The sequence below is a fragment of the Miscanthus floridulus genome, chromosome 9 (assembly GCF_019320115.1).
Source record: "Miscanthus floridulus cultivar M001 chromosome 9, ASM1932011v1, whole genome shotgun sequence".
NCBI classification, from domain to species: domain Eukaryota; kingdom Viridiplantae; phylum Streptophyta; class Magnoliopsida; order Poales; family Poaceae; genus Miscanthus; species Miscanthus floridulus.
The window spans coordinates 69,933,888-70,005,678 of NC_089588.1; the positions used below are offsets into that span (position 1 = coordinate 69,933,888).

The 71,791-nt window shown below is 45.6% G+C and overlaps 2 protein-coding genes and 1 long non-coding RNA gene across 14 annotated transcripts; 1 reads left to right on the plus strand and 2 right to left on the minus strand.

Moving 5' to 3' along the window:
- Nucleotides 1-15,828: 15,828 nt before the first annotated feature.
- On the minus strand, nucleotides 15,829-20,438 carry LOC136483776 (uncharacterized). 12 transcript variants are annotated; one of them, XR_010765636.1, is made up of 5 exons: nucleotides 20,054-20,438; nucleotides 19,858-19,924; nucleotides 19,182-19,773; nucleotides 17,591-19,098; nucleotides 15,829-17,443 (listed from the first exon to the last, which is right to left on the minus strand). It is a non-coding gene; the product is annotated as an uncharacterized lncRNA (long non-coding RNA). The 12 variants fall into 12 exon arrangements; XR_010765638.1 differs by having other exon boundaries at nucleotides 17,591-17,796; nucleotides 18,425-18,546; nucleotides 18,975-19,098; nucleotides 19,182-20,438; XR_010765631.1 differs by having other exon boundaries at nucleotides 19,182-19,924.
- Nucleotides 20,439-20,645: 207 nt separating this feature from the next.
- LOC136480058 (putative inactive methylesterase 20) lies at nucleotides 20,646-41,237 on the plus strand. Its single transcript, XM_066477727.1, has 3 exons — nucleotides 20,646-21,047; nucleotides 40,991-41,125; nucleotides 41,232-41,237. The coding sequence occupies exons 1-3, from the start codon at nucleotides 20,646-20,648 to the stop codon at nucleotides 41,235-41,237; spliced, it is 543 nt and encodes a 180-aa protein (XP_066333824.1).
- Nucleotides 21,129-31,352, minus strand: LOC136483869 (uncharacterized). Its single transcript, XM_066481016.1, has 5 exons — nucleotides 31,245-31,352; nucleotides 29,800-29,998; nucleotides 29,579-29,725; nucleotides 29,462-29,493; nucleotides 21,129-21,194 (listed from the first exon to the last, which is right to left on the minus strand). Exons 1-5 carry the CDS (start codon nucleotides 31,350-31,352, stop codon nucleotides 21,129-21,131), a joined length of 552 nt encoding a protein of 183 aa, XP_066337113.1.
- Nucleotides 41,238-71,791: the final 30,554 nt, after the last annotated feature.

Below are 71,791 nucleotides of genomic sequence, written 5' to 3' on the forward strand. Positions count from 1 at the left end.
CCGCGCCTCCTTGGTACTCGAAGCCAGGATGAATCCTTTTCTGGCATGGCTGAATTTGTCGGCTAATGAAGTTGCCGACCACGCTCGGGCCATCAAGCCTTCCCCATGGGATCATCCCGAGCAGTTCGGCGATCTATTCCAAGTTCTCGGGCTTCTCCGACCAGCTATTTTTCTTCTCTGGAATTAGCCCCACGTCGCAAAGAGTGATGGTGTTCGACTCTTCATGGATGTAGAACCACTTCTTGTACCACTCGTCCAATGAGGTGTTCCAGGGGCAGTGCAGGTATTGGGCCTTCATGCCGTCACGCAGGTTCAGGTAGACGCCTCTGGCGATCTTCGAGCCACCGCTCCCTTTTTTCCGAAGACAGAACAGGTGGCGAAAGAGGTCGAAATGGGGCTGGAAGCCACCATACGCCTCGCAGAGATGGATGAAGGTAGAGACGAGAAGAATCGAGTTGGGATGCAGATTGCAAATCCCAATCTCGTAGGACAAGCAGAGACCCTGAAGGAAAGGGTGCACTGGAATCCCAAAACCCCGTTTGAAGAAATCTTCGAAAACCACAATTTCACCTGGTTGTGGATCGGGGAAGCTTTCTCCTTCCGGTGCGCGCCATCTAGTGAGGGCTTTGTTGTGGAGCACCCCCATGGCGACGAGGTCTTCGATGGTTTGCTTGTTGCTCCGAGACTTCCACCACTCCTTCGCCATGATTCCGCCTTTCTTCTAGGCGTCTCTCCTCGCCATTACTCTGTCCTTTCTAGTGGGGTGGATGCGGTGGCAAGGGGATTTGGCGATGTTTATCGGAGGAATAGGGTTTGGCAAGAGGAAGACGAAGGTGGCGGCGGCAAATGACGATGGGGAACGGTGACAGTAACTTGCCAGATCTATATTATAAATAACAAAGAGTACCGTCGTTTCGTCCGCCCGAGTTTCTTGGGAGACGTGCGCACGCGCGGCGGACGGTTGTTCACACCACCTCGAGATCTGCGCCAATAAACGCGCTCCTTCGTTAACAGTGTACGCGCCTCTTCATTGATGGTGTAAGAGGGCCCACACTGACACACCTCAATACAGGTGTCAACCGACTGTTTGCCAAAAAAAAAGAAGACAGAATGACGTACTATACCTATTTGCTTTTTTGACCAGACGTGTCAGACTGGACTTGGCAGAGAATAGAGAAAAATAAATACACCAAATAATAGTACAAGCAGCGCACGTGACCGTGGATTTGCCCTGACCACTACTGTGCTCGGGCACTGCCCAGACCACTTTTTGTGCTCGGGCACTGCCCAGACCACTTTTGTGCTCGGGGACTGCCCAGACCATTCTCTCGCTCGGGGACAACTCCGACCATGGTGACTGCTCCGACCACGGCCGTGCCTGGGGACTGCTCCGACCATTACCATGCTCAGGAGTTGCTATGACCACCGCTGTGCTCGGGGACTCTCCCGACCACTTCTTGGAGTTTTGCTCTCCTTGGCTACATGTGATTTATACTCACATACAGTTAAGAGACATTTCTTTAGACCTTGCTACAAGGCTCATACCTCGCCTTCCAGCAAGCTCGGGCACTACATCGGTACGATGCACCTACCGGTGCGTCTTGTATCGCCTGTATGACGGTTGGATTCTCAACTTAACTGGGAATTCTTTTTAGACCCTGGCACCACGTGCCTACGTCACCTACTACCAGGCTCGGGGACTAAGTGGGCACACTTCACCTTACGGTGAATGTGTTTGTTTTTTGACCCCTACGCCTCTGATGATCAAGGACGCTATGCTTCAAGACCACTTACATTTCTTTTCAGAAATACAAGTGGGCACACTTCTCAGGACAGAAATCTATTTCTTTTTCTTAAGAGCACCATACATTCTTCGGACAACCTACTTCTCCGGTGATGACGGTGGTTGGAGGCGTCAAGGATTCAAGCCTCACTTATCGGAGAAGGTTAAAATGGTGTGTCGCAGCATAATACATGATGCTCGGGGACTAGCTATGGGGGTATTAACCCCTATACCCTTACGGCTAAGCTTGGGCTAGCCCGGATCGATGGGTTCAGTCCACCCAAAAGACGACGTGCGGCCCGGTTAACCTGATCGGAGTCCCGCACAAGGAATCAAGACGGATTTGGCGACCAAGCAGGATCCTGGTCGGTTAGAATAGGAATCCTTATCCGGCCACATATGGCAATTGTAACTGACTAGGATTAGTTTCCAGATCTGTAACCCTGCCCCCCGGACTATATAAGGCGGGCAGGGGACCCCTCTAAAAAACATCTCTCATTGACATACAGCAATACAAATCAGACGCAGTACGTAGGTATTACGCCTTCTTGGTGGCCGAACCTGGATAAAACCTCATGTCTGTCTTGCGTCACCATCTTGTTTGGGGCTTGCGCATCTGTCTGCCGATAATCTACTACCTTGGGCATACCCCTAGGTAGACTGCCGACCATATTTCGTCGACAGTGTCTGTCTGAAAAAAAACATGGTCATCTACTATAATAGATTTCTCCCCGATCGTTCCTTTGCCACGTAGTCTTCCCTCATGATGAGATTCTGGAACTCCAACCCTTTTGATGTCCAGATAATATGTGCAGAACTCAATGGCCTCCTCCGTTGACCATTCTTCAACCATGCCCCCTTCTGGCCTAAATCTGTTCCTAACATACCTCCTAAAAACTTTCATCAATCTTTCAAAAGGGAACATCTGATGCAGGTACATTGGGCCAAGGGCTCTAATTTGGTCAACAAGATGAATGAGCAGATGCAATGAGATATCAAAGTAAGTTGGTGAGAAATACATCTCAAGCCTAATGAGAGTTTTGGCTATGTCCCGCTGCAGCTGCTCTAGCGTGGACACATCAATGACCTTTTTTGAGATCATGTTGAAGAACGAGCAAAGCTTTATGATTGGGGCGTGGACCTTTGGGGGGAGGATACCACGTAGGGCAACAGAGAGCAGCTGAGTCAAAATGACATGACAGTCATGGGCCTTCATAGGGCCATAGTTGAACTTGAGTTCTCTCATGTGAAAGCATCTAGGCCCCTTGTTGGATTTTGGTGATTAATGACAATACAAGATTACTATGACTAACGTGTGTTTTGTAGAGGCAATTAAGTTAGGTCATGGTAATGGAGATCAATTGGGCAATCAAGGTGGTCATGCCCGTACGATGGAAATCATTTCAGTTTTCAAAGGATGGACAACAAGGTTAAGGATGACTAGTTCTAAGTGTCGATTGGAGTTGGAGAGACACTTAGAGTAGTTTAGGACTTTGTTTTTTCCTTTGGCCGTACTATTAAGGGGGGTATGGATGGGTAGCTTGACCTAGGTGAGTCTAGTGAGTTAGGTGTGGTGCACACTTGTCAAAACTAGCGCTAGGTAGCTCCTACATATGCCTAAGATCTTTTGGAGCAAACTTCATTCACATATGATCGAGAGTTGGAAGTGAATGGAGGGTCAAATGCGGACCGAACGCTGGCTCTAGTTGGACCAGACGCTGGCTGTAGGGTCCAGTCAATTCATTTGATCAAGGAGATTGAGTCTGGCGCGACCGGACGCTGAGTGGTCAAGTGACCGGATGCTGAGGTCCAGCGTCCGGTCGACTCCAGCAAGGTTCTAGAAGAGAATATCTACGACCGGACGTGTCCGGTCAGTACTGACCGGACCCTAGGGGTTTAGCGTCTGGTCGAGTACAGTAAGGTTCTAGTGAGGGTTTAATGCGACTGGACGCATCCAGTCAGTGATGATCGAATGCTTCCTGCATCCGGTCAACACTTAAACACTGGTGTGCGGGTTGAACTGACCGGAGCGTCTGGTCAACATGACCGGAGCGTCCGGTCACCCCATAGAGGCACATAACGGTTCATTTTTCAGCCGGTGTTATAAATAGAAGCTCCACTCGTGTGTGGAGTTACTTTTGCTCATTCCAATAGCTGAGAAACACGTTTGTGAGTGCCAAGAAGAGCAAGGTCCTGGTGAGGTGATTGAGATTTGAGAATCCAAGAGAGTAGCATCATTAGTGAATCAAGAGTAGCAAAGTGTGCATCCACCGTTCTCATTAGGCTTCATGTGGTCAAGTGAGAGTTCGTGCTTGTTACTCTTGGTGATCACCATCACCTAGACGGCTTGGTGGTGATTGGGAGCTTGGTGATCACCCGGTGGAACTTGTGGGTGACCCAACTCAAGTTGTGAGCGGTTGTGGGTGATTCACCGCGATGGAGTGTCGAAGAATCAACCCATAGAGAGCACTTGATCCTTGCACAGATCAAGGGAGAGCTACACCCTTGTGCGGGTTCTCCAACGAGGACTAGTGGGGAGTGGTGACTCTCCGATACCTCGGCAAAACATCGCCGTGTTTCTCTCTCTCTATCTACTTTGAGCATTTACTTTGAGCAATTCAATACTTGTTTTTACATTCATAGAATTGCAATGCTAGAGTAAGTTTGGAACATAGGTTGCAAGTCCTTTGTGTGTTAGATTAATAGAAATACTTTTCTAGGCACAAGAGGTTAATTGGGCTAACCGTAGGATTTAATTATTGCAAGAAAATTTAGAATTAGCCCAATTCACCCCCCTCTTGGGCATCTTGATCATTTTAATTGGTATCAAAGCCTCGTGCTCACGTTTTTAAGCTTAATCGCTTTGAGCAAGATGTCTCACGGGGATGGACCTCCTCCTATCTTTGAGGGAGATGACTTTCCATATTGGAAAATCCGCATGGAGGCGTACTTAGAATCTCTAGACGTTGGTATACTTAGAGCCGCCTCACAAGGCTTACCAAAACCTCGGGATGCTACTAACTTACAAGGCGATGAGGTTAATTATGAAAAGTGGAATGCAAAGGCTCGAAACACCATCTTTAGAGGCCTTTGCAAAGATGTGTTCAACCGCGTAAGGAACCACAAAGACACCCATGCACTATGGTCGGACGTTTGTGCGCTCCATGAGGGAACCAAGAGTGAGCGTGAGGAACGCTATCATCTTGTAATTAAAAAGCTAAATTCATTTGAGATGCTTCCTAAAGAATGTGCTAATGAGATATATTCACGTTTGAATGTTCTTGTAGAGGAAGTCAATGGGCTTGGACTTACTCAAATGTCACCATACGACGTTGTGAGAAAGATCTTGAGTGTCCTCCCCATTGACAAATATGGGCATATTGTGACCATGCTACATCAAGGTGATCTTTCCGCCGCTACACCGACACAAATCTTGGGAAAGATCAATGCTCATGAGATGTACATGCACATCATGTCACAAGATGGCTCATCCTCTACCAAGAAGAAAGAGAAGGACTTAGCATTCAAAGCTAGCCAAGATAAGGGCAAAGCAAGACTTGAGTATGAGAGCTCAAGTGATGAAGAAGATGATGATGAAAATCTTGCTCTCATGGTGAGAAAAGCCGCCAAAATGCTAAAGAAGCTAAACAAGAGTGGCATCAAGTTCGACAGCAAGAAGAAGTTCTTCACAAGCTCTAGAAGAAAGCCAATCTCCAAAATGGATTGCTTCAATTGTGGTGAACTTGGTCATCTAGCACATCAATGCACCAAACCCAAGAAAGACAAGTTCAAGAACAAGAGCAAGGGCAAGAAAGATGACTCAAGCAATGAAGATGAAGATGAGAAGAAAAAGAACAAGTCATACAAGAAAAGAGATGGCAAGAAGAAGGACTTCCACAAGAAGAAGAAGAGTGGAAAGGCTTACATCGTCGGTGATTGGCTCACGGACATTGATTCATCTAGTGGATCATTCGATGATGAAAGTGACAATGAGAAGGTGGCCGCCATTGCTATTGACTTATCATCTTCACCGCTACCATCGCTATCATCCTCTACACACCTATGCCTTATGGCCAAGGGTGAACGCAAGGTATCAAATGATGATGATAGTAGTGATGATGAACATGCTAGTGATGATGATAGTGATAGTGATAGTGATAGTGATAGTGATGATGAATCACCTTCCTATGATGATCTTGTTAAAATATTAAAACAATACACTAAGATCATTAGAAAGGGTAGAACTAAAAATGAAAAGCTAGATGCTAAAAATGATTCACTTTTAGCAAAATGCGATACATTAGAAAAGGCTAATGTTGAGCTTAAAGAAACAAATGATGCTATATCATCCAAACTCAAGGAGCTCAAATCTTCTAAGAAAGAGCTTAAAGATAAACATGATAAACTTGAGTGGGTGCACAATGAGCTCATCACTAGCCACAACAAGCTAAAAGATGAATATACAACTCTAAAGATCAATTATGATACTCTTGTTATTGCTCAAGAATTTTTACCAAATGAGCCACATGATGCTACTAACCATGTTGTTAAGATTGATATAGCTACATCATGTGATGATTTAATTGATGAGAGCATTGAGCAAGGATCTAGTGGCAAAGGCAAGAAAGTGGTTGAGTGCAATGACTATGATGAATATATCAAGCTCAAGAATGCAAATGAAAAGCTCATGAAAGATCTTGAAGAGATGAAAAGCCACAACACCATTGCGCTAGAAACTCTTGATCATGATGAAGAGTTGATCCTTGAGAATGAGAAGCTCAAAGAAGAGAACAAGAAGCTCAAGGAAGAGAAGAACAATGATGTTCTTAAGGAAGAGAACAAGAAGCTCAAGATGGAGAAAGAGCATCTCAAGATGGGATTGAGCAAGTTTGCAAGAGGCAAGCATCTCCAAAGTGAGCTACTCATGAACACCATCATGAAGATGGATAGAAGTGGCATTGGATATGTGGCGAGTGTAGAGAAGAAGAAGGCTCAAGTTCAACAACAACAATCAAAGCCAAAGCCAAAGCTAAAGAGATGTTTTGAGTGTGGATAAGAAGGCCACTTTATTCATGAATGCCAAACTCCACTGCCACAACCCTTGCACAAGCATGCTAGACCCTTTGCCTTCAATGCTCACTACATGCTTAGAAAGGATTCTAGTGGAAAGATGAAAGTCATGTTCTTAGGACCCCCTAACAAGAATAGGCCTAAGAAGATTTGGGTGGCTAAGTCACTTGTTGAGAAGGTGAAGGGCCCTCAACAAGTTTGGGTTCCTAAAGCTTGAATCTCTTATGTGAAGGTGAACTACAAGACCGGTGGAAGTCAATGGGTTATTGATAGTGGTTGCACTCAACATATGACCGGTGATCCGCATATGTTCACCTCACTAGATGAAGAGGTAGATGGACAAGAGAGAATTACATTTGGAGATAACTCAAAGGGCAAGGTCAAAGGATTGGGCAAAGTGGCAATATCACATGATCATTCCATCTCCAATGTGCTTTATGTTGCTTCATTGAGCTTCAACTTGCTATCCGTTGGACAATTGTGTGATCTTAGCTTTCAATGCTTGTTCACCGAGAAGGAGGTTGTTGTATCCAAGGTAGATGATAATCAAGTGATATTCAATGAATTTAGATACAACAACTTATATCTAGTGGACTTCACCTCCGAAGATGCAAATTTGAAGACTTGCCTATTCACCAAAATAACACTTGGGTGGCTATGGCATAGAAGACTTGCTCGTGTTGGGATGAGCTCACTCAAGAAGCTTATGAAGAATGATTTGGTGAGAGGGTTGAGGGATGTGAAGTTTGAGAAGGACAAGCTTTGTAGTGCATGTCAAGCCGGCAAGCAAGTTGCAAATACTCATCCAACCAAAGCTTTCATGTCAACCACAAGAGTGCTAGAACTCCTTCACATGGATTTATTTGGACCAACAACATACAAGAGTTTGGGAGGAAATCTTTATTGTCTTGTGATTGTTGATGACTATTCAAGGTATACATGGGTATTCTTTCTTCATGACAAATCCGAGGTTGCATCTTGCTTCAAGAAGTTTGCCAAGAGAGCACAAAATGAATTTGAAGTGAAGCTCAAGAAGATTAGAAGTGATAATGGCAAAGAGTTTGACAACACAAACATTGAAGCATATTGTGATGAAGTTGGAATCAAACATAAAGTCTCCGCAACTTATACTCCTCAACAAAATGGTGTAGTTGAGAGGAAGAACCAGACATTGATCACTCTTGCAAGAACAATGCTTGATGAGTACAACACCCCCAAAGCTCTATGGGCGGAAGCAATCAACACCGCATGATATGCATCCAACCGCCTATTCCTTCAAAAGTTCCTTGGCAAGACACCTTATGAGTTGCTCAATGGGAAGAAGCCAGATGTCTCCTTCTTTAGGGTGTTTGGTTGCAAATGCTACATCTACAAAAAGAGGCAACACCTAGGGAAGTTCCAAAGACGTTGTGATATTGGTTTTCTTGTTGGTTACTCATCAAAGTCCAAAGCATATAGAGTATTTAATCATGCCACTGGCTTGGTTGAAGAAACATATGATGTGGAATTTGATGAATCTAACGGCTCCCAAGGAGCACATGAGAATCTTGATGATGTAGGTGATGAACCATTGAGGGAGGCTATGAAGAATATTCCGGTGGGAGACATCAAGCCAAAAGATGATGAAGATAATGTACGAGTCATTGATCAACCCTCTTCATCAAGTGTGCCACAAGATGGTGAAAAAGATGGGAGAGTAGAAAATGAAGATACTCATGTCTCCCATGAGCAAATGGTGGTACAAGCACAAGATGTTGATGCTCCACAACCTCCTCCTCAAGTGGTCAATAGAAGATATACACCTCTCCTACAAGATCATTCACAAGATCTCATCATAGGGAGTCCATCAAAGGGTGTAATGACTCGATCTCAAAAACTTGCTTCATTTATTGCTCATCACTCTTTTGTCTCTTGCTATGAGCCTACCAAGATAGAAGAAGCTCTTAAAGATCTGGATTGGATCAATGCCATGCATGAAGAGTTGAACAACTTCACTCTCAATGAAGTTTGGACTCTTGAAGAGCGACCAAAAGGTGCAAGAGTCATTGGAACAAAGTGGGTGTTCCGCAACAAGCAAGATGATCAAGGTGTTGTTGTGAGGAACAAGGCAAGACTAGTTGCAAAGGGGTTCTCCCAAGTTGAAGATTTGGATTTTGGAGAGACCTTTGCATCGATTGCAAGATTAGAAGTCATCCATATCCTACTTGCATATGCATCACATCATGAAATGAAACTATATCAAATGGATGTGAAAAGTGCATTTTTAAATGGCTTTATTAATGAACTAGTCTATGTTGATCAACTTCCCGGGTTTAAAGACCCTAGATATCCTAATCATGTTTATAGGTTGTCCAAGGCACTATATGGGCTTAAGCAAGCCCCAAGAGCTTGGTATGAGCGCCTTTGGGACTTTCTCATTGAGAAGGGCTTCACCATTGGGAAGGTCGACACAACATTATTCACCAAGAAGCTTGATGGGCATATCTTCATTTGTCAAGTATATGTTGATGATATCATCTTTGGATCATCAAATGAAGACTCATGCAAAGAATTTGGTGAATTGATGTCAAAGGAGTTCGAGATGTCAATGATTGGTGAGCTTTCATTCTTTCTTGGTTTTCAAGTCAAGCAAATGAAAGAAGGCATCTTCATCTCTCAAGAGAAATACACAAAAGATCTTCTCAAGAGATTCAAGATGGATGAATGTAAGCCAATCAAGACACCAATGCCTACCAATGGACATCTCGACCTAGATGAGGGAGGTAACCTGGTTGATCAAACTCTCTATCATTCCATGATTTGTAGCTTGTTATATTTAACCACATCTAGGCCCGACATCATGTTTAGTGTGTGTATGTGTGCTAGATTTCAAGCTAATCCTAAGGAAACACATTTAATTGCCATAAAAAGAATCCTTAGGTATCTTAAGCACACACCAAGCATTGGCCTATGGTATCCCAAAGGAGCTATATTTGAATTAGTTGGCTATTCTGATTCGGATTATGCCGGTTGCAAAGTTGATAGAAAAAGCACATTTGAAGGGTGTCATTTGCTTGGTAGATCACTTGTGTCTTGGTCCTCCAAGAAACAAAATAGTGTGGCTTTGTCCACCGCCGAAGAGGAATATATTGCCGCGGGTGCTTGTTGTGCACAAATATTATACATGAAACAAACTTTGCTAGACTATGGTGTAGTTCTAGAAAAGGTACCTCTTTTGTGCGACAATGAAAGTATGGTAAAACTTGCAAACAATCCGGTTCAACACTCTCACACCAAGCACATAGATATCCGCCATCACTTTCTAAGAGATCATATTGCTAAAAATGATATATCACTAGAAGGTGTAAGAACCGAAGATCAATTAGCGGATATCTTCACTAAACCGCTAGATGAGGCTACATTTTGTAGATTGCGGAATGAGCTCAATGTACTTGATTTTAGTAACTTCACTAAAAGATGAGCTTGTGTTGTCCCTTGCATTCATTGTAATATACAACATGATTAATTTTTGTAAATGCATATAGGGCTTGTCTAACATGGTTAAGATAACCGCCGAAAAGCGTGTGAAGAAGCTTAATCTTGGATCAAACTTGACAAGCAACTAGATTTACTTATAAGTATTGCATATGCATGGATGTTGTTTTGTCGTTTTGTTCCATTTGCCCTCTTAATTGCCTATTTTCTTAAAAAGAATTATAGCCTAAGGCAAAATATTTTGAAAAATATGAGGGTTTGAGAGAGGTCACTCACATCAGTCCCAATTGGTGTTTATTTGGATCTTGTTTGAGTTGGGACTTGATTGGGAACAGGCAGCGTGGAGGAACATTGAAGATTTGCTAGAAAAGAGTGACCGGACGCTGCACCGGACTCTGTAGTCCAGCGTCCGGTCAGTTCATAGGAGGTGAACTTGCTGCGAAGGAGTGACCGGACTCTGTCTTTCAGCGTCCGGTCATTTGGAGAAGAATCAGGCTGAGTTGACTGGACTCTGGCTACGTCATGTCAGTGTCCACCGGACACGTTCGGTCACGATTCCAGAGGAATTGGACCTCTCTGGAATCAACCGGACGCTGGGTGGTAGCGTCCGGTCGCTACCACCAGAGCATCCGGTCATTAGATCTCGTGCGGCTTTCAATCTCTTTTCTCCTTTCCTTTTCCATCGCGTCGGGGGACCCATATATTCGCGCGTACCGTACCTTGCACCACATCCACTCAAGCCCTAGCCGCCGTTCAGCAGTGCCGTGCCAACTTTGTTTTTTCCTTTGGCTGTACTATTAAGGGGGGTATGGATGGGTAGCTTGACCTAAGTGAGTCTAGTGAGTTAGGTGTGGTGCACACTTGTCAAAACTAGCGCAAGGTAGCTCCTACATATGCCTAAGATCCTTTGGAGCAAACTTCATTCACATATGATCGAGAGTTGGAAGTGAATGGAGGGTCAAATGCTGACCGGACGCTGGCTCCGGTCGGACCAGACACTGGCTATAGGGTCCGGTCAGTTCATTTGATCAAGGAGATTGCGTCTCGCATGACCGGATGCTGAGTGGTCAAGTGATCGGACGATGAGGTCCAGCGTCTGGTCAACTCCAGTAAGGTTCAGAAGAGAATATCTACGACCGGACCCTGAGGGTTTAGCGTCCGATCGAGTACAGTAAGGTTCCAGTGAGGGTTTAATGTGACCGGACGCGTCCGGTCAGTGATGATCGGATGCTTCCAGCGTCCGGTCAACACTTAAACACTGGTGTGCGGGTTGAACTGACCGGAGCGTCCGATCAACATGACTGGAGCGTTCGATCACCCCGTAGAGGCACATAACGGTTCGTTTTTTAGCCGGTGTTATAAATAGCTCCACTCGTGTGTGGAGTTACTTTTGCTCATTCCAACATCTGAGAAACACGTTTGTGAGTGCCAAGAAGAGCAAGGTCCTAGTGAGGTGATTGAGATTTGATAATCCAAGAGAGTAGCCTCATTAGTGAATCAAGAGTAGCAAAGTGTGCATCCACCGTTCTCATTAGGCTTCGCGTGGTCAAGTGAGAGTTCGTGCTTGTTACTCTTGGTGATCGCCATCACCTAGACGGCTTGGTGGTGATTGGGAGCTTGGTGATCACCCGGCGAAACTTGTGGGTGACCCAACTCAAGTTGTGAGCGGTTGTGGGTGATTCACCGCGACGGAGTGTCGAAGAATCAACCCACAGAGAGCACTTGATCCTTGCGCGGATCAAGGGGGAGCTACACCCTTGCGCGGGTTCTCCAACGAGGACTAGTGGGGAGTGGCGACTCTCCGATACCTCGGCAAAACATCGCCACGTTCCTCTCTCTCTATCTACTTTGAGCATTTACTTTGAGTAATTCAATACTTGTTTTTACATTCATAGAATTGCCATGCTAGAGTAAGTTTGGAGCATAGGTTGCAAGTCCTTTGTGCGTTAGATTAATAGAAACACTTTTCTAGGCATAAGGGGTTAATTGGGCTAACCGTAGGATTTAATTATTGCAAGAAAATTTAGAATTAGCCCAATTCACCCCCCTCTTGGGCATCTTGATCCTTTCATCATGTTCACTAGCCTCTTCGGGTTCGCACAGTAGCCCGTCGGGACTTTGAGTTCATTAAAGAAAGAAATAAGTGCACGCTTTTCTTCCTTCTTCAATATCCATGACGCAACCAAAAGTTCGAACTGGCCATTCTCTAGCTCCATGGGATGTAGCTCCTTCCTGATTCCCAAGTGTTGCATGTCCAGGCGTGTGGCTAGTGAATCCTTCGATGTCCCCCCGGTGTCCATCAAGGTGTTAAGAGTGTTAGCGCACACGTTTTTAGTGATGTGCATGGGATCAAGACAGTGGCGTACACTCAGAAATGGCCAGTAAGGTAGTTTCTAGAAAACCAATTTTTTCTTCCAAACGCTCCCATCTGGCGCTGCTACTGCATTGTCCCCCTTCCTAAGGACAACCTCTAGTTTGTTGAGTTCTCGAAGTATCACAGGCCCGTCTCGATATTTTTGAGCTAAGCGTTTCTCAATAGTACCGTTGAAATCTTTTCTGTTCCTGCGGTAAGAGTGATCCTTAGGTAGGAACCTACGGTGTTCCATATAAACTATCTTTGAGTTATTTGGTAGATTTACCGCATCGGTGTCGTCCAAGCACTCGACACATCTAGTATAGCCTTTTGTCTTCTCTCCGGACAACGAACCTCGACCTGGCAGGTCGGTGATTGTAGCGATAAGTACTCCCTTGATCGTGACATGTTCCTTTTTGTACTCGTCCCAAACATCCGGCACACCCTTTTTAAACATCTCCACTAGTTCATCGATCACTGGTTCCAGAAACACATCGATGTCATTCCCAGGCTGTCTTGGCCCTTGGATCAGTAGTGGCATCTGGATGTACGACCGCTTCATACAGACCCAAGGTGGAAGGTTGTATATACAAGCGTCACTGGCCAGGTGCTATGATTGCTTCTAACCTGGTCGAAAGGATTCATCCCATCTGTGCTCAAAGCAAACCAAAGCTGCCTTACCTCTCCACCGATGTTCTTATAGAACATAGTATTGACATTCCTCCAGTCATGCCCATCGGCGGGGTGCCTCATCATTGTATCTTTCTTACGCTCTTCGCCATGCCATCGCAACAGCTTGGCTCTCTTTGCACATGCAAACAGCCTATGCACCTGGGGAGCTATAGGGAAATACCAAACGACCTTTACAGGACCTCCTCTGGTCTTGGTACCCTTATCTGATGGCCCTTCCTTGTACCATGGAGCTTCACACTTGGGACACTTGTCCAAGTCTTTATATTTTTCTCCACGGTACAATATGCAATCATTGGAACACGCGTGGATTTTTTCGACCTCGAGGCCGATGGGGCAGATCATTTGCTTGGCCAAGTATGTCTTTTCTGGCAACTCATTTTTTTCTGGGAGCATTTTCCTTATTATACCTAACAACTGATCGAAGCCTTTATCGCTCAATCCGTTTGTCGATTTGAACTCTAACAGCAAGATGTTGACTTCCAGTTTGCTCATTGGACAATTCCTATACAATGGTGTTTTGCCATATTGTCTCATTTTCTCTAGCTTTCTCAGTTGTCTTTCACTAAGACATCTGGTCTCTACATTACGTAGCAGCTGAGAAATGTCATCATTATCTTCGGTGTCGTCAGCTAGCGTGTTCCTAAACATATTATTAACTGTGGCCATAGGTTCCGTGTTAATACCGGGTTCCTCGTCAGCATCGTGGATGGCTACGTCAGGCATGTCCACATCATCATCGTTTTCCTGTAGAACATTCACACCAACCTCGCCATGTATAGTCTATATCGTATAGTTTGGCATGAACCCCCTGATAATCAAGTGCGATCGTATAGACTCAATTTGACGAAAGTTCCTATGATTCTTGTAATCTTTGCATGGGCAGAAGATAGGGTTCCCATTCCCAGCATGGACTTTGGCATCGATGATAAACTGGCTGACGTCCATGCATGTACCGCTTGTTCGTTCGGGACAGATGCATCCACTCTCGATCCATCTCTGTACAAAAAATACTGAGACAAGTAATTACAAAGAATTAATAAAAAATTGAGCTTCATGAACAACAATTGTAGCTCGAAAGTACCTATTTTTAGAAAACATTATTGTACACTAATTATTGAAAAATTGAAAATTGGTAGCCCCGACCCTATAAATTGAAAATTGTAGTAAAAAATAATTATTACACAATATTGAAGAACAACTATTCTACTCTACTTCTAAGAACTAATTATAGCATCACATACTAACAATAATGATCTTGACCACCATGGAATAATTAGCTAGGAATTTAAATGTGTTCATAGACACCAACCTTTTGGATGATGGATTCACCATAATTTGAGCCTTGCACAAATGTCCAATTGGAAAAGTGCTCTCTAGAATGGAGAAAGAACTAGAATGAGAATCAAGCAATGTAGCCATCAAAACGAAGCTAATTAAGCAACAAAATCAAATGTGTGGATGTTTATTACTAACCTTAAAGCAAAAAGATCAAGCCATTCTTCAAAATTCAAGCACTAGCTTCATGGTGAAGAGCAGCCGTAACAATAGAGGAAAGGATCCAAACGCGCGCCTCTGTTCTCGGGATGGAAGAGATGAGGAAGGAGAGGACGGCTGTAGCCTTTTGTGTTGTAGGCTTATCACCGTCGGTTCTTGGCTAGAACCGACAGTGATAGTGCCCAATCACTGTCGGCTCTTGGCTTAAACCGGCAGTGATGAGTGCCCGCCAAAACACTGCTGGTTCACGCCAAAACACTGCCGGTTCAAGCCACAAACCGGTAGTGATGTGGTCATTCACTGCCGGTTTTAGCGCAGCACCAATCATTTTTTCATTTTCAAGCTCATGACCGGCAGTGAAGGTACATCACTATCGGTTCTCATAAATCCGACAGTGATGAGACCGATAGTGATGTGCAAATCTAACGTAGTGGAAGTATATGATGTACATATACTAGTGTATATATATACTGCAGTCTTAGCAGGCCGCTGGACAAGCAACAACCATCCGTGAATCTCTACTTAGCCGCCCCTCTACTTTTAGTTTTCATCAATAGACTAGGCAGCATGCCCGTGCGTTGCTACAGGACAACTAAACTTTTATACTAAAAATACACAGATCGCATGATAAGATATGCTAAATTTCTAGACTTCATCAAAATATTTGATCTTTGATGTTATGTCTGCTGGGCACCACCAAGCACCACCAAAACAGAACTGTCGACGAAGTCACAGCTCAAGCTCCAAGGGGAAAGATCCATACAAACCAAATGATCAAGATGTTCAATACTGCAATGTGCATATTCTAGGTGGTGCCCAGAGAATTACATATTCTCATGAAACACTATAATATACTTGATCTTAGCAACATGTTGTTTTGAGCCACATTTTAGATGTATAAGCACCAATTTTACATGAAAGTATCAACTCAAGCTTGCTTGAAGAAAGGACACTAAACACATAATACAAGCACGGAGTTCAAATTAAAGGAAGTGGTCATGATAGTCAAGTTCATTACAACCTCTCTTCAAATTATTTGATCCATGAGACCCAACATTATTTGATCCATGCATAGCTACAACTGCGTACACTTTTCTCAAGCTATGCCCTTATAAAAAAATAATTTTCGGTACACCATAGTATCCTTCTTCTTCACCATTCTCATCACGCCGTAGGCAACACGCTTCGGTGTCATATGCAGGATGCAGCTTTCTAAATATAAGTGCTGCAGTTTGCACAAGCATTTTTGGAATGTTAGTAGTTGTACTTGATCAATCTTTAGCAGCAGCTCCACAAATGTTTACTTCCAGGCCTTGCTCCTTGGGTGACAACAATGAGTACAACAGGTTCTAACTTAAGAATTCAGAACCGTCATAGGTTCGGACTTCAGAGCAATAGACAATAGAGCATTATAGGTTCAAATAATAGAGATAAGTGGAGAACAGAGAGGAGATACATCATCACCTAAGAGAAGCACGAGGTAGGGCGCTTGTGGGGTGGTGGCCTGGTAGGCCTGTGCTGGCGGCAATAAGAGCAATAGCGAGGGGCAGCAACTTCAAATGTGATATTGAGGACGTGATCTAATAACAAATAGAGAGGCACCTACTGTAGTTGCAGTGTTACAGCATACAGAGAGCAATCTGAACAATTGTAGATTGGCAACCATAACAGAAAGCAATTTAACACCAAAAGATTTTTTCAGTGTCTTAATTAATTTAAAAGCAGAAGGATGGGAACAAAGCAGAAGGATGGGAACTGCAATCCATTATCTATTGATAACCTACGCAGAAATAGACCCTATTTATCTGCAATGATATTGATTTGCATTAGTGGCTCACTCTAGTCGAAACATCTGTTTTTGGCAAAGGTGCAGATAATTTTTTGGATCGGTGGCTAGTTAATTTTGCCTACATAAAACATTTCAAGCAACACATGCCATTTCTTCAGAGTATAAATGAATGCAAGATACAAGAAGCACTTGGAACCAAACAGATTAGAGAAGAACCTTCCCAGATTAAACAAAGTAGGTTAGCGTACAACAGAAGGGGATTAGAGATGTGCATGGACAAAATTCATCTTGCTACATTGAAGCGACATGTTGCTTTCCTGTTCGCATTCTATTAGTGAGCCTTTAAAACAGAACAGAATAGAACTTTGTTTAAAAAGGACCAAATGAATATTTTACAAAGGTCTAATATTCAATCAATCTCTACACAATACATGCATAGCATATGTGTGCATTATTACAATTACCTAAATAAGAATCATCACAACCTGGTCTCTACACAGTGGGAGTCACATTGGCTTTAACTTACTAATATGTCAACCTCTATCTTTTTATTTTAATCTCGGTGGCAAAGCTGCAGCTTTCAGAAATTTCAAACAGAATAGTGATAGCCAAAGTTAACTTAAGGCTTGTTTGGTAGCAGAAGAAGCTACATATGGAGAAAGTTAACTGCAGAGAATCAAATCTTGGCCATACCTCTTCTGAAGAATGTCTTCAACCAAGTTTTGGTGCTGCAAAAATGTGAAACTGCAGATATCTTCTCAAAATTTTCTCCAACCGACTTTTGGTACTGCAAAAAAAATAGTCGGCACAAGAAATAGCACAAGGTTAGACACTTCTTTTCCCAAATAATTATTTAAGCAAAAAAGTAATCTGCTTCTTGTGCTCTACTCCACAAGCAACAAAAGAAGCAAAAGAACAAAGTGATTTAACATACCTCAGAACCAATCTTCTGGCTTCCCTATGAATTCCTTGCCACGTTCTTCATAAACAAGGATGCCGAAAGACATATCAGAGAGAAGAGATTCAGGATCAGACTCATTCCTTGCTTCTTTGAGTACTACTCAAAGATGTCTCAAAAAAAATGATTAATGCCTTTTTCTTTCTTCAGTACATAAAAGGTATGGGGTGTAAAAGTTATCCCTGAGATAAGGAAAATATTAACAAAATCCTTATAGGGAGCAAATTTTTTTATAAAAATAGATAGAAAAATGATTGTTCAAATTCCTATTCTACTGTTTAACAGATGCAAATATTCACGTGGGTGCAGTTTATAAGATAACAGTGCATGCACAACTGTATGCAGAAAAAAAATATGAAGAAACTTCAGTGCACAATAATGACAAAGATCAGATTTGGATAACGCAACAGAAATGTAGAATAGACCCACTGGGAAAGCATCGCATGTTATCAAGCATCTCACATGCAAGAGGTAGGGAAAACATTAAATTTTGATGCATTCTAAAAGAACAACTATTCTTAAATATTTTCCCGTAGCAACGCACAGGCATCAGCATCAGCAGCAGCCGTTTTTTCAGCCAGCTGAACAGAGCCAAAGCCCTGAATTTATGGTGACTAAGAAATCATTGAATAAGACCTGAGACAACAGAGAAACACTCATGCACTCAGAAAAATTCAGCTACAATAAAGATTGGATATAAAATCGTCCATGAATTAAAAATTGAGAAATTTTAATTTGAGTCACTAATTGTAGTGTGGTTTCATGTCTAGCTACTTAGACACTAGCAAGTGCATTTTTTAGCAAGCATACCTTCCTGAACAGTTGCTGAGCTTATTGAAACAAAATGTTCCTGTGGTCATTGTACTGGATAATTATTGCCATATATCACAAAGCCCTGAATTTATGGTGACTAAGAAATCATTGAATAAGACCTGAGAGAACAGAGAAGCACTCATGCACTCAGAAAAATTCAGCTATAATAAAGATTGGATATAAAATCGTCCATGAATTCAAAATTGAGAATTTTAATTTGAGTCACTAATTGTAGTGTGGTTTCATGTCCAGCTACTTAGACACCAGCAAGTGCATTTTTTAGTAAATGATTTAAATTAGTAATGGCAAAGCTCAAGATTACTTGTATGTCAATTGCTGCCCAATCAAAGCCGTGAAGTTTGCTGAAAAAATCATGAATCCACATTCTCAAAATCACTATCAGGTTATAGCAAAACACGAAGACTCTTTTCTCCATGACTACATTGTTCATCTTCGTTCGATTCACAGAGAGGTTAATCTTTGCCTCCCTGGAGTGCTACAATATAAAGGATATAATAATATAACTTCAATGGAGTTTATTAGTTACCTTTGCTTCACTGATCGCTGCCACTGATGTTGTACTTAGTTTTGCCATGCACAAATCGTTCCTTTAGTCGATACTCTATGCTGACCAAAACTCTATTTTCATGTGTCCTGCTTAAATAATTTCCCTATTCCATAAAGTAATTCCTTTAGTCGATACTCATTGCCAGGAGACCATGGATTATGCAAAGAAACTGAACAGATGACTTACCAGTATATAGTCCCATTACTGCCAGTTTGCCACCTCCCTAAACACGAGCTGTATGTACACATCGGCGATAACATCAGTGGCTTTCTCAAGTATTGCTTTACTGCTTATTATATCAGCATATCTTAACAACCTGCCATCAGTCCACCAACCAGACAGACTGAAACCACAGCAGCTCAGCCAAGAATATATTCTAGGTGAAAGCTAATATTCAGTCAACAAGAATACATATATAATCTAAAAAAAAACAAGAATACATCTGTTGGATAGCTTATGATGTACTCCTGAGACATGATAGCTGGAGGAGTCCACTGCTGCTGAGAAAGAGCAATTGTTGTCACTGCAGATCTTGGGTTCTGGCCGTTGCGTTGGCCTTGGTGGGGATTCAGAGATGGACTCTGTCATTCCATGTCAGTCTACTCATCCATTTTTTACCAATCAAATTATGAGGACAGTTTAATGAGAAAAACAATATATTAGATAATTAGAAAAATTATTCATTAGAACATAATCACCTTTATTAGATCAAGCAATGTCAGATTTATTAATTCTCAAGGCAATGTCTACGTCCATTTTCAGAAGATGCATGTGCAAGCTGTCAACAAAGCATATCAAAATTTGCACATGTAGTCCGATGGAACTATTGTAGCCTAATACGGTAGTACGATGGATCTGGTACCGCTGCAGCAAATTCAGAGTTGCAGGAGCCACTATTTTCTCTATAAGGCTGGATCCTGACTGACTTACTGCAATAGCGGAAAGTAATTAGAATTGTGAACCGATGAAGGGAGAAAAAAACTGGGAGATTGGATTCGACTGCGAACGAAACGGGAATCTATCTATCCAGGCAAACAAGGCAGCTGGAGGGCACTCACCAACAACAGATGACGAGACTGACCGACGGCCGGATGGATGGATCTCCGCTCCGCTCGACCGGTCAAGTGGCGGCGCCGCGGCGGGTGGACGGAGGATCCGGCGGGCGTAGGGTGTGAGGAGCCGGCGCGGAGCGGGACGGGACGGGGACGGGGCGGTGGCGTCGCGCTCGGCTGCTTACGTCGGTGATCACCGTGCGTCGTCGCCTCGGTGGTCGGATCAGGCTGGGCGTCGGTGCGTGGCGAAAGGAAGCCGTCGGATCGTGGGGGAGAGGAGTCGGCGCGGGTCGGGGGAGAGGAGGATTCCCCGAGGGGTGCGTGGGGAGACCGAGGGGGATTCCGCGAGGACTGTGCGAGACGGGGGTAGGACGTCGCACGGACGGGATAGGACGGGGGTAGGACGTCGTAGCGAGGGGGTGTCGTACCAAAAAGTGTCTACTCGTCTTTTTAGTTTTGGAAGAAAAAAAATCCTGTTAAGTGTGATGATATATATATATATGATGTACAAGTGTATAGCCACTCGGAGTTATCGAATCCGCCCACACGCAACAGATTAAACCCATATCGCACTCGTAAGGTCTACAAAGGAGCATCCATGGCGGAGGCGGCCACGAAGAGCAGCACCAGCGCCACGCACATCATCCTCGTCCACGGCGTTTGCCACGACGGTTGGTGTTGGTACAAGGTGGTGGCAAGGCTGTTGTCCTTGTCTCCGGGCGGGCGTTCCTATCATATCGTGGCGCCGGACCTCGCCGCGTCGGGCGTCGACGGCGGACGACTGCGTGACATACCGATGTTCCGGGACTACACCGGCCCACTGCTAGACGCGCTACGTTGGCTTCCCGATGGGGAGAAGGCTGTCCCCGTGGGGCACAGCCTGGGCGGCCTGAGCATCGTGCTCGCCGCGGAGGAGTTCCCCAGCAAGGTCGCTGCCACGGTGTTCCTGTGCGCCTACATGCCGGACTGCATGTCGCCGCCATCGCACGTGCTCCAACAGGTAAATGCATTTGTGGTGCATTCTACTCCAAGTTGATGAAATCTACAATAGTTATCTTTTTTTAAGAATCTATATAGAACTTCATCTAAGAGCATCTCTAATAGTTTCCAAATAATTAATTAGTAAATCAATACGTTTTTCAAGTAGCTAAAAAAAGTTAAAAACATATTAGTTAGGCTCGTTTAACTTTTCAAAATCTCAGCTCTAAAATATATAAGACAAATTTATATCAGGACTATTTATAAATCACCTTAGCACTTTTTATATTTTGTTTGTATATTGTGCATTTACATTGTCAACTCTGTCATACTCATCATTCTTCTCCACGTCCTTCCACCACTAGATTGGCCTATCGATATGTGTACATATATTTCCACACAATTGGATCAATTTTCCCAAGTATGGAACGATTGGGAGTTGTTGGAGAGCAATTTTTTAAATCTTGCTAAAAAATGGGTTCTGAAAACTCTTGGAGATGCTCTAATACAAATGATTTTCTTTCCATCATTAATTCTATTAATTGCCTGTTAGGATAAAGGTTTATGGAAAAACAAACTGAAAAGGAATAAACATTAAAAAATTATCACAAGATTAATTATAACATGACTTTCTTTGTGTACGTAGGAAGAAAAAATAGTACCAATAATGCAAACCATGATGAAAGGTTTCTCTGCCCATCCCAGTCAAAACCCCCAAGTACTACACATCTATAAAACTATCAATGAGTCATTATCTAGTACTAGCAAATATGCCCGTAGATTGCAACGGGAGGAAAAAACTATTAAACATTGGCAAACAACGATGAAAATGTTATATATTTGTTTAGTTATGTTTTATCAACTTTTTTATAAAATTTTAGAACTAATATATATGATAACCAGGGCGTTCATAAAAGTTAATATTTACACTAATTTTATTTTTCTGAGTCTTGGAGATGCTCTAATACAAATGATTTTCTTTCGGTCATTAATTCTATTAATTGCTTGTTAGGATAAAGGTTTATGGAAAAACAAACTGAAAAGGAATAAACATTAAAAAATTATCACTAGATTAATTATAACAAGACTTTCTTTGTGTACGTAGGAAGAAAAAATAGTACCAATAATGCAAACCATGATGAAAGGTTTCTCTGCCCATCCTAGTCAAAACGTGGCCTAGTTAGAACCCAAGTACTACGCATCTATAAAACTGTCAATGAGTCATTATCTAGTATCGTCTTTGCCAGCTTTCTATTCTCCCATCTCCCTCCACTTTTCTCTTCTATCCCATATGTTTAATAAGACATGAAATCGGATATCAGTGATCCTGCATTTTATCTCATATTTATTCTCGGATCTCAGACCACATCAGATATTGGTATCTATCTCGTATACATATCAGAAATCTGTTTCATATTCGGACTCATATATAGTACGTATATTAAACATTTTGATTTAGATACAGGCTATCCATGAAGGATTTTGACTCTTTCAGAAAGAACGGATATGGAGAAATACCCGTTCAGCTTTCATCCCTACACTTAATCCAAGTTGAGGCAACCCTAAACATAACGGGTAACGCTGGGTTACTGTCGATGTTTTACCACCGATAGCCTGCCACGGGGGTACCCGGGGCAGTATGTTCGGGCTCCGGCGTATGCTGAACTCGATGGTTAACGCAAGAGACAGTCGATTTATCCTGGTTCAGGCCCTCGATCGTGGATCGAGTAATAACCCTACGTCCAGCCGACGTTAGCCTCTACGTTGGATTGATTATGAAGTGTTGTGTTGTACAATTGTCGTCCTCCTCCTCCAGGAGCCCTGCCCTCCTTTATATAGTCAGGAGGCCAGAGTCCTAGTCGGTTTACAATGAGAGTTCCTAGTAGGATTACTTAATAGTACTACTACTAAGATTACATGGGAAGAATCCTAGTTAGACTAGATCTTCTTTCTCCCTTGTGGGGTATCCTGTGGGCCCCGCATCGACAAGCCCCCGAGCACTTCATGGTTGAGCTCTGAAAGTCTCATTTTGCTCCTTCAGGTCTTGTTGAGTAAGAACAAACGTCATCCGAGTGCTTTCTGGAGTGAAACCTTGTAGCGCTTCTTGGGATCTTCGAGTGGTGAGTGCTTTTTGAAGAAAAAGTACATCTATCTGGTTGTAGCCCCCGAGCATCTTGCTATTTGGAACAAGAAGCTGGAGGATCTTGTCTTGAAGTTGCTCTGATTGTTCGTTGAAGTTTTGTCAAAAAGAACTCGAATATGGCTCATTCCGGGTTCTTTTTGTCGTAATGTCTTGAAGTGGTCTGCGTTGAGGAAGTCTTTTGGTGACGTGCGCTTTTTCGAAGAAAAAGGGCACTCACTGAGTGTAGCCCCCGAGCCTCTTGCTATTTGGAACAAAAAGTTGGAGGGTCTTGAATCTTTTATGTTGTTTGAAAGCTTGTGTTCTGAAGTAGTCCCCTAGACTTGGATTATGTCATCGTCCGAGTAGTTTTGCGTCATGCAGCCTCCGAGCTTATGTCCAGGTTCTTTTTTGGTGGGTGCAATTTTTCGCAAAAATTGCACTTACTGAGTGTAGCCCCCGAGCCTCTTGCTTTTGCTAGCAAAAGTTGGAGGGTCCATATTCTTGTCTTCAAAAAATTCTGGGGCTATGTATCCCGCAGCCCCGAGCTTTCTCCGAGTTTTTCTCTTTAGAAAAGAAGTCGGATGAAGAGTCTTGATGTGTTGTCGTCGTTGTAGTCTTGAGTTTCTTGTCTTCTTGGTCCTTTGTCTTTGGTTCCGAGCCGCCGGGAGTAGTTGAAATGAAGGCTGAGCTCCCTAGCTTAGTGTTGATTAAGCTATGATGCTGGCCGAGCCCCCGAGCGTATATCCGTGTTGTTTTGTTTAGGAAGAACTCGGATGCGAGGTCTTGGCGTATTCTTTGATAGTCTGCTGTTGTCAGATGTAGTTGTATGGTGGTGGTTGAGTTTAAATGTTGTTTGTTGACGGGTTGTACCGTAGTGGTATATCCTTCCGAATATGCTTGTCCTTGGTCACTGTTCCTTCACGCCTGAGTCCTTTTTCATTGAGTTCTATCTTTTCACTGTTTCCTTTGTCAGGTCTTTACCTTTGGTGCTCCCGGTTCATGTGCACCGCTCTTTTGGTCTATAAATACCCTCCTGTGGTGCTTGTTTTTGAATCATTGTGCATTCTATTGCGTGGCCTGAAGTCTTTGTAGTCATGGATATGGTAGTTTGTGAAGTTGAGTAGCCCCCGGGCATATTTTGTAGTTCCTGTGTGTCTTGTCGTAGCTGGAGGAAGTCTTGTGATAGGGATTAGAGGTAGGCTAATCCCGCGACAGCATTGTGCCAGGATGTACGTGGCGGTAGTTGGAGGAAGTCTTGTGATGTGGGCTTCGTTCCTTCATCTGACAGTTCTGGGTTGATCCTCGTCGCCTGTCTTGAGACTGTCCGGTGCAGATCAACACCATATCCAGCATCACATCGGTCTTGGGTAGATAGATGCCCGCCGGCCTTCTCTGCTCCATGTTGTCCTGCCATGCTGTTGATTTCCGCCTTGGATGCACTGCGTCCGTCCTTTGAAGAAAATAGTGTATCTGATGGCGGTTTGTCCTTCCGAGTAGCAATTTGGGACACGTAGTCGTTCCAGAGCCTAGCCGTGTCCGTGTTCCTCTTTGCTACTTTGCTTTTCGTGGTACCGAGTTCGTTGGGTCTTGTAAGATTTGTAATCTTCTATTTTTGAAGTCGCTTGTAATGGAACGAATCTTGTCTTCTGAGTTGTCCCTTACTTTTCTGCTGTGATCCCTGTCGTTCATGAGATTACCGAGTTCTATCTTAAATAACCGGTGTGGGGGTATGTCGTTCGGCGCCTACTGCTACACGACTATGTCGTTCGGGCTCAAAAACGCTGGAGCTACCTACCAGCGCGCTATACAGGCCTGCCTCAACGACGAGATAAAAGACGGCCTCGTCGAGGCTTATGTTGACGATGTAGTTGTCAAAACCAAGGAAGCACGTACCCTTGTTGACAATCTAGAACGCACCTTTGCAGCCCTCAATACGTTCCAATGGAAATTAAACCCAAAGAAGTGTATCTTTGGCGTTCCTTCTGGCATACTGCTCGGCAACGTCGTCAGTTACGATGGCATACGCCCTAACCCGGAGAAAGTCAAAGCTGTCTTAGACATGAAGCCCCCAAAAAAGGTGAAAGATGTCCAGAAGCTTACCGGATGCATGGCCGCTCTAAGCCGTTTCATATCAAGGTTAGGAGAAAAAGGGCTACCGTTCTTCAAACTACTCAAAGCATCCGAGAAGTTTGAGTGGTCGGAGGAAGCAGACGCTGCTTTCACGCAGCTAAAAGAATACCTCACATCACCCCCGTACTTACTGCTCCCAGAGAAGACGAAACTCTCCTACTTTACATTGCGGCAACCGATCGGGTGGTTTCCACTACAATGGTGGTCGAGCGCGACGAGCAGGGCCACGCCTACAAGGTACAGCGGCCAATTTATTTCATTAGTGAGGTACTCAATGAATCCAAGACCAGGTACCCACAGATTCAGAAACTGCTCTACGCCATACTGATAACATCCCGAAAGTTGAGACATTACTTCGACGGATATCGTGTGGTGGTCATGACCGAGTATCCTTTGGGGGACATCATTCGCAATAAGGATGCGAACGGACGCATCGTCAAATGGGCAATGGAGCTATGCCCCTTTTCATTGGAATTTGCAAGCCGTACTACAATCAAGTCTCAGGCACTCGTCGATTTCATCGTCGAGTGGACAGACTTAAGCACGCCTGCCTCTCCGGGATCCGACGAATATTGGACGATGTACTTCGACGGTTCTCTCAACATTGACGGTGCGGGAGCAGGAGTTCTCTTCGTGTCACCATCCAAGGAGCAGCTCCAGTACGTCCTCAGGATTTATTTCCCAGCATCTAATAACGCCGCCGAGTATGAAGCATGCCTGCATGGTTTACGCATTGCGGTTGAGCTTGGTGTTAAACGTCTCTATGTCTACGGAGACTCGGCTCTGGTCATCAACCAACTCAATAAGGACTGGGACACAACCAGCGAAAAGATGGACGCATACTGCAAATCAATAAGAAAGCTGGAAGGCAGGTTCTATGGCATCGAGTACATACATGTGGTCCGGGACAAGAACCAGGCAGCGGATGCGTTGTCAAAGTTAGGATCATCCCGAGCCAAAATCCCACATGGCGTATTCGTCCAAGACCTGCTCACGCCTTCCATCGAAAACGAAGATTCTACGGTCGACAAAGCTCTAGACCAGCAACTAGTGGCTACGGTTCTGGCAACAAGCACAACCGAGCCGCTTCCGACCACTCATAAGCCAGACTGGAGGACACCTTTCATCAAGTACTTAACAGATGGTAGCGGTTATACTGATCGAACAGAAAACGAGCGACTGATGCGTCGCAGTAAGTAGTATCTACTCATCGATGGCAAGTTATGGCGCAAAAACGCAAAGGAGGAAATCTTGATGAAGTGTATAACCCAGGAGGAAGGTGAGCATCTCCTGGACCAAATCCACTCTGGCTCCTGCGGCAACCACGCGGCCTCAAGAACACTGGTCGGTAAGGCTTTCCGAGCAGGGTTCTATTGGCCGTCAGCAGTAGCCGACGCAGAGAAGTTAGTCCGCCGCTGTGAGGGTTGTCAGTTCTTCGCCAAGAGAACCCATGTACCAGCACATGAGATCCAGACGATTCTAGCCTCTTGGCGGTTCGCGTGCTAGGGACTAGACATGATCGGGCCTTTCAAACCGGCTCATGGAAAATTTACATGCGTCTTCGTGCTAATTGACAAATTTTCTAAGTGGATAGAATACATGCCTCTAGTATAGGCATCCTCAGAGAAGGCTGTCACGTTCCTCGACCAGGTCATCCACCGTTTCGGCGTACCCAACAGCATCATTACTGATCTGGGTACTCAGTTCACCGGGAACGCTTTTTGGGACTTCTGCGATGAAAGGAGCATAGTAGTAAAATACGTCTCGGTGGCGCACCCTAGGGCTAATGGACAAGTCGAGCGGGCAAATGGCATGATCTTGGACGCACTAAAGAAGAGGATGTACAGAGAAAACGACAAAGCTCCAGGAAGATGGCTCAAGGAGTTACCAGCCATGGTCTGGGGCCTCCGAACTCAGCCCAGTCGTAACACCGGCGTCTCACCATACTTTATGGTTTACGGCGCTGAGGTAGTCCTCCCACCAGATATAGCTTTTAGATCAGCACGGGTAGAGAACTTCGACGAGGGCAAGGTCAATGAAGTACGGGAGCTAGAAGTCAACAGCGCAGAGGAGACAAGGCTCGATTCTTGTGTACGCACGGCCAAATACCTTGCTGTTTTGCGCAGGTACTACAACAAGAACGTTAAAGAGCGTTTCTTCGTGGTCGGGGACTTAGTCCTGAAGTGGAAGACGAACCAGGCTGGTGTCCACAAACTCGCAACCCCATGGGAGGGACCCTTCATGATCAAGGAAGTCACACGTCCAACGTCTTACAGGTTAGCTCACCTGGACGGCACGGACGTACCAAACTCGTGGCACATCGACAAGCTTAGACGTTTCTATGCTTAACTACTGAGATATGTACTCTACTTGTATTTTCGATTTACTTTAATAAAGCAATTATGATTTCTCCGACCATTCTAATGTGTCACTCCGAATTTTATGGTTATTGTAACTTAGCCAGTACTAAGGATGGCAACGGGTATATACCCGTCGGGTATCGCCGGAACGTTCTCTTCCCCGCTACGGAGAATTCATCCCGTCCCCATCCCCATTAACTGTCTCGGGTATAGATTCTTGCCCATCCCCGTACCCGTCGGGTATCGGTCGGGTAACAGATACCCGACGGGTACTGCATACCCGATAAACAAGGACACTTGGGGTCGCAGTTTTGTAATCGGAGACGTTTCTTCTTCACCCGGGTATAAGTGTCGGAGTCTCGGAGATGCCGAGGAGAAGGAGCGAGGTTGCGAGGAGGACGAGCAAAGGTGGCAGAGAGACTGAACTGAGGAAGCGATGGGCACGAGCGCTCATGAGATAGGCATGCTTGTGCTGCTGGCGGAGATGGTGAGGAAAAATTGAACGAGGGTTCCTAAAACACACAAATTATATATATGACTGTTCAGATTTGGAGCAAAATATCTATGTTGAGCTTCTTTGGGCCTAATACTCGCATGCCAGCTCAAATAGTCGGGTTCCCCAACGGGTAACGGGGACGGGTAAACAGGGAACGTTCCCGTACCCGCTATACCCGTCGGGTATGGATTCTTGCCCATTTAGATCCCCACGGGTAAAGATATGATCCCATCCCCATCCCCTAATGGATCAAATACCCGTCGGGTATCGGGTATCGGGTCCCCGTTGCCATCCTTAGCCAGTACAAGCCGACCACCACTCCTTCTACGGTTTTCGGAGCCGGCCCTGTCTCCGGTTCCTCCCAACACGTGCACGGGATCCACTCTCTACGTTGCGGGTGATCGGCAGGTCCTCCCTGGTTTGACTTGTCCATGTCCATGTGTGCACAGGTCATAGTACCTCACACTCCGACCACATGCCAAACTAGGGCCGCACAAACTCTTCAGGATGATGTGTCGAGCAAAATGGTACAACTAAACAGAACGTTAACACGTTCCCACTTAGTTACACCAACAAAAAATTTCAAGCTTAAATATGTTTTGTATAAAGCAAACAAGCTTATAATGATATACAGTTACGTTATTACAAGCTTGCCTAAAGAGGCTCCAGTTTACAATAACACAACTATGTCCTCCTTCTACAGCTCTAAGCCTATTACATTGGCTGGTCGGGGCGCATGGCATTTACTGCTCGCTGCCTCTGATACCCTACTCGAGTCTCGGGGACTCTTGCGGTAGTCGAGCTGAAGGGGATGGCCCCGCCGGTGCCTGGCTGGTCGAGACCGCAGGCTTCGTCGGTTGGCTTGCAGCTGATGGCATTTCCAGCTGGCTTGTCGATGGCATACCCTGTACAGGTGCTGTCCCACCTCCACACAGGTTAATATCACCAATTATCTTTGACGACAAGTCCAGTTGGGCCGTCCGAAGCTCTTCTGCCTTGTCTGGGTCTATCTCCTTCGGGTACCCAGCCTCCAGGCGTTTGAGATCGATCAGGGGGTAATGAGCACGCACCATGCTTAGCACATGGGCACCCGTGTACTCACCCGCCTCCTTCACAAACTCTTGGAACCATCCCCATGCTTGTTTGCATCTCTCGACCAGTCTGAGCTGGGGCGTCCTTCGCTCTTCCTCTGTGAGCGCCGGGTCGATAAGGTCGAGGACGGGCACAATGCCAGTTGCCATTTCTTGGCACCGCTTGTTCCACGTGTCTCGCTCCTCGGTGGCCTTGAGGCATCGTGCTTTCCAGTCGTCACGCTCCTTGATCATGGCCTCTAGGTGCCTCTTGGCATTGACTTTCAAAACTGAACGCAGTACAAGACATCAAATGTGATGACACGATAAGGCAAGGTGGGTGACAGAGTGAGAAAGGTGGTCTGGAATGCTTACTTTTCAGGTCATCCTTCATTTTGGCAGTATGGTCTTGGAGTTCAGACTGGCTGCGTGCCAGTTTCTTGTTGTCCTCCTTCAGGCGACCACATTCTGCGGTCACACGGCTATTTTCCCCCTGGAGGCGGGTCACTTCAGCTTCTAAACCTGCATTACAGCTGTTACTGCCAAGAACACAATAACACAAGTCTTGCACTTGCTATGATAAGGTGAAAACTTACTTGTTTTCTCCAGCTCTTTGTTATTGAGCTGGCCGACCAGGTTTTGATTTTGTGCTTCTCGCTTTGTCCTCTCCTGGTCGGCGGCTTCAAGTTGGCGCCGCAAGCGTTCCACTTCGGACGCCAGTTCCTTATTGGTTGCCGTGATTCCTTCAATCTGGTCGAAGCACCTTTTTCGGTATTTTGCGGTTTTCATCAAGTCCTGCATACAGACAAGCTAAGTCAGACAGTTCGACCACATAACAGGGTCAATGATTCAAGCCAAACATACCTGGACTTCTGTCACCAGACGCTTGGCTGCCCGTTCGACTCTTAGGGTCTCTTCGACCTCTGGGATTTCCTCGTGCATAACCCATTCATCGTTCCGATAGCGCGACACATATACATGTTATCGCCTATCTTGGGGGTGGCCCAGGACCTCTTCTACTTCTTCTTCTTCAACCTCCTATTCGGGAGGCGGTGCTGGTCTGGAGTCTGTAGACTCCACGACCACCAGGGCTTTTCCACGAGCCGTCGCATCGGCAAGAACGCTCTAGGCCACTTCTGGCTGCTGCTCCTCGACTAGATCCGGTTCCCTTGGCGCCATGTTATCCGCCTCAGCAAGGTTCGTGCTCGGAGCACTTGTACCCTGCTCGGTTGTCTTCTCAACCAGCCGCTCGGGGACTGGCATCTGGTCGTCTGCCTACTGAGGTCCAGGCAGAGTTCCTACTACGGGCTCCTCCACGGCTGGCTGCTGGGCAGTTTGTCCCACCGTTATTGACGACGTTGCGCCGCACCCGGCTAGCTGGTCGGGGCTCTCGGTGGATGCCGATCTAATGCATCAGAGACAAATTCAGAAGATAATAGTATCCAATGCCAATTGCAAGCTTACATCAAAAATATAAATACTTACAGCTTTGACTTGCGGAATGATGTGGCGAAGGAACGTCTCCTCGACCGCCCCTGCTCTGCTTGCTCGGCAGTTTCCATCGGGGCCCTTTCCACCTCCGGTATAGGCGTCGGGGTATGATGCTTGACGTTTCCTTTGTTTGTCCTCTGTGTTGCAGTGGTCGGTGATGTGACCACTGCTGGCCCAGAGGAGCCATCCTGCTCCGTCGGTCTCATTTGCCTTCTCCTCTTTCGAGGGACAAGCCGGCAGATGTCCGCGTCCTCTGCTTCGTCGTCCGACAGGGGGAAGATGGCTTAGCGTCGTTTGCTGGCAGCCGGACGCTTGCCAGCGGCTCTGGTTGATGCGTCCTCTACAGTCTCGAGTACCGCCCAGTGGACATCGTCGGTCCTGGCGCTGGTCTGGGTGGCTGGGCCGGTAGCTTGCGGCCACTCTACACCGGGGGGAGGCGACACGAACACTGCTGCCCGGTCACGACCATTATACTGAGACACAAAATGGGGACAAACAGTTATTTTCTTGCCACAGCATGACTCTACAGTTGAAAGGTGGCATCATTTACCTTTGGGGGAGGTCGAGCCAGCTTGAAGGCATGCTCGATGGTGTTCAGCCCGACATAATTGGGATCGGCCAGGTTGAACAGCTCTCCAATCCTAGCCTTGATTTCCATCTTGTCAAGCGGCTCCTTCCTGGTCCTCGTTGGATCAGCGCCTCCTTGGTACTCGAAGCCAGGATGAATCCTCTTCTGGCAGGGCTGGATTCTTTGGCTGATGAAGTTGCCGACCACGCTTGGGCCATCGAGCCTTCCCCATGGGATCATCCCGAGCAGTTCGGCGATCTGCTCCAAGTTCTCGGGCTTCTCCGACCAGCTATTCTTCTTCTCTGGAATCAGCCCCACGTCGCACAGGGTGATGGTGTTTGGCTCTTCACGGATGTAGAACCACTTCTTGTACCACTCATCCAGTGAGGTGTTCCAGGGGCAGTGCAAGTATTGAGCCTTCATGCCGTCGTGCAGGTTCAGGTAGACGCCTCCGGCGATCTTCGAGCCACCGCTCCCTTTCTTCCGAAGACAGAACAGGTGGCGAAAGAGGTCGAAATGGGGCTGGAAGCCACCATAAGCCTCGCAGAGATGGATGAAGGTGGAGACAAGAAGAATCGAGTTGGGATGCAGATTGCAAATCCCAATCTCGTAATACAAACAGAGACCCTGAAGGAAGGGGTGCACTAGAATCCCAAAACCCCGCTTGAAGAAATCTTCGAAAACCATAATCTCACCTGGTTGTGGATCGGGGAAGCTTTCTCCTTCTGGCGCACGCCATCCAGCGAGTGCCTTGTTGTGGAGCACCCCCATGGCGACGAGGTCTTCGATGGTCTGTTCATTGCTCCATGACTTCCACCACTCCTTCGCCATGACTCCGCCTTTCTTCTGGGCGTCTCTCTTCGCCATTAGTCTATCCTTTCTAAGGGGGTAGATGCGGTGGCGAAGGGGTTGGCGGTGATTATCGGAGGAATAGGGTTTCGGCAAGAGGGAGATGAAGGATGTGGTGGCGAATGACAATGGGGAACGGTGTCAGTAACTTACCAGATCTACATTATAAATAACAAAGAGTTCCATCGTTTCGTCCGCCCGAGTTTCTTGGGAGACGTGCGCATGCGCAGCGGACGGTTGTTCACACCACCTCGAGATCTACGCCAATAAATGCACCCCTTTGTTTACCGTGTACGTGCCTCTTCGATGATAAAGTGAGAGGGCCCACACTGACGCACCTCCATACAGGTGCCAAGCGACAGTTTGCCAGAAAGAGTAAGAGGGCAGAACGTCGTGCTATACCTGTTTGCTTTTTGACCAGACGTGTCAGATTGGGCTTGGCAGAATAAGGCGACAAATAAATACACCAAATAATAGTACAAGCGGCGCACGCGATCGTGGACTGCTCAGACCACTACTATGCTCGGGGACTGCTCCGACCACGGTGACTTTTTACGACCACTGCTGTGCTCGGGGACTATCCCGACCACTACTCGGAGTTTTGCTTTCCTCGACAACATGTGATTTGTGCTCACATACAGTTGAGAGACATTTCTTTAGACCTTGCTACAAGGCTCATACTTCGCCTTCCAGCAAGCTCGGGGACTACGTCGGTACGATGCACCTGCCGGTGCATCTTGTTTGGCCTGTACGGCAATCGGATTATTAACTTCAGTGGAATTTCTTTTTAGACCCTGGCACCATGTGCCTACGTCACCTACTACCAGGCTCGGGGACTAAGTGGGCACAATTCACCTTGCGGTGAATGTGTTTGTTTTTCGACCCCTACGCTTCTGATGTTCAAGGACACTATGCTTCAAGACCACTTACATTTCTTTTCAGAAATACAAGTGGGCACACTTCTCAGAACAAGAAATCTTTTTCTTTTTTCTTAAGAGCACCATACATTCTTTGGACAACCTACTTCTCCGGTGATGACGGTGGTCGGAGGCATCAAGGGCTCAAGCCTCACTTGTCGGAGAAGGGTAAAATGGCGTGTCGCAGCATAATATATGATGCTCGGGGACTAGCTGTGGGGGTATTAACCCCTACACCCTTACGGCTAAGTTTGGGCTGGCCCGGATCGATGGGTTCGGACCACCCGAAAGACGACGTGCGGCCCAGTTAACCTGATCGGAGTCCCGCACAAGGAATCAAGATGGATTTGGTGACCAAGCAGGATCTTGGTCGGTTAGAATAGGAATCCTTATCCGGCCACATATGGCAATTGTAACTGACTAGGATTAGTTTCCAGATCTGTAACCCTGCCCCCCGGACTATATAAGGCGGGCAGGGGACCCCTATAAAAAACATCTCTCATTGACATACAGCAATACAAATCAGACGCAGGACGTAGGTATTACGCCTTCTTGGCGGCCGAACCTAGATAAAACCTCGTGCCTGTCTTGCATCACCGTCTTGTTTGGGGCTTGCGCATCTGTCTACCGATAATCTACTACCTTGGGCATACCCCTAGGTAGACTACCGACCATATTTCGTCGACAACCGGGTTCTTTTGTTCCTTGCGAGGTGGCCCTTTCTTTCTTCTTAGTTGACGGGTTGTTCTTGTAGTGATCTGATCACCCTTCCGTGGTGCTGGACAGATACGTCTGAAATCTGCCCATTGGTTTGTACCGTTGTGTGGATTTGTGCCCTCCGTCGTTTTAGCTGCGTCGGTAAATGGACCGTTGCGTTCTCACACGGTGCTTTAACGGGCCTTGTGGGCCGTTTTTATCACTGAAAAATCTATTTAAAGACCTTTTATCTTCCTTTCCTTTGCTGTCCAGCTCTTGCCTTTAAACCCTAGCTTTCAGAAATCCGCCGCCGTCATCGTCGCCGTCGCCCGAGCACCACCATCCTAGCTTCATCTTCCCCAGTGCCTTTTTGCTTCCGCTAGTTCATGGGAAAGAAGAAAACTGCGAGCAAGTCCTAGGCGACCTTCGTGGATGAGGAGTCATCCCTTTCTTTGATCGAGAACCAAGAGTTCGTGGCCATGAGGGCTACTCAGAAGGTTTGGCCAACTCCAACAACAAGCGAAGATCAGCTGCGCGAGCTCGTCAGTGACGGCTTGATTCAAAGCAAAGTCATCGCTGAATGGAGAGTTCCGGGCGAGCATCGGGTTCTTGCTCCGGGTCCTGGTGAGATTGTCCTCTTCATTTCCTTTGTCCGCGCCGGACTTTGCCTTCCTGCTTCCGCCTTCCTTCATCAGTTTCTTGGTTATTTTGGGGTTAGTCTGAACCATCTAACCCCTAATGCCGTTCTCCATCTTTTCGTTTTCGTTCATCTCTGTGAAGCTTTCCTTGGAATCCCTCCTTCTCTATCTCTTTTTCGCTTTTTCTTTCGTCTGAAACCTCAACCCCACCGTGAAGAAACCAGCGTTCTTGGCGGTTGCGGGATTCAGTTTCGCCAGGGTCTTAAGATTAAGTTTTTTGACTATGACCTGGTCGATTCTGTAAAAGATTGGCATGCCGAGTGGTTTTACGCTGCCAATTTGATCCCTTCCCTTGTCGTCCACTCTGGATCTAGTCCTATGGTGAATGACCGATGGGACAAGAAACTTGAGTCACCTGCTGAGATTCAAGTGATCCAGCCACTCCTTGATAGGATTAGTATGCTGAAACAGCAGGGTTTGACCGGCTTCGGTATTGTTTCAAGCTTTCTTCATCGCCGAGTTCAGCCTTTGAAAGAGCGGGAGCACCTTGGCTTCGAGTATTCTGGGGCCGAGGATCCTTCACGCATGGTCCCAGCTCTTGAGCTGACCGGTGAGGAGGTACTCGAGCGTCTCCAGAAGATGCTAAAAGGAGTGAGCGTTATTCCTCCTGCTGTCTCCGAGTTCTCTACCAACAACCCGCCCCCAGCTGTGAGTTGTCTATCTCTTTGTTTGGGTACTTTATGTACTCTTGCTGCATCCATTTTTGCTTAGCTTTTCCTTGTCTTGCTTATTTTATCCCTTTTTCGTAGGAGCTTGGGCGGAACTTTGTTGACCCGACCCCTCTTGATGTTCTCCCTGCCATGGCGGAGACTGGGGATAAACTTGCTGGAGCTCCCGTAATTAGTAAGTTCCCAACCTCCACAGCGCTTCCTGGAGTTTCTTCCGGATTTGTTGATGTATATGAAGAATATGTTCCTCGTTTAGTCCCTCGCGGTCCTCGTAGTGTCTCGAAGAGGGGGCGAATGGATGGGTCTTCATCTGGCCTGCCTGTCTCCAAGAAGCCTCGCAAACCAAGTACTCCCTCAGGTACTCCAGTTGTTGCTAGCATGCTCTTAGGTGAGCACATTTAATACTCTTTGTTCCTTTGTTTTCTTGTTTCTCTCTTGAGTCGAGTACTTTTTATCCTTTTTTCAGCAGGTGCTCTGGTTTCCTTGGCTGATGGGGAGGAGGATGACGAAGTACCCCTCATCATGCAGCGGTGAGTTGTTTTTCATATTCCTATTGCATTGAATTTCTCTTCTTTGTCTTGACTTTTAGTCTTGAACTTTTTGAAGTAATCGAACGTCGCGTATGAGTTCTTCCGAGGCTCCCGCGCCGACTTCTTCTGAAATTCCGGTGTCGAGTTCTCTGGTAGCTTTGGCACCGAGCTCTACCACTCCTCCAGTGCAGAGTTCTTCCTCGGCTCCAGCCCCGACTTCTTCCGTGGCTCCGTTATCTGCTATCCCGCTCCCGTCGCCGGGTGGCGGGGATGTTTTCGCCGTCGTGGTTCCCGCTGCGAGGCCTTCTTTTGGCTTCGCGAAGAAGAAAGTGTTTGGGTGAGTAAATTCTGGTTTCATCCTTTTGCTTCTGTCTTCCTTCTTCTGGTTCTCATCGGTGATCTCTTTTATCATTTTTCAGTCTTTCGTCTTCTCTCGTTTCTTCATCGACTTCTTCTTAGCCTTCCGCCGTGCCATTGAGTTCCGAGCCTCAGGACTCGCAACATACTGTTGGTGAAGTTGCTGCGGGGGCTTCGGAGCTACCTGGCGAAGTTGCGGACTTGGCTGCCCCGGAGGTGACTGTGGCTGTCGTGTCGGGTCCTTCTGAGGGATTGGCTTCGGCTTCTAGGGAGGTTGCTTTGGTCGTTTCTTCCTCGCCCCAGCCGGCTTCTCCTTCCCCTTCTCTTGCTTCCGGCGGTCCCTCTTTTACCGATGACGTGGCGCAACAGTTCGATGCCACCCATCGGCTATCGGAGCTGACCGCAGCCTGGGGGAGCTTGTCGACCCTCGCGACTTCTTTTGGTGAAAAACTCCAGGTAAGTTTTACTGCTACTCCTCCTTTGTATGCTCATTTTTCTTCTATCCTTACGCCTTGTTTTTCTTTGTCTCTTTTTGCTTAGTCTTTCTCTCATGATCATTCTGGCTTCTTTTTCTCATCTGAAAATGAGAGAAAGTTGTCTTCTGAGGTGAACGCTCTGAAAGCCGATCTTGACCTCCTCCGGGCTGAGTTGGAGACAGAGCGTCAAATGCACCAAAAGGAGGAGAAGACCCTTCGTGCCCGGGTAGTGGAGACGGAGAAGCAGAGGGATGCCGCGGTGGAGTCTGCGAAGAATGAATGCAAAGGTGCCGCGGGTTCTGCTTGTTTCTTCTTGTATTTTGACTTCTTTTTTCGCTGACTTGTTTTTCGGTGCCTTGTCTAGTTCTCCGAGTTGAAAAGCAGAAGCTCTCGGAGAGTATCGATGAAATGAAGGCTCTTGTCCGCTCTAGTCATAACAAGGCTGAGGAGGTAATTACTCATGCTGAGGAAGAACTCGCCCTTGCTAAGCTAATTAGGCGTGGAGCTGACCGAGATCTTGTGCAGGCCCAAAAAACTATTGAAGGCTTGTCTGGGAAGCTGGCAACGGCTATTGAAAATTGGAACATTTTGTGGAAATCTTTTTGTTCAATAGCTGATGTTCTCCGGACTCCAGTGGATGACGGGCAATCTTGGGCTCAGTTCATTCCTCGGATTCCGACTCGTTTCCAAGAGTTCGTGAAGAAGTGTGCTCAAGTATGTACCAAGAATGTGCTGGCCCAGGTCCGGGTCCTTGCTCCAGAGGCGCCTCTGTCCAAGATAGCAGAGGAAGCTGATAGCCAAGAATACCTTGATGCCGTCGAGAGGATGGAGCCTAAGGTCGAAGGTTTAGCCGGTAGGATTGTAGACAGTCTTAATATTGATATTTCCCTTCCTGATGGCAGTGCCTGATTTGATTGACCAGCCTCTTGTAATATTACACTCCTCTTCAAATGAAGATTATTTATTTTTGTTGATGTATTCTTTGCCCGGGTGTGGTTGGAGTTACTCGACTTGCTGAGTACTTTGTCCTGTTTTCGTCTCTGCCTTGTAAACAACTCTGTGCGTTATCCTGACGAAATCCTTTGATTTGTCGAGTACTTTTCTTTTCTTCCTCTTTTGTGATCCGTCGAGTGCTTTGACCGCGCTACGACTTGTTAGATGTAGATCTTTGTGTTGATAACCTTTCGTCTGCGCCATGTAAAACGACTCGGCATAGAATGTTGCCTTGACAAACTTCGGCATCCGAGTACTTTCGTGAGTGGCGCTTGTGCTTTTTTGAGGAAAAAGTACTCCTATCTGGATGTAGCCTCCGAGCCTCTTGCTTTTCGGAACGAAGAGCTGGAGGGTCTTTTGAAGCTTAATTTCGGTCGACTAGTTTTAGGTGTTAGCTTTTTAGCTACCCTCATCGGTGGGCTCAAGCGTCTTTTTAGCTATTTTGCTCTCGGCCGGGATGCTCAGGCATGTTTTCAGCCATTTTGCTTTTTGTTTCGGGTGTTAGCTTTTGGCTACCCTCATCGGCGGGCTCAAGCGTCTTTTCAGCTATTTTGCTCTCGGCCGGGATGCTCAGGCATGTTTTTAGCCATTTTGCTTTTTGTTTCGGGTGTTAGCTTTTAGCTACCCTCATCGGCAGGCTCAAGCGTCTTTTCAGCTATTTTGCTCTCGGCCAGGATGCTCAGGCATGTTTTCAGCTATTTTGCTTTTTGTTTCGGGTGTTAGCTTTTAGCTACCCTCATTGGCGGGCTCAAGCGTCTTTTCAGCTATTTTGCTCTCGGCTGGAATGCTCAGGCATGTTTTCAGCCATTTTGCTTTTTGTTTCGGGTGAAAACAACTCGTTGAAAGTCATGACAAGATATGCTGTGGATGAATATCATCTTTATTGATCATGAATATAAACTAATACATATGTTGTCGAGGAATATTGTCCTTTGTCGATTGTGAACGTTGGTCCCTTGTGGCTTGCATATCTGTTTTTTCTTGAGTTGTTTTTACGTGTAGAATCTTCTTAGCTGGCTGATGTGCCATGTATTGTTGACTTCTCTTCCATCTTCGGTTATTAACTTGTATGTGCCTGGTCCAGTGACTTTTGTGACAATGAACGGACCTTCTCATGGACTGAGTAGCTTATGTCGTCCGTCGGTTTTTTGTATCCTTCTTAGCACTAAGTCTCCGACTTGTAATGATCGAGGATGGGTACTCTTGTTGTAGTGTCGTCTTAAACCTTGTAGGTATCTGGCTGATACAAGTCACCACTTAGACTAAGCACGCTCTGGCCACGCGGGATGGGATATTGATCATTGAGTAAAGTGCACCAGCGATCCTTAAACTTATGCTGATGTGTTATCCTGGTTTCTAAAGTTACAAAACAATCATTTAAACCCTCAAACTCTGTTCGGGTGTTAAAATAGTCCAAACAGGTCCAGATCTATTCTAGGAGCTGCCATGGCGCACTAACATGTGAGGCCCACTTGTCATATCCATCTTCCTCCTCCCTCCCCCCTCTCTCTCACCCCTGACCTCCCTCGTGCCCAGCCATGCTGCCGGCCGCGCCCACCCCTGGGTGCGCGCCCGAGATCGATGCACAGAAGCGCCGGAACGGCCCATTGTACAGGCTCAAGCCAGCCCCCCTTCTCCCTCTCGACTGGTGACGGCTGCCGGTACACCAATGGATCGCCCCTGGCTGCGGGCGACCGATATCGCTGCTTGGACGACGTCAGGGACGAGAGCTGCTGCTGATGGTGGAGCCGGTCGACGGCGGCGGCGGCCCGAGCTCGTAGACATCATTCTTGGGTGCGAGGAGGTGAGCAAGCGGACGGTCGCGCCGAGCCAGCCGTGCGCGGGCTGCCGCGCCAGCCCCGGCGAGTGCGCACGGGAGCTGCCGCAGTGCCACGCCACCGCCGGCGAGGGCGTGCGTGGGGGCTGCTGCGCCGGGCCAGCCGAGTTGCCACCGGCCTCGCGTGTGGGTGGGAGGTGGTGCCAGCTCGCGGCGGAGAGCAGCATGTCGACGTCTGCGAACGGACCTGCACATAGGCACCATAGCCACGTGAGAATAGAGGAAGAAGATGATATGACATGTGGGGCCCATATGTCAGTGTGCCACATCAGCATCTAATTACGGATCTAGACCCATTTGGACTATCTAGACACCTAAACAGAGTTTGAAGGCGTAAACGATCGTTTTATAATTTTAGGGACCGAAATAACACACCAACGCAAGTTTAGGGACCGCGTTGATCATTTAGCCGAGACCAAGGTGAGCTTTGATTGCTTCTGGGCCACTATAGCCAGGCCACGACTCTGATTTGAGGAGCCAGTGGAGGCTAGCCGAAATTTGGTTCCCGACCGGCACGGTAGAACTAGTAAACTTGCCAATTTCATTCCGACGATGATTCCTGTTTTATCTTTGGAATGGTAGTTTTCGATACCGATACATTCCATATGTCTGTTTCAAGTTTTTATTATTTTATAATATTTAGCTTTTTAGCGTATATAAGCGTTTCCAATAATATGAGAAATCGCACGAGTGAATACTAACTTCAAGAAAGATCTTAGGCCGGCATGCTTGTATCCATCGGGCTTTTGCCTAGCTAGTCAACATAAGGGGACATAGTGACCACTCCATTCAACTCGATTTAAGACCACATATCACAGATTCCAACAAGACAATGCCAACTTGTGAGTTATAACCCTAAGCTAAGGCACTGCAAAGGCAAACTCCTTCCTCTTGTGTTCTAGTCTTGTACTGTAGATGATAGCAGAATCCAGAGAGGCAAATACGAGAAGAGAGAGGAAGAGTAGTTGTGGTTAAGGAGAGAAGCATGCATTGCTATTGATGGTCATGCGAGATCAACACGGTGAAGCACAAGCAACAAGACTCTGTAGCTCCTTCCTTGAGACATTGATGAGCCTAGTTAGTAGTGACTTTCTAATGAAAGTACGTGTAGGTAAGTTAAAGCTAACTAGAGTTGTGTTCACTTCTAAAGTTTCCTATCTTCCACTTAATATTCGTACATCTCAAACACCAAGTCCTATGAAATTCTTGTGTTTCCTTATCTCAATATTTTCATACCATGGTTTTTATAAATTCCTATATGTTTCTTTCTTTCTTTCCATTGTTGTTCTTTCTCTATTCCAAACAGGGTCAAAAGCTTCACAAATACTTGGGAAAACAGTGGTGTGAATCAAAGTCATATTTATGTTAGGAGATGGATCAAAAGTATTAGGAGATAGATCAAAAGAGTTAGTCTTGGCAACAAAAATAGTATTAATCCCTTGTTTGGATCCAAAGTACATTTGGAGTTTAGAACAAATACCATTGTTTCACAAAATATATCTTTGTAGGTTCTTTTCGAAAAACTGGGTATTGGTAATAAAACTGCAATATTTTTTAAGATTTAGAAACTCCACTCCAGAGTCTAAATCTCTTTTCTCAAAACCATAGTTTCTTCTGTTTCTAAAACTATAGTTTCTTGGTACCTCTCATTGATATCACAATTTGTGACAACCACCAAACAACTTCTAATTCCTCTTTTGCTTGCAGCATGCCGAGCGGTTCCATGTGTCCCAGCTTGATAACGAGATGAAACCCCAAGATGCAGATGATAAACTTCCAGCGTCCTTCATGTTCGGCCCACAGTTCACGGAACAGAATGTGTACCAACTCTCCTCCAAAGAGGTACATTACAGATATGCAGAGTTTTGGTTTATACGTACATATGTTGTAAAAAAAAAGTGTTTAGTTTATGCCATCATAGACTTAGTTTATTGTACTTGACATTTAGAAATGATGCCATCTGTATTCGGTGTACTCATATATTGAGAAAAACAACAAAAATTGCAATCAATAATTATGATTTATAAATATATATAGTACTACTACAGAACCTAGTTACAAAGACAGGTTGGACTAATTTGCAGAGGCGTGGTGCCCAACCGCCTCTATATATATAGCAATACATATGTAAATGTAAACGTACAATATAGCAATATGCAAATGGAAAGGTAGAGGGGCGGGCAAGTAGACACGTGTGTTATTCGTATTTATATAGGTATAACAAATGCTCAAGATCTCTGTTTCTACAAATCGATTTAAAACCAAAACAGGTGTCCTCACTCCCATTGTAGATTTGGCCAATGTGGCCACTATTCGGATTCACCGTGGTAGCCTCCACCTACAGAGAGAATGCCAGAAGGTGTGAAGATGGAGTGAAATTTTTGTATTTTGGTCCCTTTTGAAAACATTTTTTACAAAAAGACCTATGCCAAAACGTTTGCTGAAAATAGATAATTTTTAGGCGTCTTAGAACATGACGTCAAGGTATGAGGGTCGGCGTCGACTGACACGACGCCGAGGTCTTGCCACGTCACGGACGACCCCGGTCGACAGCGACACGGTGGCGCATGGGGCCCACTACGTCGGCGTCATGTCAGCCAACGCCACAGACCTAAATTCGGCGCTATGGGGAGTCACGCCGAGCTATTGCCACCATCCGGCGCGCGGCCCAACGGCCCAACAACGCTTCGTGACCCAATAGCTCGACGTGCGATCAGATGACGCCGAGACGCTAACCTCGGCGCGGCCCGACTCAACGCCGAGGTTCGATCAGAACCCCACCCCACACATCACGATTCATGAGATCAGAGAAGGATGCATGCAGCTCGATCAGTTTCATTCCACTAGTGATGGAGACATGGCATGTTCGTCTGCGGGTGCCGGGAGACAATTCAGAGCGGCAGAGACGATGCTACCGGAGGTAGTGCATGCCCGCTGCCTAGCCTATTGCGGGATTGCGGCAAGCCGAGGTAACGTCTCGGCGTCATAGGTCATGGCGCCGACCTCTAAATTTAACCTAACACCCTAGTTTTACCGTGAGATGGATATATAAAATTTACCATAAGATGGGCAACTTAGAAGGTTAAATTTAGTGGTCGGCGCCATGACCTATGTCTCCATCACTAGTAGAATGAAACTGATCGAGCTGCATGCATGCTTCTCTGATCTCATGAATCGTGATGCGTGGGGTGGGGTTCTGACCGAACCTCGGCGTTGAGTCGGGCCGCGCCGAGGTTAGCGTCTCGGCGTCATCTGATCGCACGCTGAGCTATTGGGCCACGAAGCGTTGTTGGGCCGCCTGGACCGCGCGCCGGATGGTGGCAATAGCTCGGCGTGACTCCCCACAACGCCGAATTTAGGCCTGTGGCGTTGGCTGACACGACGCCGACGTAGTGGGCCCCATGCGCCACCGTGTCGCCGTCGACCGGGGTCGTCCGTGACGTGGCAAGACCTCGGCGTCGTGTCAGTCGACGCCGACCCTCATACCTTGGCATCATGTTCTAAGACGCCTAAAAATGGTCTATTTTCAGCAAACGTTTTGGCATAGGTCTTTTTGTAAAAAATGTTTTCAAAAGGGACCAAAATACAAAAATTTCACTGAAGATGGAGATGATCGAGGTGGCAGAGCTTTGGTAGAGGCGCAGCGGTGGAGATCTGCTTGATCACTACAAATCGCGGTGGTAGAGATCTACCAGATCGGGGATAGTAGAAAGGCCAACCTTGTCAGAAATTAGAGGCCCATGTCCCACAGTGGTCGAGTCCACAGCGACGACACCCGATCCTCGGCCACTACCCATGCATCGAGGCCATGGAAGCAACGCCCACTCCCTCGATTGCCTGCACGTTGGCGCTAGAGGTGGCAGGCGTGAATCTAGTGGCGATGGGCATACCAGCGGCCGTCATGACACTCACATGTGGTCGTGGATTAGTGTTGGTGAGAAACAATGCAGAGAGAAGAGAGGAGATGGTTTCGGGGCAGCTACTGGACTTAGGAGACTAGAAAGGAGGCTAGGCTCCGACAAGTGGAGATCAATAGGATGAGGCGGCAACAGCGCTCGGAGGGAGAGGTGGGGGCGGCGCTAAATCTATAGAAGATAGAAGGTTTGTGCTCGAGGAAGTGGGAGGGTGTTTCGCGTCTAAGGCAAGGGGTTGAGAAATGAGGCTTGAGAGATATTGTTAGGGTTTGTGTTAATGGGTCTGAACGTCTTTTACGAGACGATCTCACCACTACAAGAAGCATTTTGATGGTGGACAACTTGTATTTACAGAGGCGGCAGGCTAACTGCCTCTATCAAAATAGTCTACCCATCTCAAATAATTCTAGCAAACCATAAAAGGTGCTTTCTAGGATTTAAACTTATGATTTATAGCTTATGTATACCACTGAGTTACACACGGACTTGTAACTGGTATAGGATGTTGTTTTTTTTATATTAACATTTTGTAACATTGTACTGAATATTTTGACTACCAAATGATTTTCAATAAAAAATGTTTTAACTATAGAGTTTTAGATCTTATTGAGCACTACAACTTCAGTATAGGGCATGTCTCCATCCGAGATCGTTTAAAAAGAACCAACATTTACAAATCACCATATTAGAACTTAAAATGAATGTTTGAGACTCTAAATGATTTCAAAATAAACTTGTCAACTATAAAGTTATATATCATGTGGAACACTACAAATTTGGTATTGGCCATGTCAACATTTTAAATTGTTTGTAACTTTTAAATTTTAAATTTCAAAATTTAAGAATTACAAACATATAATCGGGACTCTTAAGCGTTTTCAAATCACATACTTGTCAACTACAAATTGTCAATCACATTGACAACTAAAGCTTTGGTGTATACTAGGTCAACATTTGAGATTATTCAAATTTTCTAAAATTAATTTTTAAATTCTAAAACAAGGAATCAAAATTTTGGGACTTAACAGTTCTAATTAAAAAACCTGTGAACTATAAAGTCATAGACCATGTTGATTTTTACAACTTTGATATAATTTTCATCTTAGTTTGACTTCAAATAAGAAATTGAGAATTGTTTTTTATGCAACTATTTCTAGAGGTAGAACTCTTAAGAGTGCCATATCTATTAATCAATTTCTAGATGCAACACTATTGGAATGCTCGCCTGTGTTAATAGCTATTTTCAGAAGCAAACAACTTAAAAGTTTACCTCTGTTAATCAATTAACAGAGGGAAAGTACCTTTGTAAAACAAGGATGGTCTCCTTAAGATGTTGTCGATGTTTTACCATCGATAGCCTGCCACGGGGGTACCCGGGGCAGTATGTTCGGGCTTCGGCGTATGCCGAACTCGATGGTTTACGCAAGAGACAGCCGATTTATCCTGGTTCAGGCCCTCGATCGTAGATCGAGTAATAACCTTACGTCCAGTCGGCCTTAGCCTTTGCGTTGGATTGATTATGATCTGCCCTCTTCTCCCTTTTGACAGGAGCATTGCCCTCCTTTATATAGTCAGGAGGCCAGAGTCCTAGTCGGTTTACAATGAGATTTCCTAGTAGGATTACTTGATAGTTCTACTACTAAGATTTACATGGGAAGAATCCTAGTTGAACTAGATCTTCTCTCTCCCTTGCGGGGTATCCTGTGGGTCCCGTATCGACAAGCCCCCGAGCACTTCATGGTTGAGCTCTGAAAGTCTCGCTCTGCCCCTTCAAGTCTTGCTGAGTAGGAATAAGATGTCATCCGAGTGCTTTCTGGAGTGAAACCTTGTAGCGCTTCTTAGGATCTTTGAGTGGTGAGTGCTTTTCTGAAGAAAAAATACATCCATCTGGTTGTAGCCCCCGAGCCTCTTGCTATTTGGAACAAGGAGCTGGAGGATCTTGTCTTGAAGTTGTTCCGATTGTTCGTTGAAGTTTTATCAAAAAGAACTCGATTATGGCTCGTTCCAGGTTCTTTTTGTCGTAATGTCTTGAAATGGTCTGTGTTGAGGAAGTCTTTTGGTGACGTGCGCTTTTTCGAAGAAAAAGTGCACTCACTGAGTGTAGCCCCCGAGCCTCTTGCTATTTGGAATAAAAAGTTGGAGGGTCTTGATCCTTTATGTTGTTTGAAAATTTGTGTTCTGAAGTAGTCCCCAAGACTTGGATTAAACCATCGTCCGAGTAGTCTCGCGGCATCCTTCCGAAGCGGCCTTTTAGTCTTGGATTAAACCATCATTCGAGTAGTTTTGCGGCATGCAGCCTCCGAGCTTATGTCCGGGTTCCCTTTTGGTGAAATTGCACTCATTGAGTGTACGAGCCTCGTGCTTTTGGGTTTATCCCGCAGTTCTGTGTTGCGAGGTATGTTGTGGTTGTGAGTTCTGTCGGTTATGTGTGTCTGTCCCGAGCTGTACCGCTCCTCCGGTGCGGAGTTCTTCCACGGCTCCAGCCCCGGCTTCTTCTGCGGCTCCGTTGTCGGCTGTCCCGCTCCCGTCGCCGGGTGGCGGGGACGTCTTCGCCGTCGTGGTTCCCCCTATGAGGCTTTCTCTTGGCTTCGCGAAGAAAAAAGTAGTCGGGTGAGTAGATTCTAGCTTTATCTTTTTGGCTTTTATCTTCCTTCCTCTGGTTTTTATTGGTGCTTCCTTTTATCACTTTTTAGTGTTTCGTCTTCTCTAATTTCTTCATCGACTTCTTCTCTGCCTCCCGCCGTGCCAACGAGTTCCGAGCCTCGAGACTCACAACATCCTGTTGATGAAGTCGCCGCGGGGGCTTCAGAGCTACCTGGCGGAGTTGCAGACTTGGTTGCTCCGGAGGTAACTGTGGCCGTCGCGCTGGGTCCTTCTGAGGGTTTGGCTCCGGCTTCCCTGGAGGTTGCTTTGGTCGTTCCTTCTTCGCCCCAGCCGGCCTCTCCTTCCCCTTCTCTTGCTTCCGGCGGCCCCTCCTTTTCCGGTGACGTGGTGCAACAGTTCGATGCCATTCATCGGTTATCGGAGCTGACCGCAGCCTAGGGGAGCTTGTCGACCCTCGTGACTTCTTTTGGTGAGAAGCTCCAGGTAGGTTTTACTGCCACTCCTCTTTTGCATGCTTGTTTTTCTTCTATCCTTACGCCTTGTTTCTCTTTGCCTCTTTTTGCTCAGTCTTTCTCTCGTGATCATTCTAGCTTCTTTTTCTCATCTGAAAATGAGAGGAAGTTGTCTTCGGAGGTGGACGCCCTGAAAGCCGATCTTGACCTCCTCCAGGCTGAGTTGGAGACGGAGCGTCAAATGCACCAAAAGGAGGAGAAAGCCCTTTGCGCCCGGGTAGTGGAGACGGAGAAACAGAGAGATGCTGCGGTGGAGTTTGCGAAGAACGAATGCAAAGGTGTCGCGGGTTCTGCCTGTTTCTTCTTGTATTTTGACTTCTTTTTCTGCTGACTTGTTCTTGGGTGTCCTATCTAGCTCTCTGAGTTGAGAAGCAGAAGCTCTCGGAGAGTATTGATGAAATGAGGGCCCTTGTCCATTCTAGTCATAATAGAGCTGAGGAGGTAATTACTCATGCTAAGGAAGAACTCGCCCTTGCTAAGCTGATTAGGCGCGGAGCTGACAGAGATCTTGTGCAGGCCCAAAAAACTATTGAAGGCTTGTCCGGGAAGCTGGCGACGGCTACTGAGAATTTGAATGTTTTGTGGAAATCTTTTCATTCAGTAGCCGATGTCCTTCGGACTCCAGTGGATGACGGGCAATCTTGGGCGCAGTTCATTCCCCGGATTCCGACTCGTTTCCAAGAGTTTGCGAAGTGGTGTGCCCAAATATGTACCAAGAATGTGCTGGCCCAGGTCTGAGTCCTTGCTCTAGAGGCACCTCTCTCCAAGATAGCAGAAGAAGCTGAAAGCCAAGAATATCTTGACGCCGTTGAGAGGATGGAGTCTGAGGTCGAAGGTCTAGCCAGTAAGGTTGTAGACAGTCTAAATATTGGCATTTCCCTTTCTGATGACAACGCCTAACTCGATTGAGCATCCCCTTGTAATATTACACTCCTTTTTAAATGAAGATTCTTTATTTTTGTTGATGTATTCTTTGCCTGGGTGCGGTTGAAGTTACTTGACTTGCTGAGTACTTTGTCCTGTTCCCGTCTCTGCTCCGCAAAACAACTCTGTGCGTTATTCTGACGAGACCCTTCGATTTGTCGAGTACTTTTCTTTTCTTCCTCCTTTGTGATCCGTCGAGTGCTTTGTCCGTGCTATGACTTGTTAGATGTAGATCTTTGTGTTAACAACCTTTCGCCTGCGCTATGTAAAACGACTCGGTATAGAATGTTGCCTTGACAAACTTCGGCATCCGAGTGCTTTCTTGAATGGCGCTTGTGCTTTTCTGAGGAAAAAGTATTCCTATCTGGATGTAGCCCCCGAGCCTCTTGCTTTTCGGAACGAAGTGCTGGAGGGTCTTTTGAAGTTAAATTTGGGTCGACTCAGCCATGTTGCTTTTTGTTTTGGGTGTTAGCTTTTAGCTACCCTCATCGGCGAGCTCAAGCGTTTTTTCAGCTATTTTGCTCTCGGCCGGGATGCTCAGGCATGTTTTCAGCCATTTTGCTTTTTTGTTTCGGGTGTTAGCTTTTAGCTACCCTCATCGGCGGGCTCAAGCGTTTTTTCAGCTATTTTGCTCTCGGCTGGGATGCTCAGGCATGTTTTCAGCCATTTTGCTTTTTTGTTTTGGGTGTTAGCTTTTAGCTACCCTCATCGGCGGGCTCAAGCGTTTTTTAGCTATTTTGCTCTTGGCCGGGATGCTCAGGCATGTTTTCAGCCATTTTGCTTTTTTGTTTTGGGTGTTAGCTTTTAGCTACCCTCATCGGCGGGCTCAAGCGTTTTTTCAGCTATTTTGCTCTCGGGCGGGATGCTCAGGCATGTTTTCAGCCATTTTGCTTTTTTGTTTCGGGTGTTAGCTTTTAGCTACCCTCATCGGCGGGCTCAAGCGTTTTTTCAGCTATTTTGCTCTCGGCCGGGATGCTCAGGCATGTTTTCAGCCATTTTGCTTTTTGTTTTGTGAAAACAACTCGTTGAAGGTCATGACAAGACATGCTGTGGATGAATGCCATCTTTATTGATCATGAGTATAAACTACTACATATGTTGTTGAAGAGTATTGCTTTTCATCGATTGTGAACGTTGGTCCCTTGTGGCTTGCATATCTGTTTTTTCTTGAGTTGTTTCTACGCGTAGAATCTTCTTAGCTGGCTGATGTGCCATGTATTGCTGACTTCTTTTCCATCTTCGGTTATTAACTTGTATGTGCCTGGTCCGGTGACTTTTGTGACAATGAAGGGACCTTCCCATGGACTGAGTAGCTTATGTCGTTCGTCAGTCTTCTGTATCCTTCTTAGTACTAAGTCTCCGACTTGTTGTGATCGAGGTTGGGTACTCTTGTTGTAATGCCGTCTTAACCCTTGTAGGTATCTGACTGATTGGAGGGTAGCGTTTACTCTGATTTCTTCTGAGCTATCGAGTTCTAATCTTCTTGTGTGTTCTGCTTCTCCTTCATCGTATTGCTCTATCTTTGGGGATGTCCAGATCAAGTCGGCGGGCAGTACGGCCTCTGACCCGTAAACTAGGAAGAAAGGTGAGTAGCCTGTTGCTCTGCTTATTTGAGTTCGTAGTCCCCATACTACTTTCGGTAATTCTTCAATCCATTTGGACCCATAGTCCACTAGTTCTTCGTATAATCTTGGTTTTAATCCGGCTAGTATGAGTCCATTAGCCCTTTCTACTTGTCCGTTGGCCTCTGGATGTGCAACAGACGCATAGTCTATACTGAAACCACAGTCTTGTGCCCAGCCCTTGAATTCTGTAGCTGTGAAAGGGGAGCCTAGATCTGTGATGATTCGATTGGGCATGCCGAAGCGGTGCATAATGTCTTGGATGAACTCGACTGCTTTGGTTGCGCTGTACTTCGCGAGTGGTTTGTATTCAATCCACTTGGTGAACTTGTCGATTGCTACGAAGATGTACTCGAAGCCGCCTTTTGCTTTTTTCAGGGGTCCTACTTGATCTAGCCCCCAGCAGGAAAAAGGCCAAGCGGGTGGGATGCAGATAAGATTGTGAGCTGGTACGTGGGCTTGTCTTGCAAACATTTGGCAACCTTTGCATTTTTTGACAAGCTCTTCTGCGTCTTTCAAAGCGGTTGGCCAGTAGAATCCGGTGCGAAATGCTTTGCCAACCAGTGTCCTTGAAGCGGCATGATTTCCACAGCAACCTGAGTGTATTTCATCTAGGATTTCTTTGCCTTCTTCAAATGAGACACATTTTAGTAGTACTCCTGATGATGCTGCTCTTCTGTAGAGTTTATCCCCTACTAGAACGTAGTTTTTGCTTCTGCGAACAACTTGTGTGGCCTCTACTTTATCTGCTGGCAGTTTATTTTCTTTGATATAGTCAATGAAAACTTGGGTCCATGAAGTGTTGATTATCAAGATCTGAGCGCCTTTAGCCTGAATTTCATGTGTTGTTTCACCGGGTTGTTTGATAGAGGGAACTGATAGCTCTTCTATGAATACGCCGGGTGGAACTTTTGCTCTGTCTGATCCGAGCTTGGCAAGGACATCTGCTGCAATGTTGGAATCGCGTAGGACGTGTAAAATTTCTAATCCTTGGAAATGTTTTTCAAGTTTCCGTATTTCAGCACAATAAGCACCCATGTTTTCTTTGGTGCAATCCCAATCTTTGTTGACTTGGTTGATGACCACTGCTGAATCGCCGTATACGAGTAATCTTTTTATTCCGAGGGTAATCGCCACTCGTAGCCCGTGGATGAGGGCTTCATATTCTGCTTCGTTATTTGTAGCTTGCCATAATATCTAAAGGACGTACTTGAGTTGTTTTCCTTCTGGAGAAATGAGGAGAACGCCTGCACTGGCCCCGCCTAGTTTGCGTGATCCATCAAAGTACATCTTCCAGTGGTCAAGGATCGTATCTGATAAAGGCTATTGAATCTCTGTCCATTCGGCCACGAAATCGGCGAGGGCTTGAGATTTGATTGCCTTCCGTGGGGTGAAATTGATGTCAAGAGCTCCAATTTCAACTGCCCACTTGGATATGCGCCCCATGGCATCTTTATTGTGTAGGATGTCTCCGAGTGGAAAATCTGTCACCACGGTAATCTTGTGGCTTTCGAAATAGTGACGATGCTTCCGTGAGGTAATGAGTAGAGCGTAGAGTAGTTTTTGTACATGCGGGTACCGGATTTTGGATTCTGACAGTACTTCGCTGATGTAGTATATGGGACGTTGCACTTTATACATGCGCCCTTGTTCTTCTCTTTCTATGACTATTGCTGTGCTGATTACGGTAGGAGTTGCCGCAATATATAGCATCATATCTTCATCTTTCTTTGGAGGTGTCAGGATAGGCGATGAAGTGAGGTATTCTTTAAGTTTTTTGAAAGCTTCGTCGGCCTCTATTGTCCACTCGAACTTGTCTGTCTTCTTTAGTAGTTTAAAGAAAGGTAACCCCTTTTCGTCGAGTCTTGATATGAAACGGTTGAGGGCCGCCATGCATCCTGTTAGTTTCTGCACATCTTTGACACTTCTAGGTGGGCCCATTTCTATTATAGCTTGAATTTGCTTGGTGCTGGCTTCGATCCCGCGCTGACTGACAAAAAATCCGAGTAGTTGTCCTGAGGGAACTCCAAATACACATTTATTTGGGTTCAATTTCCATCTCCATTTCTTCAAGTTTTCGAAGGTTTGCTTTAAATCTTCAATTAGAGTGTCTGGGTTGTTTGTTTTCACCACCACATCGTCCACGTATGCCTCCACATTTTCACCGATTTGATTCCCAAGGCAAGTCTGGATAGCTCTTTGGTACGTGGCGCCAGCGTTCTTTAGTCCAAACGACATGGTCTTGTAGCAGTAGGCACCAAACGGGGTGATGAAAGATGTCTTGCTCTGGTCTTCTTCTTTTAGTGCGATCTGGTGATATCCTGAATAGCAATCGAGAAAAGGTAATAGCGCAGATCCTGCTGTCGAGTCAACTATCTGGTCAATGCGTGGTAGCCCGAACGGATCTTTTGGGCAATGTTTGTTGAGATCTGTGTAATCGATGCACATACGCCACTCGTCCGTGTTTTTCTTCTATACAAGGACCGGGTTTGCTAGCCAATCTGGATGAAGGATCTCCTTGATGAATCCGGCTGCCATCAGTTTTGTTATTTCCTTTTTAATTGCTGCCTTCTTGTCGGGTGTGAATCATCGTAGCCGTTGTTTTACAGGTTTGGAGCTTTTGTTGACATCAATTCTGTGCTCAGCCAACTCCCTTGGGACTCCTAGCATGTCGGCTGGCTTCCAAGCGAAGATATCTTTGTTGTCCCAAAGAAAGTTGGTGAGCGCGAGTTCCTATTTTGCCGAGAGGTGAGCACTGATAGTTGCTGTCTTGGAGGTATCGCCTGTGCCTAAGTCGATTTGCCTGACGTCGGCTTCTTTTGGTGGTGCGATGATGCTGGGCTTTTTAGCCAGTATTTCTAATTCTTCTTGGCTTGTTTCTGCAGCGATTGCGGCTATTTCTTTTCTTCCATTGTCGGCTTGCGCTTTAGCTGCAATTTGGATCGCCTGAACGTCGCAGTCAAAAGCGCGCTTTAAATCGCTTCGAAGAGAAAGGATACCATTGGGTCCTGGCATCTTAAGCAGTAAGTACGGATAATGTGGTATTGCCATGAATTTGGCCTGTGCTAGTCGTCCGAGGATTGCATGATATGATGAATCGAAGTCGGCGACTTTAAATTTGATAAACTCTGTTCGGTAGTTTGAAGGAGTTCCAAAGGTAACAGGTAAAGTAATTTGTCCGAGTGGCATGGCTGCTTTGTCGGGTACTATTCCATAAAAAGGTGTGCTTGTTGGCGTAATCATCCCGGCGAGTTGTAGTCCCATTTTCCTTAGAGTTTCTGAAAAGATGATGTTAAGTCCAGCTCCTCCATCGATTAGTACTTTGGTGACGGTCATACCAGCAATAGTCGGATCTAGAACCAGTGGATAATGGCCTGCGTTTCCCATGCTAGTCCATTGGTCTTCTCTGGTAAATTGGATAGGATATTGTGACCAATTGAGGTATCTTGGTGTAGCCGGTTCTACTGTCATAATGGTCCGCAGTGCTAGTTTTTCTTGATGTTTGCTTCTGCAATCCGGAGCCCTTGAGAAAATCACTGCTACCGTTCCCCTGGGTTTTTGGAATCCTTTGTCCTCGTGGTTGTCTTCTTCTCTTTTCTGATTGTCCTCTTTGGTGTTTTCCTTACTATCTTTTCTTGTGTATCGATCATTGAAAGTGTAGCAATTTCTGATGGTGTGCCTCCCACTAGGGTGCAATGGGCAACGTATGTTTTCAATGTCATCATATCTTCTGGGTTTGGGAAACTTCTTTGATTTGTCGGCCATTGCCACAGTATTGTCTGGTCTACGTTTTCTTTCTTGATGTCTGCTATTTCGGTGATTTTGTTGTCCGGGTTGTCTTGGTTGCTTCTGTCCAGGAACCTCTCTCGTGTTTTTTCTTCTGCAGTAATCATCTTTTCTACTGTACGTCTGAATTCTTCATTGTTTCTCGGATTTTCTTTGCAGAAGTCTTGAAATTGCCATCTAGCCATGATTCCATGAGAGAAAGCTTCAATTACTTCTCGTTCGGTTATGTCATGCACTTGAGCTCGTAGTTCGCCAAATCGTCGATAGTAGTTTCTAAGACTTTCACCTCCCTTTTGCTTGAGTCCTTTTAGTTCTGCATGAGTGATTGGGTGTGTAATGATTCCTGCGAAATTCTCACAAAAAGCTCTTTGCAAATCCTCCCAATTTCTGATAGATCCTGGATTTAGTTTATCGAACCATTGGAGGGGCATGGCCTCTAGTGCCATGGGGAAGAAAAGGGTTTTGATATCGTCGTCTCCTCCGGCTAGTTCAATTGATTGTGAATATATTCTAAGCCATTGCTTTGGTTCAGTTTTGCCATCATACTTGGAGTGATTAGACGGTTTGAATTTGTGAGGTAATCGCACCAATGCGAGCCTGTTCGCGAAGCAGGGGAACCTGTCGTGTGCCTTGGTTTCTTTGAATTCAGATTCGGCGCCTTCCTCTGGCCAACTGTTGTTCTGATGGGAACAATCTTGCGAGGTTGTCTGGGTAGGTACCCTGCTCCTAGTCTTCCTTAGTTGTTCAAATCGGTGGCCTTGATTATGTTCCTTCCTACTTCCTCCGGCATGGCTTCCACCCGGCCCAAGTCTTTCGAAAGCGGATTTCCTTTGATTTTGATCTTCTTGCCGGTGGGTTGTTGATCTGGCGGGTAGTCTTGATCGAGCTTTCTCTTCATGCGTTCTCGGGATTGTCGATCGGAGCAAGTCCTGGAGCTGTTCATACTTCTCACCAGGATGTGAAGTTGCTCCGAGTTCTTCTAATGCTTCTCGAATCTTATCGTAAGGCGTATTCGCCGTGCATCTTCCTTCGACTTCTCGTTGCGATTTTCTTTTGTCGTACTCAGCCAATTCTGACTCGTATCTGATCCAAGCTTCCTTGTGCTACCTAGCATGGTGTTGGCGCCCTTGCTTCAACTTGTTTTTTCTTTCTCTAGCTTGTTTCTGACTATCTGTTTCTCCGTCATAGCCCTGGGCAAAGGGTGATATGTTGGATTCTAATTCATCTGATGATCTGACATCGGGTGCTTCCGGGGGATTTAATGGTGACCGCGGTCGTCGAACCATGAGCACTTCTCGTGCATGAGTCGTTCTGTTATTGGCGTTAGTTTTCATGCTGTCGGAGTCGTTGATAATTTTAGTGGATGCCTTGGTGTCGTAGATCGAGTCTCCTTCTTGGTAAGGTAAAATAGCTGTTGTTGTTGTGCCGACTAGTTGGGTTCCGCTACCCTCAGGAATGGAATCCGGCCAGTGGATGATACAGTCCTGCGATGTTATTGTTAGCACGAGACCCTTCTGAGCTCCTGTCAGTGGTATCCCGAATCTTGGATTGAAAAATCTTTCGACCTGTCCCTGATAGGATTTTGTCATGTTGTCGAGCCCAAATGGAAAAGAACTCGACTTCTTGAGAGAATTCTAGGGGTAATCCGAGTTGTTTTGGGTTGTGCTCTGGAATCTTGCCAAAAAAGAACTCGGTTTCTTGAAAGCACTCGGATAAAACTTCGCCTTGGAGCTTGAATTCGAATCAGATACGAGTGGTCGTGAAATCCGATTTGACTCGGATACTATGAGCTGCGCGAATCTTCTGGTGAGCCGATCCATTGTAGTTGTTGAAATAGAAACTTCTTTTAGATGATCTGGATCTTCGAGGAGATGGCTTTGAAGCTTGCCGTTGTTGTCTGCCTCGCAGATCCATGAGCTGAAGATGAAAGTTGATCCCGTCGGGAAAATTATGTTGTCGAGGTCCATCGAGCTCTCGGAAGCAAAGTCGCCGAAAGCCCCTACCTGGCGCGCCAGCTGTCGATGTTTTACCACCGATAGCCTGCCATGGGGGTACCCGGGGCAGTATGTTCGGGCTTCGGCGTATGCCGAACTCGATGGTTTACGCAAGAGACAGCCGATTTATCCTGGTTCAGGCCCTCGATCGTAGATCGAGTAATAACCTTACGTCCAGTCGGCCTTAGCCTTTGCGTTGGATTGATTATGATCTGCCCTCTTCTCCCTTTTGACAGGAGCATTGCCCTCCTTTATATAGTCAGGAGGCTAGAGTCCTAGTCGGTTTACAATGAGATTTCCTAGTAGGATTACTTGATAGTTCTACTACTAAGATTTACATGGGAAGAATCCTAGTTGAACTAGATCTTCTCTCTCCCTTGTGGGGTATCCTGTGGGTCCCGTATCGACAGATGCCCACCTTTACAAGTGATTAATACACCTGACCATGTACAAAAGCAGTTCATTTTTTATAGTAATATCTCTTAAGATATTCGCCTCAAAGTGATCCAATTTTTAGAGGACGATCTTATTAAGAGATCCATTTTTAAAAAATTATTTTTAGAGATGGACTTCATCCATTTGGCTCAGTCCGCCTATATAATGTCTTAAAAAATCAGTGACACATGAGTAAAAATGTAATATGAACATAATAACCACACAAGAACTCACATTATTTGCAGGACATCACACTTATTAAATCACACAAGAACTCCTAAGGAAGAAATGGTCTCGTACCTCTTCTTCTTCTGCTACTTCTCCTACAGTCAAACCAGTCACCCCTACACCATCCGTTACTCTAATCATGGCCAAGACCCTTCACGACTACTCCAACCCCGCTGTTGCCAACGTGCCCGTTGGGCCTGTTGTCAACGTTGGGGATAGGAACTTCAAGCTCCACACCGGCCTCATCATGATGGTGCAGGCAAACCAATTCCATGGTTTGACAAGTGAGGATGTGAATGTGCATCTCCAACACTTCCTCGAGTTGTGCGATGCAATCGTCATCAAGGACATCGCACCTGAAAGCGTCAGGCTTCTCTTGTTTCCCTTTTCCCTTTCAAAAAAGGTGAAACAATGGTTCTATAAGGAGAAGGAAGCTGTCCAGACATGGGACAAGTATTCCACGACGTTCCTCGCCAAATTCTTCCCCATGGGCAAAACTAATTTCTTAAGGGGACGAATCTCCAACTTCCAGTAGAATGCCACAGAATCCATTCCTGAGGCGTGGGAAAGGCTGCAGGACTACATCCAAGCATGCCCGCACCACGGGATTGAAAATTGGTTAGTGCTTCAATATTAATATGATGGATTAACAAACATGTCTAGGGGGCACATTGACGCAGCGGCTGGAGGCACCTTTCTTTCCCTGATCATTGATGGAGCCACGACTCTCATCAATAAAATGGTGTCAAATCAAAGCTGGGGGAAGAAAAAAAATCACAAAAAGGTATGAATACCGTGAAGGAGACGGGTACGCTTGCCGCAAAAATACACCTTTTGATGAAAAGACTGGAGGAGTGGACCTAAGATAAAGACACCATGGTGGGCACCGTCCACGTCATGGACTCACACATGACATGTGAAGTTTGTGGGAATGTTGGCCATTCGGGGAACAATTGCCTTGAAACCCGCGATGAAGCTGCCTTCATCAACAATAGGTTTTGCCAACCAGGTAATAATGGGTGGAACAACCAATCCTGCCCGCAAGGTAATTCGAACTTCAACTCCAATTATAATTCGAATCAATCTTCCTTCAAAGACTTGGTATTAAGCCAAGCTAAAATTAATGAAAATATCAATAAAAAGTTAATGTATAATGACAAAATGCTTGAAAACATAATTACTAAAATTGAAGGTTTGACTTCTTCTATCGCTAGCCAAATGAGCTCTAATAAAATGATTGAAACTCAAATAGCTCAACTTGTTGCCATTATACCTATTTCTGATTCAAGAAAGATTTTGGGACAACCTGAAACTTCTCTTGAATCTGTTAAAATGGTCTCAACAAGGTTTGATAAGCCTCTATGTTGGGAAAACCACATTTATTTTGTAGATCCACCATTCATTGCCTAGAAAAAAGATCCTGGCCGCCCGACAATTACATGCTCAATTGGCCTGCATGTCTTCCACAACGCCTTCTGCGACCTTGGAGCAAGTATCAACATCATGTCCAAGGTAACATATGATAAAACACTAGGTGGACCTTTGTCCACTGTATATTTTTTACTACAGATGGTAGATCAAACTTTACAAAATCCGGAGGGATTAGCCATGGACATCTTGGTGAAAATTCGAGACACGTACATCCCCACGGACTTCATCGTTCTAGACATGGGCCACAATGAGGAAGTACCCCTCCTCTTAGGGAGACCATTTCTTAACACTACAAATGCAGTCTTACATGTGGGATCAGGGCATGTTAGCTTTCATATTCAAGGGCAAACAATGAGATGCCCATTCAATGGATTTAAAATGCATAAACATGTTAAAACAAACTAGCCCAAGAGACAACCATGTAAAGGGATCAAATAAGTATAGCAGGTAGAAGCATCAACATCCGCATCTACTTCTCCGGACATGGATGTACCTCCATCAAGCAAAAAGTGAAAGGAGAAGAGTCCTGGTCATTGGACTTTAAAATGGTGAGTCCTTGCAGAAGGTAAATCAGTAGTTATCCTTCGTATTTATGATTTAAAGTTACCTAAAATTATTAGATAATAAAACTATAATGATAATTAAAAAAAATATTTGGTTTTCTTATTCACCATTCAATGTCTTCGCCTCCGTTGGATGAATCTTGTTTATCTTGTCATGCTTCCTTTCTCTACACTGGTATATTTCGGTTTGGGGGTTGGTCATACATCTTTTAAATTAAGCATGGTGCTTAGGTTAGTAAGCCTGCCTTAATCAAATTAGACATGGTGTCTAGTTTGATCATTGAACCAAAACTGCCAGTATAGAGTTTGGTTGATCATATGGACTGACCCTTAGAGGAATTTATCAACTTCATGAGGGTAAGTCTTTGAGATGACAACTAAGATGAAAACTTGCTTGGTAAACCTTGATTAAAATAATAATAATAATAAAGATAATAATGATGATAATAATAATAAAAACTTTCGATCCCAAGTATGGTTGTCTTGTTATCTTGATGGCACCATAAGACAAGCTTGGGGGGAGCCTCCTAGCATGCTCAAAAGGAGGCCATGAATCACAAATCAGGCCATAGCGTCCACTAGCTAGCAGCGTTCCTTGCTGAACCATGGACCATAAGTCAGGAGCTAGCTTGGGGGAGGACTCCCACAGAGATAACTTGTATCTCACATTTCGTTTAGTTATTTTATTATCTTAAAAAAATGATGAGATATGATTAAAAAAATGATTTTCACTCTCATATGTGACTTAAAAATGTTTAGTTTCTCCTTTGTTGAAATGATGAATAGTTGCTTTATCTATAATTCATCTGTGCCTAGGCTGTAACTTAGTATTCTCCAAGATTTAAGTTTGTTGGCTAAAATGTCTCATCCTAAAAACTTGGAACTTATGGGTTGCAAAAGCATAATCCTTTTCTATGTTGTTGCAAGTTATGATATGGTAAATAGGATATGCTATGACTTGTTCTAAGAGAAACTTGACATCCGGGGTTTTCTTTTTTAAAATGCTAAAATCAAAAGCTCCTCAATGATTATGAATAGAAGGTTGATCAAAGAATGAATGATTGTTAATTTTGTTAAATCCGTTCTATCTTGCAACCGCCTAAGCATTGGAAAAGCAATAAGCACCACAGAGATTAAGTTAAAAGGGTGGATAGAATGCCAAACTTATTTAAATTGAGGAAGAATACTTTGTTATAGGCATGGCACTTGTGAATTATATTCGTCATTGTAGCAACTACTGATCAACAACCAATAACTTAGCTATTTGCTCGGGACGAGCAAAGGTTAAGTTTGGGGGAGCTTATTGACGGTCTTTACCGATCAAATCTGACCGCCAATTAAGACAAAAAAAGAGGAGAAATAAGCAATCTTAAACACATGCATTTACTATTTACCAAGTTTCACATGTTTTGGAGAACATTATTTAGCAGGTCACAAACACAAATACATGGAATAATTCACCAAAAGGCGCTTCCCAATGCTGATTTGCGCAAAGGAACAAGGGAGACACCTATCAAATCAATGCAACTAGGGCAAAGCACCACGGGGAAGCCATCTTGGTCTAGCCCACGGCCTGCCATGCAAAGACGCTGGCGAGTGGCCATGGTCAAGGGGCAGCCGACCCCTAGGGGTGGCCGACCCCCTGCCAGCGCTGCTCAGCCAACCCTTGCTGTGGAGGTGGCATGGAAGCATGCTAAGGTGGTGGGAGCCGAGGACACGCCAAGAATAGCCTCCAACACCGCCTCGAGCATTGCATAAATAGAGTGGTACCCCCTCTCATAACACAAACCACATTGAGCAACACCTCACTCTCTACTCTCTTTAGTTTTACCTTTTAGTTGTATTAGAGCAAGGCAAAGCCACCTTGGAGGGCTTAGCTCCTTTGAAGAAGAGATTCTTGGTATGAATATCAATATGGGTTCTTCCAAAGTTGTGTCTTCACTTTATTATAGTCATACTTATGAACTATAGTATAGTTATTGTGTTATGATTTTGATATATGAACTAGTGCAGAGTTTATGTGTCATGAGAATAGCACACTTAACTTTATGCTTAAACAATCATATAACTTATATAATCAAAATTAGAGCTAAGTTGAGGTGACGGTTCATCATGTGGTTAGGTGTGCCCAAGTTCTTTACTTGACGATCTGTAGGGTCGGGGACTCGAGGGGATTTGGGTAGTTTCTATATATGCAAGCGTGGTGCTTGTGTATGGAGAGACAGGTGAATGCATTGTCCTTCTCTCTGGTTGAGGGGTAGGTGGCACGTGGTGACAGCCCACTCCATCCTTTGTGCCCCACGTTCGTTTAGGGTATAGGAGTCTAAATTGTCACATGAGGTTGTTGGTAGACTAGTACTCAGTGGCCTCCTAACCTGCTTCACACAGCCCTAAAACTAATTATGTAATTTGTATGATTATCAACTAATCTTTGTATGACTATACTAGACTAATGCTTGCTTGACTTAGGATTTTTATCCTTTCTTTTCTATTTTATCCTTTGAGGAATGCCAAATGTGTCTCCACTATCTTGAAATTATCATTCTTACCCCTGCTATAAGCATTGGTGTACTTGCAAGCATTATTATTCAAGTTCATATTCATACTAGGCTCTTAATCAAATACCTTCCTTTGGGAAAATATAAATAACAATACCCTAAATACTTTCGGGTGAAATGCTACAATGATGGCTCTGTGCACTTGCAGATAAATATCTAAAATTATTAAGGAACTATCAAGTCTATTTCTTAGTAGCATGGCTACACATTAGTTATGCTGCTAAGAAGTACCAACAAGGTATTTCTGGCGCTATTACCGAGCTATCCCCTACCAAATCTCTCTTTCTCTGGTACACTCTGTTGTAACCCCCCGATTTTGGGTGCTCTTGAGTATAAGGAACATAAGTTACTGGATGTAGGGCATCGATCGGCCCGAATCAGGATAAACCGCTGTGTCCCCTCTGTGATTCTTGTGTTCTTGAATCCACCCAAGCCACCGGAGACACGTACTCTGACACCGACTCGAACAACAATGCTTGCAGTAGTTTCGACCCCGTGACACTAGGTTAATGATAGGATTTGAACCTAGGGTGCAAAACCCTTTTATAGTAGAGATTGCAACATTTAGCAAAAACCTAGTTTTACATTTAGATATAATCTTGTATAGGTTTTGATAAATAGAAAATAAAGGCCAAGTAGTTTTTAAAAAGCTTAAATCAGTTATTCTCTTAGGCATTACGGTCCCTTTAATACATTTTCTCATATATGAACATTACATAAATGCTCACAAATATGTATGAATTATTCAGCCTACTCGCTGCAGCTTCTTAGGCTACGGCTGTGGCTGTGTTGTAGTAGTTGATATATTAGATAGTAGTAGATTTTCTTGCAGCCATGACCATTATTTATATAATTATTTGTGTGTACATAAATGTATATTGAAGCAAAAATATCATTGCATGTCAAAAATAAGTATCATGGTATTTTTATTTTTTTCCTCTAATACACATATCTACTCTTTTCTCTCTACTCCCACCACTTAGGTGTAGATCTAGACAACCTTGAACTAACAACAAAGCATAAAAAGCTTGCAAAAATGTAAAAAAAGCATATGAGGACACATCCCCAAACTGCCATGTACCCGATCTATCTCGATATATAAGGGATAAGGTCAGATCTTAGAGGAGGGGGGGAGGAGAATCCTAGATAGATCATTCTATTTTTCATTCGATCCGCTCCTGCTCAGCGCCAAGAGCAGATCAACCCAGAGAGGGGCACCGAGAGCTCCTCCACCGCACCCGTTGTCTTCCACCTCTCCGATGAGGGGAACGCTCCACCGGTGGTGAGTTAACCTTAGGATTAGCACCGAGCTAACCCCCTATAAAATATCTCTCTACACTCTGTTGTAACCCCCCAATTTTGGGTGCTCTTAAGTATAAGGATCAGTAGCTACTGGACGTAGGGCACTGATTGGCCTGAACCAGGATAAACCGTTGCGTCACCTCTATTATTCTTGTGTTCTTGAGGCTACCCAAGCCACCAAAGACACGTACTCTGACACCACCTTGAACAATAATGCTTGCCATGGTTTGAACCCCATGATAACTGGCGCGCGAGGTAGGGCCCAATGTCAAGTGCAATTTTGGCTCTACGGTGGCCAGAGCAACCCGCCTTGTTGCTGGAGCAAGCGGCACCACCCCAGATGGCGGCGTCTGCTTCCCCTATGAGTTCTTCATAGCCGGTGCCTTCGTTCTAGGCTAGGTCCTCAACTTTGGGAGTTTAGACTATGTCGCCAACTGCTACGGTGAGCTTCATTCACTCAATGAGGCTGCATCGGTGGGTAGCGAGCCATCCCCACCGCCCTCTCTATCGGGCCTCTTAGGAGCAGATCACGAGGTTCTAGCCCACCAGATCTAGCGTGGTCTAGGCCTAAACCCCACCATGTTTGACCGCTGCCAGATGTTTTATATGCTAGCCAACGTCCATCAGCAGATCACCATCGGCGAGGTGCTCCTGCCGCCCGAGCGCTTCTCGTACAACCTCCCGGGCCTACCTTTTGGGATCTAGAATGTGGCGGTGTCCTTCCAGCTGGAGCTAGAGCACCTCGTCAGCCATGGGGCACCATAGAGCGCCATCGTCTTTGGCATGATAGGGACCGACGTCCCCTCGCTGTGCACCTTCCTTGAGATCCTCTCGGGGAACGGCCCGGAGTATGACTCTAATGACATCGACTGCTATGCCCCACCTCACATGTACTACCACATCGGCGGTGAGGATCCTATCGAAGAGGCGCCCAAGGTCACGCCGTCAGACTAGAGTCCCTATAGCCATGCAAATTTCCTGGCACCCGAGGTCTATAGGCTCGGCAGGCGGACCTGGAGGCCACCGAGGCAGAGTTCAAGCACCAAAGGCAGGAGCTTGCATGGCAACAAGCCACCTAGCCCCCTGTCAATGACAATGATGCTCGCACAGGGGCACCTAGTGCCCTACGCTTCCCCCGTGCAGCCTACAACATGGCGGCCACCGCTTGCCGGCTAGAAGACATCTCTGACACACCAGACCCAAAGACCAACGAGCCACTACATGAGGCAAGGCGACTCCTTCATGTTGCCCTTGAGCAGCATGCTGAGAGCTCGGCCTCCTAGCACCGTGCCACACTCTTTAGATCGTCCCAGCAGACGACCACCATCAACGGGGACCACTCCGACATGCACACCCTACCGGTGGGTGGGAGCAGTGGTGACTCCTCCGGTAGTAGCTTTGACCATTTGCAAGCCAGGGGCACCAAGCCCCGACAGGAGCGAAGGCATGAGCTTTCCCCTCGCTGTCTGCCCGTGGACCACCGGATCGGCAATGACCGCGATGTGCGTGACACCATCGAGGCTAGATGCCATGCTCAGGTGTAGTCCCACACTCCCAAGCGATGGGACAGGGCACCACCTAGGATCACTTTAGACACCTGGCATTTGGGGCCAGGATCCGAGCAGCCTCCTACCCTAGACGGTTCTAGCCACCGACGCACATCTCCAAGTATGATGGCGAGGCCAACCTAGACCACTGGTTTGAGGATTTACCACCTCACCATGAGGGTTGGGGGGTCAGATAATGAATTTGCCATCTAGTACCTTCCTCTGCTTACATCGAGCTTGACAGAGCTTGGCTTGAGCAACTCGAGCCTGGCAGCATGCACTGCTGGGGCGATCTTCGCTCCGTCTTCGTTGGTCACTTCCATAGTACGTACACTCAACTCGGGAACACATGGGACCTCCGCAACTCTAGGTAGAGGGCCGAAAACACCCTCTAGGAGTACATCCAGTGCTTCTCTAAGAAGCGCAATGAGCTCCCCAACATCACCGATGCCGACATGATCAATGCCTTCACTTGTAGGATGACCTACGAGGCGCTCGTCCATGCGCTCAGCCATGAGACCCCACGCACAATGCGGGAGCTCCTGGATGTTGCCACCAAGTACGCCACCACCGAGGAGGCCGTCCAGGCCAACTTCAGCAGCAAGGCCAAGGCCACTGGCCACCTCTGCGGCAGAGACGGTGGTGATTACCCCTCCTCATCCTAGCGTCACCACGACAAGAGGCCAAGGATCGGAAGCATAGCAGGAGGAGATGGTGGCTGCAGCCGACCATGCCACTAGGCCTCAACCCCACGGGTAGGGTGCACACCTCGAGCACTTTGAGAAGGCGCTTGAGGCCCCCTGCCCGTTCCATGGGGGACAGGTAAAGCATCTCCTCTCAAGGACAGTGCCACCATCAGTGGCTACATCTGTGGCACCCTCGGCCAGTAGGGCAAGGCCCTAAAGCCTACCCCGAAGGCTGGCTAACCAGCAGACAGTGCTGTTGGTATTTTCAAATGCAAACAGATAAATCCGCAAGCGCACGGATACCACTGTAGCTTTCACCCAGGAGTATTCCAAGGTATCGTATTTATCCATAGGGAAACAGTGGTTAAAGAAGTTAATAGTTCACCATCATGTATCTACTAACTAGTATATCGACTAAACTAAAGTGGGGGTAAGTGTTGATAATGATAAGAGTTATGAATAATAACACACACATAGGAGAATTACATAATAAATGAGCAGTCAAGCTAAGTTGAGAGGATAGCAGGTGAGTTCAAGGTTCCTAAATACTTCTCTATTACTTTGGTTCTATAGGGTATAACTAATTCATGGGTACATATAGCGATCACACACAATAACACTTTGGAGCAATAGTTGGGGGAAGGCTGCCTAAAGCTCTACGAACACCAATCCGAACGTGGTGGATTACAATGGCCTGACAGAGCTGTCACCTCTGGGGCTACCACAACTAACCGTAGGATTGAGCGCAATCGTAGGTAACCTATAGTCTAGACACCATGTCTATACTACGGATTACTACTCTAGTCACATATGATAACTAAAGCACTCGATGCGAGTGGAGAACCCATGCTAAGGTATGATAACTATACTAACCATACACATGAAAGGCATAAAAGTAGATAGAGAAGATAACTATATTAAAGCATAAGTCTTGCAAAGGTGAGATACAAAGATATACCCAACCTCCAAAGATTTCTCTAGAACCTAAGCATGGCTCAACTCTCCCTAACTCTCAACTAGAGCTATTCTACTTCTACATCTTGAGAGCTTTGTGGGGATTTCTCTATTGTGGTGTATCTTGATCTGAATGAGAGATGTCCCTTAGAGAGAGTAGGGGGCACCTTATATAGTGGAGATGGAGTAGGGTGCAAGGCATTGCCATGTCATCGATCCGCATCAACTTCCTTGATCACCGTTGGATGAACTGATTTAAAACCACCTTAAAATTAATGCTGTAGATCTTGGAAACGCATATGAAGCGGCGGAGAGCTAACAGGCTCCGGAGTGGGCCGGGTGGCCTCCCCATAGGGCTGGTTGGCCCACCACTTTGGCATCCCTTTGTGTAGTGGTTCCTGGACTCCGTCTTGAGTTGCCTTTTGCAGTTTTCGCGAGTTGAATCACTTGTTGTCATTGGTTAGCTTGTTTGGAGTGTATGACAGTGGTCCCGGGGCTGTTTTCTGGATAAATTCTCCTACATACAAATATTCACCAAAACTTGTGGAATCCATTAGTTTAAACCCTTGGACCAATGTTTGGTGATGGAATTAAGCATATATGTAGGATATGTTGACGATTTATAATTGACATTAACAACCGTCAATAGGCGCCCAAGAGGACGACACCAAGTTCCCCGAAGCCGAGTGATGCCTCATGATCTTCTAGGGCTCCCTGGTGTATGAGTCCTGCCGGCAGCACCGTATCACCGAGCAGGAGGTGAACGCCGTTCACACCCTTGCCGTCTCGACGCGGCTTCGATGGTCCCAGACAGCCATCACCTTCGACCAGGAAGACCACCCTGACCGTATTCCTAATCTAGGATGCTACCTACTCGTGGTCAGCCCGATCATGGGCACCACACGTCTATCCAAGGTGCTGATGGACGGGGGCAGCGGCCTCAATATCCTCTATGTCAACACCCTCGATCGGATAAGCATCCCGCGGAGCAGACTGCGCCCCAATAAGACGCCATTCTAAGGGATCACCTCGGGGAAGGAGGTCATGCCCCTCGAGCGCATCTGGCTCAACATCACCCTCGGCCAGTCGGACAACTTACGGAGCATCGGCGAGGCACCCGAGGCTCCTAGTGGCAGCGACGGCTCGGCTGGCCCCTCCATCCCGACGCTTGGCCCCCCAGAAAGGGCTGACTCGATCGAGGTGAGTTTTGACCTTTCCCACTGAGGGAAGGCCACTGCCGAGCCATCTGCCTAGTAGCTCGGCCTCCCGAGCCAACGCGCGCCCGCTGACCTCCTTCGCCGGTCCACCTCTCCAACAACAAAAACCAAGATAAGTCCCGTTCTCCCGACCCTTTCGCTCGTTCTGCCTTGCTTCCATTTTTTCTCTTCCTGAACGACCATGCGCGTGCGACACGCACATGTCTATGGTATGGGCGGGATCTTATTGTTAATAATGTGACACCATGATTTTCTTAAAATATTCCGTATTTGTTTTATAAAGCTTGTATGCAGTTAATAAGGAAAAAACTAAATTAACTAATATCGAGAAAAGCTTGCAACTAAAAGATATGTAGGGAGAGGAATGATGACATGCAAGATAGGGCCACGCAATATATTATATTTACATCCTTAATAACAGAAAATAGAATACTTTGACGTGTTGCATTGCGTGTCCTTCACAATGCAAAACTTATTTTTCGAAATTGTAATAAAATAAATAAATAGGAAAAAAATGCAGCAAAAGTGCGGAAAGGGCAATTAGGCTCAACACGCAGAGTACGGGTCATGGAGCTGTTTAACCTGGTCGTACATGCTTCCAATGAAGAGCACCATGAAGTCAGTGAGCCCAGGCAGTGACAACATCAGCTCATTGTTCAGCCCAAGTAGCGACAATATCACCTCAGTGTTGGCCCTTGGAGCATTTGTTTTTTTTTTTTGATAAATCGACGAGAGGGGAGAGAATCCCCCACCTGATAATATATAAATCATGATTGGCTCTTAAATAGCCGCGGCGTACTTTAGGTTCTGGCCTTCTATACATATAGAGTGGTTGTGGCACTTCAGTTGTCCATTTTCCAACATGTGTAGTTTTCAGCTTCACATTAGCATTAGCAGAAATTTGAGAATGTTGGGATCATATAGTTATACCGAAATACATGATGGTTTTGAACCTAACTAAAGTAGGTAACAATTTATTTTGTGGATATTTTAGTTTTTAATAAGGCTACAAGTTATAGGGTTATTTTTATTTTTGTCAAAGCTATTCCAGATAAATAAATATAGGTGTCAAACTGAGAAAATAATGTGAATAAATGTTATATATCATCATAAGCAAGAAATAGAAATTCAATATTAATGTCATTGTGGTCAAGGTCATCAGCTAGACATCTGCAGAACTCTACGATGCACAACACTATACATAATTTTAGCTTGTACTATTAAAGCGGATTATATCATGGATAAACCTGAAATATCAGGTAGTGTACAGAACTACAAATTGACCAGCAACACCCAGTCATTATTAGTCAAGGCACTGGAACCTCAGGAAGGTCCAGGAATGATCTTCTCATTATATTCACTACTACACTAAACTTAACCGAGGCAGGCCAAATGACTTAACCGAGGCGGGCAAGCCAATCACCTCGGTCCAAAGGTCATGGTTAACCGTGGCCTTAATGGAGGCGGGCAGTTTTAGACAACCACCTCGGTTAATACATATTAACCAAGGCGGTTGCCTTAACCAGCCCGTCTCGGTTAAGATTTTAATCGAGGCGGTTGGCTAAAGCCGCCCGCCTCAGTTAAAACATTAACGAAGGCAGCTGTTATTATCTGTCCGCCTCCATTAATGATTTCCAGATTTTTTTTAAAAAGTATTTTTTTTTTTTCAAATTTGAATTTTGGTAATGAAAACAGATATAGCAGAAAATAGAGGACAAACATATATTACATTCATTCTCGTTCGACGAACTAACATTAAGTTAATACATTACAGATGTCTTCAACATTGTTTCGCAAACACACATGAGCAACTAAGGTCATTCATACATATCAACTTTTCTTAGGAAAGAGGTCCAGCAAAATGTAATCTGAGATTCGTAACTTGGTGCTCCAATTTCTGATCCTCTCGAACTTCGCATCCCGCACTAACTCGCTTTCCTTGTTGAAGAAGGTATTCCCTTCATGCGCGCTTTCTGTAACAAACTTACATATGTCCGCTACTGTTTGATTGAATCTTTGGTCGACCTTCTCCCTTCGCCACCATCCTTGTACTTTCTTGAGCTGCCGCCAGCTTTGGCTGAATTTGCTACACGTCCTCAGTACTCGCAAACGTAGAATCCACATAATACTGAGCCATAAGGTTGTTCGGCGCACTGCACAATATATAATACACAATCATTAGAGCATATACAATACATAATCAGTAGGAGTAATAGTAGGAGTACTAGTAGGAGGAGGAGTAGGAGTAGTAGTAGGAGGAGTAGGAGTAGGAGTAGTAGGAGTAGGAGTAGTAGTATGAGTAGGACTAGTAGCAGTATGAGTAGGAGTAGAAGGAGTAGTAGGAGTAGGAGTAGGAGTAGTAGTAGGAGGAGGAGGAGGAGTATTGGTACACTAGGGTTTAGTTAAGTAGTATATCAGCAATGGTAGCAGAGAGCATGCTCGATATAATAGTACAAACAACTTTTGATACTTACCGGGAACTCGCGCCTGAGTTTTAGTTTTGTGCCATTCTTGATTTTTTTTCTGCTCAGATCTTCGTTCATAGGACTCAGGATCTTACACATACTTCGTATAAGCGCTATACGAAAAATCACTAGTGTCAACGACAATTTCAAGACGTATGTTAACTAAAAATGAATAAGTTTTGTCACTTACTATCTAAATACGCTTTCAAAGTGCTTGTACCCTGCTTTGTTTGTTTCCCGCAAAGAGTCAAATATATAGGCCCTTCCGTCCTGAGGATAGATTATAAATGCAATCTAGTGGTCCATGATGCCCTGACTGCACCATTCAAACAATACAGATTTGAAATGATCAAATATGAGAAGTCATGATCCCAGTACCTATATATATGTTCCAAGTATCTTTCGGACTTACTCGAACTGTTGGGCGGCCATGACACACCCATTTCCTCAGACCTTCTTCATGGCTCCATAGATGTACATTCCTGCCCGATACTTATATTTGATTAGTAGATCTTCCCTATATTTCTTTCTCCCCTCTGGGTTCAAGTTCACCAGCTTTTCATGAGTGTCAGGTATATCGTAACCCACAATGGTTCTCTCTGTAATAAGCATCAGAGAGAGATAGACAATATTCTTGCTGAATTCCTTGCTTACATAGGACTGCATCCTACAAGGAAAAGTCATCATGGCATGATTAGTCTATTCCTAAAGTACCTACAACGATGCAGTGGTGTCAAAGTTGTAATTAATTTACGGGGCAAATAAGGTGACTTGGGCAACGTCAAGGTCCTTTTGCCGCAGTAGTCTATACATTTTGTGGAAATCTACGATGACTTGACCATCCGTGGGTGTGTGGAAGTACTCCACCAGAATCTTGATGATGAATGTGCACAGGCTCGCTTTCACCGCTTCCATGTACCAAAGATGGAACCTCCTTACCTCCCAGTTCTCTTGAAGGAGGTTGCCCAAGGTCAATAAAAACTTCTCATGCTCGTAGTGGTCGAGGCAATCATCCGATAGGGGCCAAAGTGACAGTGGTGTTTTTGGCCTGCAACACCAGGGCTTGAGATGTTAGGGAGTGAAAAAAGAAGCTAGCATCTCCAAATGAATTATAGATTGACTATGCTTGCTAAAGCATACCTTTGAAACGTAGTTGAGTATGGGTACTCATCGGCTATTTGATGGGCCACCCAACTTGACTTGGTGTGGTTCCAGGGTATGCCCTTCTCTTCATCTGTAGGCTTCTTTGGCGAGGGAGGACATTGGTTTGAGCCCTCCTTCGAACCACTTGTAGGCGGTGTCACATCACCTGATGCTACCCATGTGCCTCCCTATGGATTGTTGTTGCCAGGAGGCGGACTGCCTAAAGGACTGTTGTTTGGGCTACTAGCATTGTCATTGTTATCGCCACTGTTGTCATTGCCGCCACTGTCATTGTCGTCACCCGGGTCACCCGGAGGAGAAGACGATGGTTGTGAGGGCTGTTACGCCGGTGTTGGCATGTCCAAGCCAATGTTGCTCTTAATCCATAGCACTCGCAACCCAAGAGTACCTCCAATGAAGCTATACCCCTCTTCAAAATCTAAGTTGGTCCACTTCACGTCCACCCGGGCATAGTCGGGTGGGATTGGCCTACTATCATACATGGCGCTGCTTTCGGGCGATAGTGCCACTCCTGTGGCCACATCTTTCTTCCTCTATGCCCTGTCGATGGGCACCTGGAGCATGCAGGTCATTGGTACAATGATGTCGTCGACTGAGTACCTAGGGGTTGTCTAGTCCCTGGCACCATCTTCCCCTGTATGATGGGTTGACCCTATGGTAGCACGCCAGCCAAGCGAAACATCTGCGTCCTCAGCTCCACCATCTTGGGGTCGGTGCTTGTGAAAGCATCATGTATCTTCCCCACGATCTTGTCCTAGACTTCCTCATTATGGCCTTTCTGGATGAGACCTTCCTTGTACCTCTGCCTTGTGTGGTATGAGCTTGTGTCAGATTGCCAGGACTCCATAGCCTTCCAGCTCTGCCTCGAGGAAATGCCACGTAAGCGGCCACCGTGCTCGGGGTTTCCCAGCACCTTGGTTAATACATCCTCTCTTGGCGAGGTTCGAACGACACGCTCTTCATGACTACAGCAACCGCTAGAATCCTCTTCTCTGCCTCCTAGGTCTATGGCTCGTTGTACTTGGTCTTGCCCTCCTTTAGCTTTTTTGGCCTATGAGCATAGAGGTAGTGATGTGACCTCTCATCGACGCCCTGTAACAGATTTGGCTACCCAGCCTCAGTTGCCTCCCTTTCTTCCTGTGCCACTTCTCCTGCTTAGCGGCGTACCCTGTCATGCCTAGGTGGTGGTGGAGCTAGTTCCTCCTTGTGAGCTCAGAGAACTTCTCGTCCCTGGCCTTTGCTTCTTCGGTTTGATGTTTCTTGATGAACTGTTCCCAGACATCACGCTTGATGAAGCTGTAATCTTGGAAGGGTGTCTTCCATTTCTCCATGTAGTCCTTATTGAGCATGGACCTGAAGTTGTGAAGCGTTTTGCCTGCAACATACAACGCATGCCCCTTACACTTGTCTGAGTCATAGCCGTCCGCTGGATACGTGAACCGCCTCTTCACCTCTCCCCACACATTACCCTTGATGTCATCGGGGACTTTCCTCCAATCATCTTATGTGATAGGCACCTTCTCCTAGACTATACAGGAACACTAGTTGCTGAAGGTGCTGATGACAGTCGTTGGCTCCAAGGGCTATCCATTTGGCCCTACCTTGTATATCGCATGCACTTTCTTGCGTATCTGGTGCCTCCCGTGTTGGCCCCTCTTCATGTCTGGTGCTTCCTCCGCCCCTTCTTCATCGTTGGGGTACTCCAAACCAAAAGGCACAAGCAGTACCTATCGACTACAAGAACTTGCATTAGTTATATATTTGCGCGAGGCCCCTGAATGTTGTGTCAATTAATGTGCACTACTTCATCTACGTACCTTGCGCCTTGGGGCTTCGGTATCATCTTCTAGAGGCACTTGTGGCTCCGCACGAGAACCTCATGCCTCACCCTTCGGATCAAAGTCCGGATCATCTTCTTCCTCTCCATGAGGTCTCTTCACCGACCTCGGTGTTGGATCCTCGCTCTCATACGAGGTGCTCCCGTCTAATGATGAGCCTTCATCATCGCTCGCATTAGGAGTAGCCTCACACCAATTTTCAGTAGCCTCAATCGACATTGGTAGCTATGACGAAGAGAGAGTTATATGGACATTTCATAATTATATAAACACAATGCTATATTCATCTCAAAACATATATAAAGAAATCATTTATTATATATATTCATTTGAAAACAAGATTACATCCTTTTCTCATTTACATTGGGAGTAGGGACACAAAAAGTGAAGGAAAGTACAAAATTATACAAGAAAAGTACAAAATTTAAGAATTTAGAGCAAAATTGTATACATAGTTGGCTCAGATTCACCCCAATGTCATCACATCGCTTCTAAACTTGTTGCTTGTATACAAGCCATGCTAGTTTAGGAGCTTATTACTAGTAGGGGGCATTTGATCATCATAGCTGTGCCTCAGCATAAAAGGGTTCACATCATTGCAAATGCCACTGTCTCAGCACATTTTTAAAAGTTTAAACAATTCATCATTGCATTTGCCATAGAGAAGCTCAAATTCAATCAAAGTAGAGTAAATCCGGTGCGATCATGGTTTGACTGGGAAATGAATTGCTTTTGGAAATGATTTTATTTCTCAGCCGGAACCG

Excerpts from the sequence above, each read along its gene's own strand:
- LOC136480058 (XM_066477727.1), top strand. The coding sequence starts at position 20,646 with ATGGCGGAGGCGGCCACGAAGAGCAGCACCAGCGCCACGCACATCATC. Across the intron at positions 21,048-40,990 it reads CATCGCACGTGCTCCAACAG|CATGCCGAGCGGTTCCATGT; the intron begins GTAAATGCATTT and ends TTTTGCTTGCAG.
- LOC136483869 (XM_066481016.1), bottom strand. The coding sequence starts at position 31,352 with ATGGAAATCAAGGCTAGGATTGGAGAGCTGTTCAACCTGGCCGATCCC. Across the intron at positions 29,999-31,244 it reads TGGCTCGACCTCCCCCAAAG|GACTTGATGAAAACCGCAAA; the intron begins GTAAATGATGCC and ends GTCTGTATGCAG. Across the intron at positions 29,494-29,578 it reads AATGAAGGATGACCTGAAAA|TTTTGAAAGTCAATGCCAAG; the intron begins GTAAGCATTCCA and ends TACTGCGTTCAG.